Source organism: Nymphaea colorata, chromosome 3 (assembly GCF_008831285.2).
Source record: "Nymphaea colorata isolate Beijing-Zhang1983 chromosome 3, ASM883128v2, whole genome shotgun sequence".
Classification (NCBI taxonomy): Eukaryota; Viridiplantae; Streptophyta; class Magnoliopsida; order Nymphaeales; family Nymphaeaceae; genus Nymphaea; species Nymphaea colorata.
The window spans coordinates 18,825,907-18,886,854 of NC_045140.1; the positions used below are offsets into that span (position 1 = coordinate 18,825,907).

Below are 60,948 nucleotides of genomic sequence, written 5' to 3' on the forward strand. Positions count from 1 at the left end.
TCGATACGTGGTTGCTCGCGAACTCGACCTGCCCGCTCTGCCGGGGCAGCATGCTGGCCGTAGACGGCCTCCTGGGCATCATGTATGATGAGGAGAATCCGGATGATGGCTGCCCCAAACAGCATGGTGACGAAGAAGAAGAAGATGATGATGATGGTGTTAGCACCAAGGTGTTCGATGTTAAGCTAGGTAAGTTTGCGAATCTGAATGCTGAGCATGAGAATGGTGATGATGATGGTCATGGGGAAAGCAGCGGTGGGTATGGTGGTGGTAGCGCTAGTGTTGATGGTAGGAGGTGCTTCTCAATGGGCTCATTTCAGTATGTGGTGGGCGAGCCCAGTTTGAGGGTGAAGCTGGCGGTGCGGGTGCCGCCGGGAAGATGGGACCGGCCGGGCTCGAGCAGTGGGCTGGGTGGGAGCGGTGGGGCTCATGGTGATGGCGGTGAGTTGGAATTGGAGGACATGAGATTGAGCAGGAGGAGCAGAGGGGACAGCTTGTCCATTTCAAAGATCTGGCTGTGGCCTAGGAGGAGCCCCTTGGTGGCCGAGAGCTGTGATGGTCCTGGTCATGGGGTCTAACCGAGTTTTAGTTAGGTTTTTAGGGGTGAGCTTCTGTGGTTGTCGACTGTAATGACATAGCCACTGCTCAATTTATTCTTGATTCTCAGATATGATTGTAATTGTCCTATTCGTGCACATGGGTTTGTCCGCAGACAGGTGTTTAGGCCTAGTGAGCATGACGCCATTGATGCATAATGACATACTCACATGATGGATTCTGGACGATGGTTTATTGCCACAGAGTTGTGTTTCATCTCTTCACATTTGGTAGCTATATTTCATCTGTGGAATACATCAGTTCATGTATGAACTTGCACACGCATACATGTTAGCAAGGTGTTTGGACTTATCAACTTTGGCAAACTTTAAATATTCCATAAAATTTGTGTAAAACGTTAATCTTTTTTACTTATATTTTGTTCTTTTGTTAAGTTTTTATGCTGAAAGTATCAAAAAGACCATCTTTACTGAGTATAGAAGAGAGAAAATCGATTCTTTTAGTGCCATTTAGAAAAGGTCTTAGTTTGCAAGAAGAACTGAAACAGAAACTTCCTCGGTATAGATATGTTGAACTTGGGTAGAAACACGATCGAAAGACGGAATAAGATGGACGGAGCGGAACGAGAAAAGGTCAGAAACTGGGCGAAAGGATACAAGAGGAATCTCCATCCTCTCTGGCCTTTTTAGCTGCACATAGACAAGTTCTGCTCAGACTCAGAGGAGACCACAGAAACAGTAAGCAATAAAGAGCTGCTTTGTAGCCTTCGCTTGCTCTTTCTCATTCGGTTCCCTGCTTAGGGGTCTGAATTGTGTCATTGTGTGGAAGTCAGTCCGGTTATCACTGTTTGATTCCCATAGATGCTATTGTACTCAAACTGTAAGCAATCCGGTGTCCCCAAAACGCAAAAGGGCTCTGGCCTCTTCAAAATATCCAAGAATCGATGCATGTGTCTGAACGAGCCATAGAAACTATATACAAATTTTATAACTTGTTTTCAGTATTATTTTCAGCCGACACAAACCTTACTTCGAACGATACTTAGAATGGGAAGGACAGGGTTGCGTGTTGGATACATAAGCACCGATACTGAACACTCGGGAAAAAGTTACTTTTTGTTTGTTCTTTACTTGGATGTCATCCTGGGGTCTGGAATCTGGAAATATCTGTCTCGTTCAAAGAACATGCCCAAAACTTCGCAGCGCTTGCTGTATTCTTCATGAACCACAGAACTACAGGTTACAAAGTGAATATCATCACCATCTTTCCAGGTTCTGCCTAGTGTTCAGGTCCCCTGCAAAAGTTGGATGGTTTAAAACACCTTTTTAGACGCAGCGTTTGTTTATACTATCTTAGACACATAAAACATCGCAACACTCGAGTGAATTTTATATTCATTTTCATTATAAACATTAGACAGTCTTCAAACTATATGATGTTTGATTTAAAATTAGATTAGATTTCATGACAACACTACGTTAGATGGGTACCCCGACACAATTGATTTTGATTCGCAGGAATATGGGAAGTATCGGTCCAGGACATACATAAATTGTTGGGTGTGTTTGACTGTCCAAAGAAGTTTTTCCAGACAAAAGATCTCTCTTGGTTGTACTATGATCAATCTAACGCGGAAGGAGTCAACTTGAATAGCTTATCCATTTTGTGGATTTCAGTCAGACCTGAAGCTGTTATATATATATATATATATATATATATATGAGGATTTTCAGTTGAACAGCTTCAGCAGGTTTGACTGAAAAAATGTTATTTTTGAGGCAAAACCTCATTTTTACATCCAAAATTTTGTTTACAGCATGTTTGGGCGACGATCGAAGCTGACTTTGTGAAAAACTCAAATTTGATGTAACGACATTTTCAAAAGGGCATAAATAACCTGGACCCTCTTCCCTTCTCCCAGGTTTTTCACAAAAAGACATTCTTGCTATTATTACTCAAATAACAAACAAAATTCTAAAAACTGATTATATCAAAATTTCACAAAACCACATTCTTTGAAGGGTGTCATCTAAAAACACCAACCTTATGACAATCGAAGAAACTTTTAAAATTTATTGAACCTTAACTTTTAAATTATATATGCTAATGTCAAGTGGTGCAGCATAGTCGGACGGCAACATCTCTCCAATTTGATTCTTACAGATATTGGGTTGCAAATTGGGTTGTGTATGCTAAGATGAAGGGACTTCAACTCTGCACCACTCAGGCTCCATTGCAGTCGCAGACCTATGATTGAAGACAAGCCAATACGTACTTTTCAGGCCTTCCGATACGATACGGAAATGATATTACAACACTGGACGCGTCTCAAACACGCTGACACTTACCTTGTTCCAACTTAAACAGTTAAACCACCCTTGCTGAAAGGGAGCGAGAGCAGGAGGCGGGAGACATGACTCTGAAAAGGAAGGAGAGAGGGGTTGGTTTATGGGGGCTGATCAGGAGAAAGAAGTTCGAAGAAGAAGAAGGCACAATGGGTGAGGGAGGAAGCACGGTGCGAGTCGCCAGCATACCGCTTACGGCGATAGCTAAGGATCTCTTGGACTACCTCGAGGGCGCCGTTGGGAAGGGCACCATCTTCGCGCTGGAGATCCTCACTGAAGGTCGGAACTGGAAGTCGAAGGGCCACGGCCGCGTTCAGTTTGAGACCGCAAGCGACGCCCGGCGAGCATTGGAGCTCTCCCGGCAAGGCAGACTCCGATTCCAGAATGCCAACCTCGAGATATCGCTTGCTCGTGAACAGATTGTACCCCGTCCACTCAGGGCCGAGAATCGACTAGTGGGGGGCGCGCTGCATGCGGGCACAATGGTCTCAGACGTCTCCATGGCATCCTTTGCATGCTGGGAGATTGGGAGGGCGGAGGTCATGCCGGAGAGGGAGAGAGTCGCGTTTTGGGTGGAAGACGGTGGGGAGGTGTACAAGCTCGAAATTCGGTTTGGGGACATTGTTAGCACACATGGGTTGTGTTTTGAGGATCAGAACAGTGATGCCATTCTATTCAGGGTGAGCTTTTCTTTCGCATGCTCGATTGTCTGGGTGGAAACACATTCTGAGACTTCACAAATTTACCTTTTTTGTTTGTGTGTTGGTCTTTGCTGTCTTTATTTGTTGACTTTTCTTGGTATTCAGTGGGTTTCCTATTTTATATTTATAAATTAAAATATTCAATTGCATGGAGAGGATTTTGCTCTGCGGAGTTCGAGATTAATGGAGTTGATTTCACATAGCGGAGATTGGGTTAACTTTCTTTTGGGCGGAGCATTTGTTCTTTATTCACCAACAACGTACCTGCAGCCTGAAAAGATCCTTGCAGAATGTGGATTCTTGGTTAGGAAAGGATTTAAGATCAAAGTTGCCCAGCTAAGAAGTGGGAAGTGGTACGAGAAGCAGAAGCGGGAAACTTGACACTTCAAAAAATGCCAGGAAGCAAGAGATGGATGGTTTAGAAAAAGCCAAGGACTGGAACAAAAGTGACTTAAAGATTGATTTTGATGCAAACAGAATTAAGAAACAAAAAGAGAATTGAACGAACAGAGAATCCAAAGCAATCAGTTTAAAGGGAATACCTATTTGCATCTTATCCTAAACTAGCAAAAACACCTATCTTATATAATTTGTGAAAAAGTGAAAGCTCTGATAAGGTTAAAATAGAATACTACTTGCAATCTATTTGCAAGTGACATCTTGCTGTCAACTTTTAGCGCATCAAAAAGTAATAAGATGTGGTATCTACAATATAAAATTTATTGTATAAGGCATCAGATATTAATTAACAAAATGTGGCATATGTCATACAGAGTTTAGTACAAACTTTGTATTCCATAGAATATGAATTTAAGAATAACTATAGTATCAACATAGAAGAGAAGTGCACCATTTAGATTCCATAAAAAATTTTATTATTTATTTTTGTTTAAAGCTGAAGATAGCTTATCTTTGATAGCCTTCCTGGATTAATAATTGTCCTGGATAACTTACGCCTGGGATGATTTGAACAGAAGGGTTCTCTAGCCATTATTGGAAGGAACTGCTGCAATTTTACCAGTGAAATTTGTCATGCTCTAGATATGGAATAACTTTACTCTCATTTTGGGGTGATATGTGAAATGGGGGGCAGTGTATCCAGGTCCAATTTCACCCTGCCTGAAGGAGGACATGAGAAAATGGATGAAGTTTATCCTAGGGACATTCTATCCCTGTGTCAGATGCCTCCTAATATATTAAAACCTCAATACTAGTCACCAATGTGGCAGAAAGTAGAAACATGCGAAAAACATGTGGGAAACCGCAAGAGAATCATGAGGGATACATAAGATGAAATGAGGGAGAAGCGTAATAGGAAATTAAGAGAAGTATGATAATGGAAACAAAGAAGAGTCATGATTTCTCGTGTTTCAAAAAACAAAGATGCTCTGTTTCTGTTTCCAGCTTCCCCTCCTGTATTAATGTTTCAGCCTTTCAGGTAACCTTGCTTTAGAGACCACATCAGGTCACCACTGACTCACCGAGTGTTGAAAAATTACAAAAAATTACTTCTTCAGTTTATAAAATATTTGTATTGATTTGTAATGGAGAAATATTAAAATATAATGAAAGAAGACTGCTTTACCTTTAATAGAAAAGAGACTTTCTTAAAAGGAAAAGAAATTTTACAAATCATATTTTTTAAGTTGATCTCTTCATAATTTCACTTCTTTCTCTCCTCCACCCACCCCTCTTGTTGCCTCTACAATCACACCCATATGAAACACTAAATTGTAGAGAAGTCAACGAAAAGATATAGCTTATGAAAAACTCTTTATGTAAGGGCATACGTATAACAGTCTTTCTGAATACATTTAAATGTTTTTCATTCATGAAACATGTGTACGGGAGTTAGTTTTATGAACCGAGGTAGTTATTCGCAATTTTTCATAAGTGTTTCATTGTAAATATAAAAGAAGTTCAGCAATTACTATAAATTTCTTAATGGAAAAATGAAAACCAAGGAAGAAGCAATGACAAATATCTGATATGTATGTATACATGTTTCTCATATACTTGTTTATCTATGTTTCTGTATGTCTGGTTGCCATGTTACATGGGTGTGAGACCTGCAGGTTCACATGTACAGAGCCAATGGGGACTTAGCTATGTTATGTATATATCTGACTTACGTTCAACTTCCAGTTTTGATAAATTAGGGCGTCAAAACAAACTTTGAAATGGAGAGCACTAATGGTAGAAATTTACCTCATGCATGTGAAAATTCCAGGTTCATTATGCTCCAAGGGTCTACCAGATGCTTCGTAGGAAGGATTGGTTGCCAATGTTTAGTGGCAATAGATACTATATTTGTAAGGAAGATTGTGATTTCTTGTGGATAAGGACAACAGACTTCACATCGTCAAGGGCCATAGGAAATTCCTCTTGTTTTTGTTGGGAGCTCCCTGATGGTGTTGATGGACAAGCATTCAGGCTGCTAGCAAGTAGCTTCCCACAGTATGAAGAGATGGAAGAGCTAACTGTTGAGTACGAGGTTCCTCCGTCTTCAAGTTCAGAGCTGGCTCCTATTATAGATTTCCCTCATGGTTGTAACCTGTCATATGAAGTCCATTTTCAGCTTAATTCGCTTCTCCATGCACAGAAGATTACTTATTTGGCAATTAGCAGGGAGTTATTGGACAGATTGGTGCATATTCGTACTGGTGATTTGAGAACAATTCTGATGAATTTGGCTAAGCTTGATTCCACTTGCTATAACCTTGAAGAGTTTATTGAAGAACAGCTGAACAAAATGAGGAGGAAGCAAATGAAATTGCAGAAGTCACATGGTTATTTCTTGGAAGGGAAAAACATAATGAGTTGTCAGCGAGCTCTTGTGACACCTACAAAAGTTTATTTTATGGGCCCTGAATTTGAGACCTCAAACCATGTGGTCAGACATTTTTCAGCACATGCATCTAACTTCATCCGAGTCTCCTTTGTTGATGAGGATCTTGGTAGGCTCTCACGTGATGTGCTTGCTCCTAGAGTTGGCAGCACAAGGCCATTTAAAACAAAGATCCATGGACGTGTATTATCCATTCTTAGAGATGGGATACTTTTTGGGGCTAAAAGGTTTGAGTTTCTGGCCTTCTCAGCAAGCCAACTGCGAGCAAATTCTGTTTGGATGTTTGCCTCCAACAGTGATGTAACTGTGGATGACATAAGAAATTGGATGGGTGAATTCAAAGGCATCCGTTGTGTAGCTAAACATGCAGCACGAATGGGGCAGTTGTTCAGTTCTTCCGTGTCAACACTTGATGTACCTCATTATGAAGTTGAAGAGGTTCCTGATGTTGAATGTGTCACTGATCATGTGCGCTATTGCTTCTCTGATGGGATTGGTAAGATATCATTGGCCTTTGCTGAAAAGGTTGCTAAGAAATGTGGATTGGACTATACTCCCTCTGCTTTTCAAATCAGATATGGTGGCCACAAGGGTGTTGTAGCTGTTGATCCAACTTCATTCAGGAAACTCTCCCTGCGGCCAAGCATGCGAAAATTCAACTCAAATAACACCATGCTCAGTGTGACCAACTGGAGCAAATCCATGCCATGCTTCCTTAATAGAGAAATTATTTCCCTTTTGTCCTCACTGGGAGTAGAGACTGAGAAATTTGTGAGGATGCAATATGAACAGATGAGGGATCTAGATGACATGCTAATAGATTCAAAAGTTGCTTTGAATGTCTTGGAGAGCCTGGGAGGTGGTGGCACTTCAATAACCTTGACAGAAATGCTATTACAAGGTTACAAACCAAATGAAGAGCCTTACCTGGCAATGATGTTGAAAGAATATCGCTATTTTCAGTTGTCTGATATGAGAAACAAGTGCAGAATCTATGTTCCAAACGGAAGAGTTTTGATGGGTTGTTTAGATGAAACACAGACACTAGAATATGGAGAAGTTTTTATTCGAGTTACGAAGTCCAGTAAAGAGCAGCAAGAGAATGAACTTCCTTTCTTCCAGAACGTTGCTGGTGATAATGTGACATCTATAGTGCTGGGAAAAGTTGTGGTCACTAAAAATCCGTGTCTTCATCCTGGTGATGTCAGAGTCCTGCGAGCTATATACACACCGGTTTTGGAGGACCAAGGGCTCATTGATTGCATAGTGTTTCCTCAAAATGGGAAAAGGTATATGCCTTAGTGCTGCGTTTTGTCACTGGCTTGCATAGAGTACCATGGTTAATCGTTTGAATTTATTTGTATTTCTGTGAATGATTTAATTAGTGAATGACCTTGGCAGCTCCCCACCCATGAAGCAAATTGTGCATACTAATTATCATGGATCAGAAAAATTAAGCTTGATAAGTTAAATAGATCAGTTTATGTTTGTTATTCTGCTGTGCCTCTTTACATTTTGGCTAATAACTGTTCTAAGCCTGTGGTAAAAATTTATGTCATTGAAATTTGGATTAAATTATGGTGTCAAGTGTATATTTGGACAAAATGTTATCACCAATTGAAATTGTTGCTATAAGAATAGATAGGAATCTGCAAATAAACTGTACTCAGAAGTATGAACAAACACATGGAAGGGTGTTTTTTCTTTCCCCCTCTTTTGATAGTTAAAAGTTGTAAAATGTTTCTCTGACTGTGAACCAGAAACTTTTTCTGGTATCAGAGAGTCATCCGGAGGATTTTGTCAGAAAACTCTGGTGATGTTCCCTTGTTGGATTTTTTTTACCATTTAATATATGCAGTCAGGCTTTTAGCTTTCAGTGGCCAGTTAAACATATTGACCTGATAATTTACCCTGGAGAATATACTTGTACGCCTTACACATGGAACACCTGTCTGTGGTTAATCATTGGCACTGATAGCCAGCTCACAATGGTTAGCCCGTATTACAATTTTTTTGTATGCAATACCCAATGGTTTTCAAAGTTAATATATGTTATTGCTAACATATTATAATTACATTCATAAACAATGTTGGAAGAGATGTTGAAGTTGTGCTTGTCAAATGCAATCCTGGAAATATACCATTATGTTTGTAATATACAATAATTACCATTATAATCAGTGAATGATTTTCCAGGAGCATCCCAATCTCTTGTTGTAGAATTTTCTCCACTTTTGAATTTGGGCAACTGAATTGTTTATACTTTATAGTTTATACATTCTTAGTTATTGTTGTTCACTAAGCGACCAACACTCCAGCCTGGTTAATGCACAAAAAGCCCCAAGCCATAGTTCTGAATTTGGGAATTATCCTTTTCTATATAACACACTAGTGTGCCACAATTGAATGCAACAACACTTTTAGATCTTGTAGAATTTTATTGTTAATTAACCTTAAACTCTAGTTCAGACACTTCTAATGCACGAGACTGCAACTTTGTTCTGCAACAGTAAACATGGATTGGCAAGTATCCATTTAGTGACGATTTTCCAACAAAAAATCATTTGACTTGTAGTACTTGGCTTGTTCTTTGTCTACTATCTCTTTTCAAGTATGTTGCTGTTGTCCTAATATTGTATGAAATTTTCTGACATGACAGGCCTCATCCGAATGAATGTTCTGGTGGTGATTTGGATGGTGACTTATACTTTGTTTCTTGGGATGAGAATATCGTTCCACCTAATACTGATCCACCTATGCACTATATTGGGCGAAGGCCACGGATTATGGCACAAGAAGTAACTTTACAGGTAATACATCGGTTTGTTTTCAGATATGGATGTCTTTCTTGAATTGGTCCTATATATTTTGAATGAAGTCATTTAAGAGTGTATTTGTTTCTCATGTCTCATTCAGAATAACACTTTTAATGGCATATGGAAGATCTAATGCGAAGCACATGATAATGCTGTAATCTGATTTGTTAGTTAATGTTTATGTTTTTAGCTGTATAACTGTTCAGTATGTTTGCACATTTGCATGTTACCTTGTAATGTAAAATGAAATTTACTACCTAATTTCTCAATTAAATGCATGGAAATTTGTAATTTATTAGAAATATGTAAATTTATATATGAACTGTTAGTTTACTATAATCCCTTCCTCGCTGTTGATGAACTGGGATATTATTATTGTAATCAGAAGTGGGACATTTCTCCAATGTGGCCAAGAGTTCTACTTATTAAGAGAAATAAAGCCTTTGTTTTAAAGCAGGCATATTCCCTAAACTTATGTCATATGATTACTTGGATTAATTAAAACCTCTTCTCAAGGATCAATCATGCACTAGAGGGAAACTGAAAATAACTGAGTTTAGATTCGTAAAGCCTAGGACTGAGCAACTAGTTGACTTTTTTGCTAGAAAAACTGTGGCAAAGAATTTGCAGGTAACCTGAAATTCTGTTTTCCACACTCCGAAGAATTATGAAAACCACTTGTTTCATTAGATGTTAAAGAACTTTGTCATTGGATGTGACCAAAATCCATACAATACCAGAAATTATTCAAGAACTTCCTCTGTTGAGATTCCATCCTCTTTTCTTGATGGATAAGCTGGCAGCTTCATTTTTATTGGTTCTCAACTAATATGGTGTTGATCAATTCTAATCAAACTATTAAGGCCCAGTTCTCCTTGTTCATTTTTGGGCTTGTGTATGATGATGGGGTCCATAGGGTTGGGTTAACTGACCTCATCATGGGTGTCATATTACTGCATGTCTTTCAGTTACAAGTTGTGAGTTTGAGTCGTCATGATTGTTCTGTTTAATATAAGATGAAGACCAGAGATGCTGGTGTTGAAGTAATTAATGGAAAATCAACTTAGTGATGCATTCAAGAAGCTACATGTGCAGATGGGGGCAAGCAATTTTTCATCTGTTAGTTATGCGTTTGCTCAGATGATCCTCAGGTTGCAGCAAGGATGCAATAAAAGCTTCAGTATCATCCGTGACATCAATTTGCATCTGCCAATGTTCTGGTTACTGCTAAATCTCATTAAAATGTAGCTATGTGATCGTGATTTTCTGGTCACCAATATCCTCCAACTTTCTTTTCCAATTTTACACACGGAAGACCTATATGTGATCGTGATTTTCTGGTCACCAATATTCTCCAACTTTCTTTTCCAATTTTACACACGGAAGCCACAATATAGGTCATGCTCACTTGCCTAGGTGCTTAAAACCATTTCCCTCTTTCTGACGCAGTGATTAGAGTTTCTCACTCCAGTCTCCATGCGTAAATCGCCAGAAAAAGGGGAAAATGCAGGAAAACAAAGGGGAATTCAGTAACAAAAGATAATTAGGGCTTTTTCAATGCCAATAATCCCTAATCACAAAAAAGGAGGTCCTTTTAAGGGGCCTAACCCTGAGATCCGAATTTGATCTTAGGTCCTCAAAACTGAAGGTCCAAACCCAAAAGCACATCATAGCTTAAATAAGCCCAAATGGATCCGAATATAAGATTCAATCTATTTTAGCCTATACTGCGGAGTTTTCCCTCTCCTCCAGGGTAAGGACCTGCTTTGGTTTATGCAGAGTGCATGTCCCTAGAGTTTGATGCTTCAATTAGCTGCCTAGCAGCCATCTTTTGCCTTGCTATGCCAAACCTCCTTGGGCCAATATTCTCCAACTTGTTAATTGTAATCTCTTCTGTGATCAATTATGTGCAGGAAGTTCAGGAGTTCTTTGTGAATTATATGATCAATGATTCGTTAGGTGCCATTGCAAATGCACATTTGGTGCATGCAGATCGTGAACCAGAGAAGGCAAGAAGCGCCATATGCAAAGAGCTAGCAATGCTTCACTCAGAGGCTGTGGACTTTGCAAAGACAGGAGCAGAAGCAGAAATGCGACATGCATTAATGCCAAAAGAGTACCCAGATTTCATGGAAAGATCGGATAAACCCTCCTATGCTTCTCCTGGCGTTCTAGGGATTCTGTACCGTGCTACTCTAGAAAAGAAAGTGCAGGATAGTTTTCAGATGGGGTCAAATGAAGTTTTTTTGTCAAACTATGACACTGATCTTCAAGTATGCGGCTTTGAGAAATTTTTAGAAATTTCACTAGTTCACAAAGAGCAATATGAATCAAGATTACGTGCTTTGATGCATTACTATGGAGCAGACAATGAACATGAAGTACTCAGTGGGAATCTAAGGAACCGAGCACCACTTCTGGAGAAGGATAAGCAGAAATTCACCAAGTTGAAGGATAGAGTCTTGATGTTAGTGAAGAATCTGCAAAGAGAGGCAAGAAGCTGGTTTGAGGGTAGCTGCAGGAGCACGGAATGCCAAAAATTGGCGTCTGCATGGTACCATGTTACCTACCATCCGGATTATCTTTCAAGCACCACATTCTTGAGCTTCCCATGGATCCTGAGTGATGTGCTGCTCAACATAAAGTGTTCGAGAAGACAAAGCATACACATGTAGCTATCAGGTGGCAAAGCAATTCATTTGTGCATGCTTCGATATGTATATACAGGTTATGTACATATATTTGTGAATGTCATCTGTACAGAAATATGTTGGCTCATTTATCCAGACCAGATTGAGCAGGTTGTCTCTGAGTGATTTGGTATCACGGAGAGTTCAAGTTTCTCTCTAAGCGTTTTGTGCTTTTTTGTTTTTTTCCGCCAAAGATTCAACTTATTTTTAAACACAAACACAGCTATGAATTGAGAACACTGTGCTTCACATCCTTCTGGCTCTTACAGCAAACGCTAGCTTTCAGACTCTTGATTGGTATCCAAGGACATCCTAAAACAATTTGTCAACTACATGCATTAAGAATATTCAGTAGCTTTACAAGTTGCTCATCAACTTGTTGGAGACGAAAACTAGGGCTTTAAAAAATCTGACTCTGGTTCATTGTAGCTGTCCTTTGTTAACTAATCGTTTGTTGCATAAGCAGATGTTTAGATTGGATTCAGATAGGATGAAGATGTTACCAACATCCAACCCATCGAATGTCTACTTAGATATAGAGTGGGTAGCCATATATAGAGTGGGTAAACAAATGTAGAACGGACAATCTTGGATGTGAATATGTAATTCCAATCTTGGGTATCTGTCACTACCTAAATCAGATTCCCGGATGCCAAAATAAATCGACATCTGATTGTTTACAAACTTATGGTTCATCTACCATTAAACTAGTCAGACAAAACGGGGATAGAAGGTTGGACAGCATCTAATCTGTTGACACCTTCAAGTCACAAGATGCAATACAGCAACATGCTCATGGTTTCAAATCAGTCCAGTCTTTGGCCATGTAAGATTAACGTGGTCTGTCCGTCTGTGTCTTACAAGAATGTTAAAGTGGACCTAGGTTCGGTTTCAACTAGGCTAGGACTAACTTGCTCAAGTCAAATGCCAGGACAACTGACTCCAGCACCCCCATCCTTCAAGACCCCAATCACCTTGTGGGCTCATCCAGCTTTGGAACCCAAGGTTCAACCCATTTGGCAAAGTCAAAACTTGATCCAGTGAAAGTGGTCAAGCACATAAATCCAGTGCATTGTATTTGAAAGTAAACGATAGAAATTAATCAGTCTGGACCAAGAAAATTTCGAAACTACAGGTGAAAACATCCAGTTTGAAATGTGGAAGTTGAATCATGGACCATGAACCCGACCAATGTTGTTGAACAGGACAACGAAAGTTAACTCCATGCCTTTCCCAATCGAAAGCAGGATGAATTTCTTGGTCAGCATGTAGCCATGCAAGTTGGTTGACCATGTGCGATGATTAAGGCCATAATCAAGCTCCGAACAGCCTGAATGGGAGGCTTTGTCGGTTTCATATTATGAAGAAAACAAAGGCAAGCTTGAGTCCAAATTTGACTAGTGGAACATGAAATAAGGTTGAATCTTGCATGTTCATATCCATTACATCAAGACCCTACCTAGATATGCCAGGCGATACCGAAAAGGGAATAAAAATACCAAACAAACAAGAGGAATCCAAATTTCAATTCTCATAACTTGCTACCAGCTATGACGGCCGGTCCGTATGACCCGGACTTTCTTGTGCTTGTTAACCATATATATATATTTATCCCAGTAAGTTAGCTTGCTCCTATTTTTACATTAAAAAAAGATGAAAATGTCAAATTACAGAGACTATAATTTTTATACAGAACATAGTACAATGTTCAATGAATTGCACAGCTCTTCTAGAAACGTCCATGAATGACTTTACCAAAAAAAATAAAAACATAATTTAGCTGTATATTTTAAGAGTTTTCAGGTCAAAACTTGGCTCCAAAAATTCATAATTACGTATCTATGTTTCATACGAAAGGCAGTTCGTTAATCCGTCAAATAGTTGGTATTCCAGGTTTCTGCTTCTATGGTTTTTAAGTTGTGACATAAGGACATAATTCAAGCAGTGATGTTCAAATAAAAAATAAAGGCAAAAAGAAAGCTTTGCCCTGTTGGATAATGCATGGTTTCTTTATTTGTAATGCATGGTTTATATAAGCTGAATGCAAAAAATTATACATAAAAGTCAGTATAATCACCCGATAACGATCAACGTGCGATTTGCAATAGGTTTACTATAAATAAACGATAACTTCTACATCCTCTAAGCACGGAAATACATCAGCATTAGGCAGCTTGCAGTATGCATGAACTTGTAGTCGACCTGATATGTTCTAAGAGTGTTTGACAGGGTTTAAATCTAATATTGGCATGACTCTTTGGAAATCTGCCAAGTCAGTCGTGTGATGATGATATATGTTGATATACCTGAAGTAGAGCACCTAGAGGTCATTTTCTATTCCAACGTTGGCAGAGGGCTTCTTGGCAACAGAAATTTTAAAAACAGAGTATCTTCCTGCTCGCAAGCCGCGGTGAGATCTCATCTAAGAGTGAACAGCAAACTATTACTGTTGCTGACGCCAAAGAGGTTGGATTCATCTCGTTATACAAGACAAGTAGACAACATCAGGTGCCATTTGGTTGAAGATCTTTATTTCACAACTTAAGGTGGTTATAGGAGGTGTCTCAAGATTTATTGTGACAATAAAATGTTACCGTCCTTCTCCAACAACAGCAAGAGTACCATTTCATGCAAGCACATAAAGCAAAGTAGTTTGTAATTGTCGAGAAAATAACCAAAAAAATCATTTAATTGTTAAGTTCTTTCTTGTTGCAAACACAATGAATTTAATGTGATTATACCCAGTGTTGCTTAATCCTTTATATGTGACGTGAGTTTTGCATATTAATTCAAAGAAATGTTTAAGTTACATTTAAAGGCTAATCGATTCGTAAAGAGTTTACTATACAATGTTCAGATAATGACCCATTCCTGGGCAAAGTGGGAGAATGTCAGACACACATATTATAGTATAACTTATTTTTAAACGTGGCCTTAAATGGTAAAACCTAAATAAATCAGAAATTAAACCCTATTTAGAAAAGATTTCCATCTCGCTAGAGTTTTTGAGAGGGTTTATAAATATCAGTTTAGGTGAGAAGCAGGCTACCCGTCGACTAACTGTTTGCAGTTTGGAACAGTAGTGCTCACAGAAAATGAACTAATCACCGATGCACCAGTCCGACCAGCTATGCAGCAGCCATTCCATTTGATTTGCACCATCGAAACAAGGCTGACTTTTATCCTTATGTCTCCATTTATGATCATATTGCATACAAGATGCGAGCTCACCAATATTCAAATAACAGGGGCCTAGGAATCCTTGGGTTTCCTTCCAAAATCCTAATCTGCCGGTTGATTTTGCTTGGTCAAGCCAAAATCTTACCGAAGTCAAAGGCCAGGTCCTGGTTAAGGTAAGGTCAATCAGGACAGCTAGGTGCCGTCTTGGACGACCCTTTTTGCATTCGGCGTTGACTGAAGGCCTTGGTCCGAACAGATGGATGGGTCAGGGACCAACAGCACCATGTCGGCGTTGTTTCCCCAAAGCCGGCAAAACAGTTGCCAATTTGTTCATGAGACGAGTTTTTGCTAGTATACGTAGAGAAATCCAGCTTTGCTTGGTAAACTTCAGGGAAGTTTTCATCATGAGAGAGAGAGAGAGAACCTTTTTTTTTTTACACGGTTTTGCCTGTTTTTTTTACTTGTAACTTTGTATATCATGATCTTAAAGACGCATAAATTATATTTTTGTCGGTAAAATTTGTTCAAATTTAAAGCACAATTCAAAAATAACGAACACAGGTATCTCTTTTAAGGGAAAAGAACCTTAAGTGCCCATATTTTCTAGAATATAAAACGTTTGGAAGCTATAGGGAGAGAGAGAGAGAGAGAAAAAGAAGAAGAAGAAGAAGACGAACAGATATATTATAAAAAAGAAAAAACATATGCTGTTCTGATCATGTTCACATTAACCAACCAGATCTATTCAAAATAAAAGGTCTTTTTAGGCAAAGAGGGGATGTCATATTTTTGGATATTATGTCAGTCTACAAGATTTGCTGATAAAATCATATAAAATAATGCTGATATTCTTGACTACTGTCTGGAGTCAAAACTGCCTAGATCAGGGAGACGAGGCTCTTGAGGATAAACTAAAATTGACAGAACAGAGGAGAAAGGAAGAGGAAAAGAGGTAAAACGGGAGGAGGGCGGAGAAAAAGGCGTCGACGTCTCTCTGACTCACTGTGGTCTCTCAATTTCTAAAAGACTCGAAAGATTTTGCAGATCTTCCACGCCTGACTTTTCTGTACGTTCTCTTCTTTTTCATTAAATGAGAAGACGCAACGGTTGGCAGAACGACGAAGGGTAACGAATTTATAGACGCAGCGGACGTTTTCATTCCTCCGTCTTCTTGGTCCTTATCCATTCTCATCCATTTATGCCTTCACTCTTATTATTCAATCCATAATCTTTATTTTCTTCCCGACACACCTGCGGAAAAAATATATGATCAGAACAAAGAACAGGATACCCTTGCTGAACAACTTGGATTTTTTGAAGTGCTTCCTTGTGAATCTGATTGTACCAACGTAGAATACAGTTGTATAACCATTGTGGTTTTTGGGCATATAAACAAGATCTTTTTAAAGATCAGGGGATAACTTATGATCTGTTCATTAAAGAGAACACGATTTTCATGCCGACGCCTGAAGTTTCTGCGAAGTTGCAGCAGATAATAACTTTGTTCAAGAACATGACGTTCTTGAGGAGACCACACGCAATAGTCATCTTGGAGGAGTTGGATGATGGATGTGGAGTCTGTGCCAACTTGATTTCGGTACATGATTGAATCAGAAAACCAGTCTAGGTTAGATGATCGTGCAAGGCCGGTTGCGCAGGTAAGTGGATGCCATCTGGCCTGAAGCAACAAAGGACACGTGAACGTGATCAGCAAGGGCGGCAAGAACGGTTGGCTGGACGGGGTGGATGTCACCATTAGTTCCTCAACAACCATATCTGTGTTTCAATCTGGTTCGGTCCCACCGGGTACTTGGGTGGGAAGAAGGACCCCAAGTCATCGAATTGCCTCACACACAGGGAAATAATAATAATCGATCCTATCGGAAAAGATTGACTAGGAGCATTAATGCCCTGTGTGGGACCAACCATTTGCCTACAAAGCCAGCAACTTACAGGAACCTTGGCCACATCTGTAAACTTGAGGTGTATCCAAACTGAACAACAAGGGGAGAGAGAGAGAGAGAGAGCTAAATTTTATATATTTTTGAAAAATAAAAGTCTATACAAATCAATGAAGCCATAAAAAACTATGAAACGATAATCACAACTTGTAAACTTTGGCAATCAAACACTATTGTGCTAACTTCTTTTCTTTTCATCTAAATTTTCCTTCACCATCCCTTGTTGACATCCAAACCCCCAAGTAAACAATCATCGGTTTCCTTTCACCAGGGAAACACCCAAAATGGAGCTATCAAAACTTGGGCTCCTCCACCATGTCAAACCTTGGCAAATGGAACAGCCCCACCAGATGTATGTTTAAATTTTGTAGGTTAGCCCCTTCATGTATTCCAAAATGGAGCTAACAAACGCTATCATCCCCGAATACGCTGTCAGTTCTATTATGTATACCAGTGCTGCTGGACCTGGCATCAAGCAGCGCTCTCAAATGAAACCTGAAGGGATGGCCGTTTTGGTGATTGCGCCGATGCAGCAGCAAGACCATGGAGCAGTTTTATGACCTGTACCGTATCATCGAGATAGTATTTTGCTTTGCTTGGCTTCTGACCAACTGTACACGCAAAAAGGTCTCTTGCTGTGGGAACAGCAGATGCAATGCTCTCAAACATGTCTTCATCCGATCGATCATCCCCAATGCACATCACAAAGTCTGGCGTTTCCCCACTGTTCGACATTGTGGAAAGAATAAGCTCGGTGACAAGGCCTTTGCTTACACCCTGCAACCATGAGAAACTAAGATTTCAGACCAAGGGTATACAAGATAAAGACCACCATTCAGCACCAGATGATCGGTTCGTGGGCTGATCATATAGGCAGAATATTTTTTGGAGTTAGAAGGTAGTAATTACCTGTGGCTTCACTTCAACAATGAACTGGCCTCTTTTAACCATCACAGGTTCGTTTGCAAGAACACTTTCAAGATGGTCTAGCAATTCCTTGGCTTGGCAAGAACCAAAATCAGGATCAGCATCTTGGTGGTGCCAAACCAACGCACTCTCCTTAATTTCCATTGAAGAGCCGTCCGTTGCCTCTGTGTACACCCTCATTACAGGTTCAGCAATTTGTTTCCAATCAAAATCAGCAGCTATAGAAGGCGATTCCCACTCCCAATCTTTGTGCCATCTGCTCAAGACAAAAAGGACAACAAAAATTATTTACCAATTTTTTAAGACGATTGTTTATGAGGTAGAAATCTCCATTAGACAAACTGAAACAAAAAAAAGTGAAGCTGATTAGTGATTACCTGACAAAGTATCCATGCTCTGCAGCAATGCCCAAAGAAGCACAAGGAGAGAACCAATCACCCAAAGAATCGCGCCCTCTTCCACTTACAATGAACACAGTATTGCTAGGATCATTGCACAAGCTATTAAGAAGTGATATTACTTCAGCACTCGGGGTTTTATTGATGGAAGTATGAGGCATCATAGTGCCATCGTAATCCAAAAATATGGCCCTTCTACTGGTTCGTCTGTATGCAGAAACAATGTGATCAACGGAGAGCTTCCTGAAATTGGGACTCAGCGCGACAATTCTAAAGCCTAAACCGAAGCCAATCCCCCAGCACCTCTTAGTGAAGTGATCTCTGCATGCTCTTTCCAAGTCCTGATCAAAGCTACGGGCCCAATAAGCCACATTATGCGAGCTGACGTATCTGTAGTGCTTGTCATGTCGCAAATGTTTCTCAGTATCACCCATAGATATGGCTGTCTTCACGGCATCAGCAACAGCATCAATATTCCACGGGTTCACCCGGATTGCTCCGCTCAGAGATGGTGAGCAACCAATGAATTCAGAAACAACAAGCATGCTCTCCTTTCTGGTCCCAGGAGGAATACCCATGGCTCTGTCCAACTCTGCTGTGCCCTGCCTGCAGACAACATATGTGTATGGAACCAAATTCATCCCGTCCCTCACTGCATTCACCACACAACACTCTGCAACAACAAAGAAAGCGATCTTTTCATAGAGTGGTATGGACTTATCAATCAATACCACAGGCTCATAACCAGGATAGCCGTACTTCTCATTGACCCTCTCTGCAATCAAACTTGTTTCATTCTTTGCTTCATAAACATCTTTCCCTGAGCTCCTGGCAGGGTTGGCAATCTGAACCAGGACTAATTTCCCTCTGAGGTCAGAATGTTGCTCCAGCAATTGTTCCATTGCCAGTAGCTTCAAACTAATGCCTTTGAAGATATCCATGTCATCTACGCCCAGAATCAAAGTCTTTCCTTTAAACTGCTCCTGAATCTCTTTGATTTTGGAAGATGTCTCAGGAAGGTCAAGTAAAGACTCAAGCTGGCCCATGTGGACTCCCACAGGGAGAATTTTAATGCTCACCGTGCGACCATAGTACTCCAGACCAATGTAGCCTCGTTTAGATTCATAATCGAGGCCCAGCATTCTACTGCAACAGGACAGGAAATGCCGAGCATAGTCGAATGTGTGGAATCCAATCAGGTCTGAGTTCAGCAATGACCTCAAAATTTCATCACGAACAGGCAGTGTCCTGTAAATCTCTGATGATGGAAACGGACTGTGAAGGAAAAAGCCCAGCTTCACTCTATGAAAACGTTTCCTCAAAAAGGTAGGGAGAATCATGAGATGATAATCATGAACCCAAACATAGTCTTCGTCAGGATTAATCACCTCTACAACCTTGTCGGCAAACTTCTTATTAGCAGACACATAAGCTTGCCAGTGAGACCGATCAAAGCGTTCGCCATGGTCTGGACATAATGGTAGCATATAATGGAAAAGAGGCCACAGCTGCTGCTTGCAAAAGCCATGGTAAAACTTTGTCTCAAGGTCCGATGGCAGGAATGTTGGGACGCATTTGAAATTATCCAGAAGCCTTTGGCCAATCTCATCCTGCTCGCTTGGATCTATGTCAGCCTTGAGGCAGCCAATATAAATAACCTCAACATCGGAGGGGAAACCATCCTTCAGTTGAAGAAGAATTGAATCCTCATCCCAACTGAAGTTCCATGTTCTACTGGATTCATCAAACTGCGCATGCAGAGGAAGTTGATTAGCTACGATGATTTTCCTTTCCGGACAAGGAGAAGACAGGGCCTCCAATGCCCCATTATTCCGATCATCAACATCATCAAAGTCTGATATAATCCCTGGGACTGTCATCACACGAGGAAGAGGACGTGGCACTGGCTGGGGATAATTTAATAGATCCCCAGTAACCAAACCTAAAAGATTCGTACACGATTGTGAAACCATGACGCTCATGCAGCTAAAAATGCAAACTTTTTAGTATGTGCTGAGAAGTAAGCGGTTTTCCCACTGAGAGCCACCGCGTCCAGTAATTGTTCAAACAATAAGCCACCCTCCGTTTGTGTCAGTTTGTGTCACTGAAAATATGCAGGAAGATCTGCCACTGCACAAGAGAGAAGACAACTAGTTAAGACCCTGAACAAGCTATCATTTCAAGTTCAGATATATAGTATCGCATATGTAGCCCAACAATGGCAGAAATGTAAGCATACGAGAAGGCAGTAGGCCGAACACTCTAAACAGGAGAAACCTTCTTCCTTCCTGCAGGATGATGACACTACCAGGTTTGGCGTAACATGTTCGTTTTCAAAAAGATGACACAGGATATCAACAATGTAATCAATGGGTACATGAATCAAGAAGGTAAACCCCTCCAGTGTAACAGATGTTAGTAACACAAATACCACACCCTGTTTCAACAAACAAAATGCATGTAACTAATGATGATAAAAAGGAAGACTAGTGCGAAATTATGATTACTCGACATCATATCTGAACTCAAAAAATGTGACATCCATTCAAGCACCTAAACCGGAGATCAAGTTGCAGACAGTACTGCTGCTCAATAAGATGCATGGAGGATTTTCTTGAAGAATGACCTTTTTTTTTCCAATTAGTCATCCAAAGGCAAGCATCCTAATAATGCAGAAAAAAGAACAAAAGGGATTCCTTTAGACGACCAAAAAACGTTCTCCACAAAACTTTAATATAAAAAACAATTTCAAACCGATCAATTCTTGCACCGCACATGGTAAAACCGACATCTCATAATGTATCATCAGGTTTCAGCATAACGGGCAACAAATCAACTAAAATTTCAAAAAAATAACCCAAGTTTCCATCCGGCAATGACAAGCCAGAAACCACGCCACCGAAACGCGCCGCTCCACAAGAACAGAAAGCCCAAGAAATCACAATTTTGGCCATATAACACCACCACAGCCATCAGGAAAGACGGCCGAAATGATCAACAAGACTCCCGAAGATTATCAATTTTCAACAATAGAACCGGTTAACATCAGCCCAGGAAAAAAGACAATATTTTATTCTTTTTCCGCACAAAACACCCCAATCAAATTCCCCCATCAAAACTCAAAACGCCAGCGGAGACCACGAAGAAGAAAGGAAGAAAGAAAACGCACCGAACACGAAACAAAACTAGTCCCCCAACAGCCGCCCGGAAATTTCAACCCCGCCGAATTCCCCGTGAAGTTTCTCCCTTAGAATCACGAGAAATCGACTTCCGTCTGCAACAGATTCTCGCCTCCACCGTAATAGAAACCAAGCGCCCCGCGAGAGAGAGGGAGAGAGAGTCGCCGGCCCGAAGCAGGTCGCCGGAGAAATTGTAAAGAAGAGAGAGAGAGAGAGAGCAATGACGAATAAACCGTGGACTGGATTTTATCAACGGATCACCGAGTGATTTCAGACACGTCGTCTCTCATTCTCTCCGTGTACTTAACCATGGTTCTCTCTGACTTAACCATGGTCGACGAATTACCTTAACCTTGGGGTTTACGTGTGTTCAACGACCGCTTCACCCTCCCATTTTTTGAGAGGAACAGCCCCTCCTTATCCCCTCAATTACCATAAACGCCACTCCCGAATCCTAACCTGCTCGTCTCGGTAGTCAGTTTGATCATCCACCCCATGTCAACAATCAACGTATCAGCCTTCGTCTCGGATAACTTGCTACCTCCATAAACTTTTCTAAATTCAACAAAGAAGGAGCTTATTTGATTTCGGTTTTTTTTTTATGCCCCGGCAACAAAACCAAATTCTTGAAGGTTTTCTTGAACCTGAATACTCGAGTTCAACTCAACTCATAGTAAGTGCGTGCAGCATGCAGCCGGAGACCGGCACTAAGCTCATTTAGAGGCCAAACCAAGAAAGAGCCAGGGGTAAGACCCTACAGGATGACAAAAAACATGGTTGCATTACTAATACCGATTCCGATTCGTTGGAAGAACCGGGTCGTCAAGAAAGCAGAGCAGTGGCGTTTCTGCAAATTGGAAGGTCCTGACGGGTAATAGTTGTGAGGCGGGGTGCTGATGTGACAGCTGTAAGGAGGGCCTGCACGCCGCTACCCGCCCGCGCGAAACGCCAGCTTTCATTTCTCCAATATTGATATTATCCTTTTGAAAGTTTGAACCGAATTTACCAGAATGCCCTTAATTCTCGGATTTCGGACCTCGGTCTCACCTTCCCCCCCGCTTTCCTCTCTCTCCCGATGAAGAAGATTTCAAGTCAAGATTCAAAAAAGCAGCGCAGCGAATGGTTTGGATCTGGAGGTGTCCATGGGTCCGATCCAGTATTGTGGCCGACCCGAATTCGTACGTTCGAGTTTGGCTGCAATTCTGGATCTGAGTTTGGATCTTGTAGACCCGATTTAGGACAAAGGCTAAACTAGCAACATGATTCAAGTCGGGGCAGGATATCTTGAGACGGATCCGAATAAACTGGTGTTAGCGAATCTAGTAAGGGAATTCCGTGTTGGCATCTCCCCTTCGAGAGAGATAAGACGATCAGTTAAAGAACTTTTTGTGGGAAAAGGTATCTCGAAGGTTCCCCCTACTAACAAATTTAGATGGCAGATCAAGTTAGGTTAGGGAGCGAAATCTCTCTTGGACCAAGATAAAATTAAAATTGGAAACGCGCCTGTTTTTCACGATCTTCCCGTTTTCGAAACGAGATATTTGTCATTGATATTGTTACCCGTGTCGATCTAATTAGTTCAAATTATTTGATCTAAGACCAATTCTAAGATTCATGAGAGGTCAATTTGAAACTTTAAGGCGCATAACATAAATACTCCACATATGGTATTAGCATATTAGGATTGACCAGGGTGAGTCCAATTATCCATCCAGATTTATTGAATCCGTACCCGTTTGCCCCTCCTTTCATGGTGTGAACGAGTAGCATGGACTAAGTCAATTTCCACACGGCTGTGTTCAATTACATCGGGTGAAAGTTCAAAAAACTATTATTGAGCTTTTTTTAAAAAAAAAAATTGGTTGAGCTTGCTTGTCCAAAAACAAAAAAAATAATAATTGGGGTTCAAATTTCATTTCTCCAAGCCTAAGCAGACTTAGGCGATATAGGCGCAGTTACTAGCCTCGAAGTTTTATGCTGCTAAAAAAATAAAGCCAAGTCTCAGATATCCAATGGGAACGAAACTTTCATACTTTGCAAAGTCTTAAACCATGGAGAAAAATTTTAAATGTACACTGGCGGAATAAGGAGATTAGATCATGTTGGTCTTTGGTCTTCACCAGAACACCCTTTCAAACTAGTATTCATAACTTGTTTTCTAAGGCTCTATTTCATAATTCTTTGGTTCCTCTAGAAGATACCTCAAAATGGCAGAATCTCTCTCTCTCTCTTTCCTTGCTTTCATGGTTCAAGCCTGCTTCCATATCTATTTGGGTTATGAATGAATGATACATCCATTACTAAGTGTTGTGTATCTATTTGTGTTTGAGAAGTAAATCATGTTATAGTTTTTCTTTATAAAATGGTGTCCTGAATGACCAAAGGGAGTTAGTTGCATGCTCCCCAAGGCATCGTCTGGTCAATTTAATGGACCCTTGGAATTTGGCTCGAGAATTTGGTCAATTTCTAACATACTGGGTTTATTTTATTACATTTAACACATTGGGATGTGCTAGATGGGATTAAGACCCGATGGATCGGCAGCGCTGACCCTGCGTTTAATCGCAAAGAATAAAGAGCAAATGGGCCCTCATATACGCTTGGCTTGTTCATTGGTCCTCGCTGGTATATGGATCTGGACTAACCACCTTTTGGTGGGCCCGGTTATCAAGTTTATTCCATTTTGGATCCATTGGGATAGATAGTGGCTGTCACCCACCCATATGTGCACAATGGACTCATATGTTTAAGAAATAGAGCAAAATGAACTTATTAGTTTTAATACGTTTAAAAGATACCACTCGCATATCGAACGAAGTAGAAAGTTCTTGGCTTTTGTGATTGGAAAGTTTAGGAGAGCGGCTTCAAATTAATTGTCTCCCCAACGCTAAGGATTTATTCATTCGGATAATATTTATTTCGTGTTGGTTCTGGCACTGGATAAGCCATGTCATTGTCAATGAAAGCAAAGGCGTTCGGGTTTGAGTTGGAAGAAGATCAAAAGTTCAATTCCCATGGGAAAATAACGAACCCGGGTGCACTTTCAACCGACCGACCGACCGAGGGGGTTTCTTCTTCAACGGGATCCCGACCCGAACCCGCGATCACAGACGGGTCTTCGGGTCGCCAACACGTTTCCGCTGGTCAAAGCGCGGGGCGGGGCGGGGGTTCCACTTCCACCCGCCCGTCCTTGACCACATTCCCAGACCCTTTTCCGTAAATTCGCCGCTTAGGGAGCGGGAAGAGGTGGACCAACACACTGACTCATGCCCTATCTGCCACGTCGGATCGACGCAGCACCGCCTCCCACGTTTCCTCGTTGGAAATCGTTGGCGTCTGGGGCCCACACAGCTTTCCACATGGAGCCAAACGACTCGCCACGCCCCTCCGGAGACGGGGGCCCACTTTATCTGTGCAAGGGGCGCGGAGAAGAAGCGGCGGAACGGAACGGAACGGAACGGGGACGCCTTCAAACTTTGAACCTTAATCCCATCCCGTTGGCGTTATTATTAAAAGCGATCGCGAGGGAAGGCGTGGGTCCCGCGCTCCACGCGGAGGAATGTTCTAAACGTACCCCCAAATCCTACCTATTATTATTATTATGTGTTGCCCTTTCTAAGTGGCGACCAACTTCGTCGACTTGACTTTTTCATAAGTGCTCGCCTACTTACCTGAGTGGGCTCAGCTGCGGGGTTGACTCAAGAGATTTATCGATATTGGTCAAAGTTTTGGCGGGCTGACGCGCACCATCTTACCGGCTCGACCGACATGACTTGAGCTTGAGTTTTAATGACCTTTTTAGATCATTGTTCAAGGTGCTTGCAAAAGTGACATGAAATTGATAGCACTTGGCTAAGTTATGCTTTGATGCAACTCATGCATGCATCTTCTTTCTCATTTCATATAAAAAAAAATCTTTTGTCATTTCATTTCAGATCATAAATTAATGACCTTGGGATTGCTAATCGAGAACAATCACTTTCTCTGAAACAAACTTTTTCATTCTTCTGGGAGCATCCACATCCACATCCACATGGGGAGAAAAGATTAGATGGAAACAAAGTCAGAGAGTTCCGGCTTTAGGGATACATTACTTCTTCAAGGGTGCTTTCCCAAACTGGGCGGTTTGATGAACTAACTTTTCCTTACCTCCCACTTCGCTATCTATGGAGATCAAACCGCCCAAAAGAAAAAGTAACCATATAATATGTGATGAAAATTTTTTCAACACAAAGTTACCAAAGATATCGTCGCCGCATGAGTTGCTCTTTCTAGATATCGTGTGCGCGCCTTATAACTTTAGTACTGGCCCACATTGCTTATCCACAACCTTTTCTTTCTCTCTTTTAAAAGCTCGGTCACTAATGCTTCTACAACATATTTTTATTTTATTTTTAATCGTTCTACAACATCCAACATTCGACAGATTTGGATCCCCTGTATATTGAGGAGTTCGAACATGGTAAATGTTGAATGTTGCCAAATATCAAAAAGTAAAAAATATGCCAGTAAAAAACAGTCGCCAAAAGCAGTTTATAGTGTAGACATTAATAACAGTTTGCACTGTAGCAATAGTTCACGGTGCTTTTAGGAATGACTTTAAGCAAGCATCCGACACAGACCCTCTATATGCATGTAGCTAACAGTTGCAGGGGTTGGATGTCATTTCAAGTTTTATGATCTTACTTCTCCTCAGCATTTGTGATTATATGACCAAGTTGGGTTTTATGCTCGAACTGGAGTCTTCTTTAGGATTCTAGGAACGTATATTAAGCGGACAATTTGAATCATTTTAAATCACAATTTGAATCATTTTAAATCAATAGCCCAACAATAAGTTTTGCTTTCTTCCTAACAATAATAGTATGTTTCTTTGGAAGAAGAAGTATTTATGTGAGTATAGACTGCCATATGGAGGATATCCGGTGGGTCTGATTTTTCCAAAATGTGCCTTGTTAACTTACATTGGCCGTATAAATATAATCGTGACATCCACTAATTTCTCTCTAAACTTCTTTCCACATCTCTTTTCTTATTAAAAGCAATTGAATCGAAGGAAGAGAAGGAAAGGAAAAGAGAGATAAACACAACAATCTATCCTAATAAAACATTATATAATAGCCCTAAATGACATTAACTAAATAGAGTTTTTAAGAACTTTCTAAATGACATTCACTATATTTTCAACATTTATATAGGGGCCAAATTAAAATCTTTTAAAAAAAAATTAATAAGTAAAATTTTCTGTTCAAAATTTAGCCATATCCTGGCTTTGATGCAACCTGCTCTTCGTTTTTCCTTCTTCATTCTTTCTTGTGTGATACAAAAGGAATAGATGGTCATTGTCCTAGAGCGACCAACCTTTAAACCTTTTTCTCCGCTCCTGCCATGGCAAGGCAAGATCAACCCAAATTTATTTCTTATTAAACAAATGACAATATCGTGGAAAGAGACAGAGAGAGAATATGAAATTTTAAGCGGCCTAAGTTTGAAGGCATTCAACGCATTTAAGAAAGCATAAGTTTGACGCCAAATCGAATGAGTGGCATACTATTCAACCCTACATACTCTCATTCCACTTTTTTCTCCTAGTCAAATCCATCCGCTTGAAAGTTTGACAGTTTTTTACTTCTAAATCCATCGCTCTTCTTTCCTATCTTTTCTTTCTTCTTTATATATATATATATATATATTATTTTCATGCACGTCGGATGCCGGGAAACATGTCAAGAGAGAACTCAACTCCGGCCGGCCGCGCTCAATGAGTTCCTTTTATCAGGTGGATTTGAATGTCAAATAATCAACCCAATTCGACCCATTGAATGAAGCGCTCTAAGATTTCATAATTTAGTGTGAAGGAACCACAAATCGTTGCATACAGCGAGTCGTTGGCTTCCTTTTTTTGAATGTTGTAGCGGTGGTTGAAAGGATAATCCCGTGACATAAATTAATTAAATTTACGTACGAAACACCAACTGTGTGAAAGAGTAGGGGCAATGGCCAACCACCTGCTCGGCCATATATATATATATAAGGGCAAATGGGGCTGCCGTGGCAGCGTTGCATCCGGATTATTCAAAGCATCCAACAACGGCTTGCTTCCGGGAATATATATACGTTGGAATTATTTTATGGGGTTTAGCAACAAGTCGGTACGCACGCTTTGACCTTCTTGAAAGTGTGATCTTACCAAAAAAATAAATAAATAATAATAATAAGCTTTACTTTTACATGTGTGATTGATTGTTCATGCACGAGTGCGTGCATGTGTGTGTGGATAAGATGAAATTTACCAAGTCGTTGGGTGGGAAAGCGAAAAAATAAAATATTGTGAAAGAAGAGGAATCGGGAGAGAATTATCTTGACTTGGTGTGCTTTTCCTTTTTTATTTATGAATTTGAAGGCAGAGAGGATTGCTACGAAAGTGGGTTGGTTTAGATCTCTTGGATTTGGTCATCCTTCTTTCCTTATTGAAATTCCTCTGCTACCTACTGCACGTACGGGAGATGATGAAATTAATATATATTCTTCTCAAGCCGATGCCTTGGATTTGGATTTCGGATCTTGGATTTCTTGCAAGGTGCGTTGCCTGACACAATGGGATTATTTGGACCCACCCCTTCAAGAAACGAACCCAATTATGAGAAACAGGATCGGTTTAGTGGGTCCAACTCCAAGTGTAGGGTTCTTGGACAGGGCCTGCTTTCTATCTGGATATGATAAGTTAACTGTTTAGCTGTCTACCAGATCAGACCAACTTGCAGCAGACCTAACATTTTTTGTTGGATTCAGTTCATAAAATGTCATAGATCTTTCCACATTGAGTATGAGGGTGCTTTTGTTTCACTGAGGATCTCAAATCTATGGATTTAAGATCCGAACAGCACCGCTTCCCTTCTATTGTCCTCAAATATATGGTTTTTAACATGTAACTTCGATTTAGATCCACGTTATGAAGCACATCTTTCAATGTAACCTCGAATCTAAGATATGAAGCTATCAAACGCAACCGGTTCGTTGGTAGCAGTAAGGGATCTGTCTACCCGCGAGAGATGTTGATATCCTATAAAAACATATGGATGGAGTTTTTCTATAAAAGGGCAACAACCCAAACTTAGGAATGTCAACGGATTGGATTCAAATTGGTTGTATTTTTTACCACATTTGATTTTTCGGGCATTCATATATTCGGATTTGAACCCATGCTTTAAACTAGGCAACGTCCAGACCCTGGTTGTGCCCGAACTGCTTTTTGTTGCAGAAGCTTGGCAAGGCCGACTTGGATCTTTAGAAGTTCTTTACTGCACTGGTAAATCGAAAAAGGAACAAGAACAATCAATTTCAGACAGGATTCGAACGAACAAGCATCTTCAATGTATTGACCAGCTGAGGAATACTACTACTATTATTTTTGAAAATTTTTCAACGCTTTCATTATCGAGACAAACACAGTTCAGACTTGTCGAGATTTTGTGTACCCAAAGAGCAATCTCGGCCTAGTGAGGTAAAACCGAGGCAGGTCAATTGCTGGTTGAAGGTACATCAAAAGATCTGCAAGGAGTGACGCTGATGAGAATGAGAACAGTGAATGTCAGTTTGATAGAAGCACTATCTCACCAGCCCAACCCCTTAATTTATGCCACCCATCATATTTAATACACTAATCCCTATATATATATATATATAATCTCTCTCTTCAAGTTCATACATGGAGGTTTCAAGTACCTATGAAGGGGGCGGCAGCATGCATATAGCTGTATCCATGTTCAATTAAATTTAGCCAAACTGCGGATCGATCCAGCCTTCACCTGGTTGTCATGTACGAGTTGATAAGATTATGAGCTAGCTAGCAGGGTGCTGGGTCCATGTCCAGATAGAGTGCATGCCAACACACATTCACCATCCAGAAAGGAAAACATTTTTCTTTACATTCACAGATCATATACATTGCTCGCTTCTTCTTTCTTTTTTTATTCTCCAAACTGAAATGAAAACAAAAAAAAGAAAATCCCATTTTTGCATTTCGGGATTTCCTCGCGAAGAATGTAGATTTGAAAAGATTTCTGGATAAGGGGCACTAGTAATAAAAATTTTAAACTTTTAAAAGGCATTAACATGCAAAATAGTAAAATTGTCTTGAGGCAACAGTATGAAAATAAGTAATTTTTTGTGGGTCTGTGTGGGCAGTTGCCCACATATGTCGACACCTGTATCCTTGTAGGGGAAGCATTTGCATGAAATGATGAACAGGTGTGGACAAAACAAGAGCCAAAACGCCAGCTCGACGATCACTAAATATTGGTGAGAATCTAATGCTATACCTATCTCGATTCCGTGGAAGAGTTAGAATTTTTTTGTTGCCTTATAACAAATTCATTGGATGACTCATAATAAATTCACAGTTTTCACGTTTACTTAGTCTAAATATTTTATGAACCTCATATATTTAACATCCTTGAAAATGTAGTTCGTTGATCTCTTGCCTGGATATTCACATACATAATACGCTAGCTGTAAAAGAATCAAATGCATTTGATAGCATTCAGACAGGGAACTATAACCACATCGGCACCTCAGCTTCTTCAATTTCAAACTCAAGTTACTCAATTTATGACACAAATAGCATGGTCATACAAACCTAGGTTACATAACATTTTGTTTGTCCTAATGAGTTATTTTTGTTAAACTTCATTTCTGATAGTACTAACATATTTTCTCAATGTTTATTGTAGACATGCCGACACCGCCAATCTTTGTACCATTTTCACCTCAGCGATCAGATTACCATGGTTCCACCTCAGCGATGAGATTACCGTGGGAGCACTTTCTGTTCATGTTCTAAACGTTTTTGTAACTTTAAACTATAGTGAATAAGTTGTATTGTAAAATAAGTGTGAACATTTTGTTATACCTATGCGTTTGGTTCATGAACATATAATTGTTTCATTTGTTTCGTTTGATAAATGGAAAATGTAAGCAGGTATTGTTGTATATGTTGATAAAAAACTTTCACCAACTTGTAAATTTGCGTCGTCGATAAATAGTAATAGTGACGTTAGGCGAACGTCGGTTAAAGTTTTAGACGTCCAGACCTATGTCCGCTTATATGTCGGTAAAAAATTTTACCGACATCCATGTACATTGTCAGTACAGTTTTTATCGACGGCCACAACGATGTCGGAAATAATTGATTATTACTGATGCAGTCGGACATTGGTAATAGTCAATATTTACCTAGTGTAGACCGCACCGGTGATATTTTACGCCGATGTGCTCATCCATTATGTCGGTGATGATTTTTACCGTCACAATCTTCACCAACCAACGACATAACGAAATGTAGGTAAAAGCATTATTGACGTGTGTGTTTTTGTTTCACTGACATTTTTTAGCCGTCCATAATGTTTACTTTTTTTGTAATGTTTTTGTCTAAAGAACGCCTTTTTTTGTAATGTTTTTGTCTAAAGAACGCCTTGTACATGGGAGGCACAGCGCCATGCACCGGCTCTTAGGAAGACAACACCATGAAATTGTTCGAAGTACAAAGTGGTAGGACTAAGATTTGATCCTCCAGTGTCTTCACCTCAATACCATTTTTTGGATAAACGATTATTAGAAGAATTAAGAACGGTTCGAAATAACAATTTTAATGAACTGCACATGTTTCGTCGGTCATTCGGAAACTGTGATTTTTCGTCGGTCATTCGGAAAATGTGATTTATGATATAATAGCACGAGTATCAGGTACAATGCATTTCTAAACAAAATGAGTATCTTTTTTTGTTGAAGTAGGTTTCGTTACTAGCATTTATTACGACAATTGCGTTTGACAAGTCAGCTACTTCAGATCGTGCACAGTTGCGCTTCAAGAAATAACGGGAAAACAGTTCTTCAATGTAGTCTGTTAGATCTGCTAAAAGTCACGAAGTTCATCTACAAGAGAGCAAACAAGAAAAATACTCTCTTCTCATTGGGGCCAGAAGTGGTACTCAAGATCAAGTTGATTTAAGAGTCTGCTTGTATATGAATCTTACCACGAAGCGCACATGAACAGAGATCATGTAGGTTCATTCATTTAAGATTCACTGTACAAGATAACGGATGCAAATGCTCGGCGAACAGATACATAAGGAGACAGAAAGAGAGAGAGAAGAGAGACAGCTTCATTAATTGAAAGGCCAACTTCATCGTTCCTGACAGTAAAGTTTAAATTGTCTGTCTGGGACATCTAATCCATCCTCTGCTGTAACATGGGCAACAGAGAGAGAGAGAGAGAGAGAGAGAGAGAGAGAGAGAGAGAGAGAGAGAGAGCCCCTTCATTAATTGAAAGGCCAAGTTCATCGTTTCTGATAGTAACTTTTCAATTGTCTGTCTGGGACATCTAATACATCCTCTGCTGCAACATGGGCAACCCTCAATGTTATGGACAACAGCTCGGAACCATGACAAAATGCAAAATATAGTTGTGACTACTATGCATTTATGGTATCGTATAGAAAGAAAGTATTTCAGTGGCTCCAACTCTTCAAGGTAAGAAAGTATGAATTTGTACAACCTCCTTCAAAGCAAAGAGTCATCATGTAAAACTGAACATTTTACAATGAGAACGCTGCGAGTAACTACATATTCACCGGCACTACATATTACCCATGTCAGACATGATAGACCATCCCCACTTCCAATGTTGAGGTATGAGGAATACTGAGGGCAGAAGCTGGATGCCTGCAGTTTCTCCTTAAGAAATCGTACCCAACATTTATTGCCAACCTCTTCAAGAAACTTGATCCTCTCTTCGCTCTCACATATGAATGACCGAGTATAAATGCCATCCCAGACTCTCTTGCCTCCATCAACTCTTGCAGTTCTTCCCTCACGCTTGCATCCATCTCTGGGCTCTCTGGCAACACGAACCTGACTTGTTTTCTCCTCACAACTGGTGAATCATCTGTGCTTAATTCATTCCATGAGCTTGATGTACCTGGGACGTCTTCAGCTTCTTCCACACAAGGATGAATTGAGTCTGCTGTTGGTGTTCCTACAACAGTCATTTTTTCATCCTTCTCTGAGTCATCCATTGACCATGAACTTTTCTGCCCAGAGCGGATGAATTCTGCTATACTATATGCCAGCTCCTTCTCAAATTCCATATCATCTTTGTGAAAATCCAGATACCCATATCGAGCTATGCATCTATACAGCCTGTACTCCTTTGGTCCAATTCGGCCAACAAGGAACCGCTCTTCTGGCCGAACATATGGTACAGGCACAGATTTTACACATACAAACACTAGGACCTGGTGGAACGCTGGAAGATTAGTAACAAAGTGCGAGAACATTGCAGGGATTCCAGTGACAAGTTCAGCATGTATGAGACCAATGCCTGGAACTCGAACAATTCCAAGACTTGGTCCAAGGCTAAGCAACCACTTCATAGAGACCTTATTCTGCAGATCGAACTCATACTTCTTGAGAGTGCCATAGTGCCAAGTGTACATGACTAACATAAAAATGAAAGCCAGAGCTATAGGAACCCAAGCACCTTCCAAGAACTTGATCAGAGATGCAGAGAAGTAAAGTGCTTCAATAGATCCAAAGAAGAAGATGAAGCAGATGGCAAAGATGACACTTTTGTGCCAGCAAAGAACAATTATCAATGACATTAGGCAGGTTGTCACGAGCATCACCGTAATGACTGCTAAGCCTGCAATGAAAAATACATAGCCTTGTAATGGAAAAAAATATGTTCACCTTAAGAAATGCTGTTGTGCCATTGACAAACTTATGAAACAAAATCCTGTTTTTCCATCAATACCAGGATAACCTGAACCTCCTTCACAATTTATGATTTAGTTAATCTGTGATCAGAAGCTTTAGTTTAACTACCCTATTTTCCTTTTTCAGTTTCTCATAGCTGACCATATACATATAAAGCTAGTAACTTCATTCTAAATACTATGAAACGGCTTAAAATTCTTTCACTTTTATGCCTCAGTTGGAGAAAGTCCCAAGCTGCTTGCTATGTTTTGTTGATGTTGAAAAGAAGCACATAGAGGCGTAAGCAGGAGATAAAAAAAACAAGATGGACGTAAGAACTATTTTCATTGTTAATTGTCATCAAAATGCTAGCTGACTACAACCACGTTTTTCTTAACAGAGTTAAAGAAGAATTCTGTACTGAAATGCTATTTTCAACAACTGAAAGCTTTTGCATATTTTCTTTAAACAATTCCAAGCTTCAGCAGAATTTGAAAGTTTGACATAAAAAGTGCACTCATGGAAAAATGTATCATGCGCCTTCTAGTTTGTCTCTGAATGCCATGTTTTGCATGCTCTAATCTTTCTTCAGAACTTCACAACCTAGAAATTCTTGAAGTCTCAACAGAACCAGATTCCACGTACTTAAATATACAGTGGATCTTATTCTCGCGAAATCATGGTGATTTTTCAAAAACAAATAAGTATTTCAACTCGTGAAAAAATTGAAATTAATAAGTTCAAAGAGCTGAATCCCTCAGAAGATAACGGCAAAACTTTGTCATCATTTCAATCTCTCTCTGAAATAATGAAACAACTAACCTGCCTTTCCAAATTTGACAGTTTAAGCATCAATATATGTGGTATCGATCAATACAAACCCATGACGGGTCTTCAATGATGATGTTCTGTTCTCCATTGAGCCACCCAGGTAGAGTAACTTGTCATATATATATATATATATATATATATATATATATATATATATATGCTCTTTTAAGAGAATAGCTTTCTATGCCAAAAAATAAGGAAGATTCCTTCTTCACTTGAATGGTTGAACTGATGGAGGCACTGCTTTATTGAACATCAGCGAGAATGAAGAAGCACCATGAAGAAAACATCTTTTGCATTTGTACAAAGGTTAATCTTCTGCACTAATCTGTATTTAGAGAATATTGACGCTACGAGAACCCTATAGAATGTGTATCAGCATTCAGGACATGAATTAGAAAAGATATTGGTGGTTTCATGCAACCATGTACTTCGTTGTCCAGGAATGAACAAAACGAATCTAAATTCTGGATAGGAAATTAAGGTCACAAATCAAACTTGAAACTAAATTTCATAGAATCAGGTCAAAGCAGTGCTAAACATCCTAGGCTATTGATCCCTTTCAAAATTCTGGGGGCAACTGCTGACCACAGAGAATAGAAAAAGGTCAAAAGCACAGTGAAGACTACTGGGACGACATAGATTACAATATCAGAATATATTTCGCTTTTTACTCCATGAAAATTTAGGCACATCGGCTGATGTGCCATCATCATTTCTTCCTTGCACTATCTGGAAATAGGATTTCTTTAACATATCCAGTCTCTGCCTTCAATAATTACTTTTAGGCAGTTCCTATAATGTTAACATCATAAAAAATTGCAGCCAAAAAGACTTAAAATCAACAGCCAAATCCACCAACTGATCTAAGTTCAGAAAGAAAAGCCTACCTGAGGCATTTCCCATGCGCTTCGTGTCTCTGAATCCAATGGTAACAGCTAGGCACAGAAGCATTAAAATCCAATTGATCTCTGGAATATAGATCTGACCATCTATCTTGTCTGATGTATGAACAATTTTTACTCTTGGAAAACATCCCATTGCGGAGCACTGTTTAATGATAGAAAATGTTCCTGTGATAATAGATTGGCTCCCAACTACTGCTGCAAGTATAGCTATTGCCAGAACAGGCCATCGAAGAATCTCTGAAAGAACCCAGTTACCACAAACAAAATCAGTGATCAAACTTAAGCAACTAATGCTCCAGATGATAAGGACAGTACCTGGCACAGATACATAGAATCCTATATGATATCCAGTTTGAATGACATGATGCTTTGATAGATAAGCTGCTTGTCCCATATATGCTAGGATCAGTGATGGGTAGACAACAAATGTAAAAGCAAGCTGCAAACAATTAAATTTATCAGATAACTTGCAGCTGGCATAGTATAGTTAGAGAACAAATTAAGACAGAATAATGACCTATCGACAACTTACCAGCAGTAGAAAGTGAAATATCATTATAATCAGCACATCTACATGTTCAACAGTTCAAGCACTTATCTTGGATTAGACTCCCTAGCTATATTACATGGATAGTTCAGAAGAAATCAGGAACACATTTACTCTATAAGGAGACATCAGTTGGAGTATTCCTGTGACACTGAACTGTGGCATAGTTCAGTATAATAACTATATACTCTCCAAAGGGAAAAAAGTAACACCAAAGACCCTTGAAATTGTTCCAGAAGCAAAATTGTGTCCAATTATGACAGATCTCCTAAGTTGGGAACGAGGGGGATGTTCTAGAAAATCCTCCCCAGTTGCTCACGATGAAAAAGAAAACAACATCAATCCAACTCTAATCGGCTTTGTGGACATACGAGCATTGACAAGATGGACATATGTAACTGCTAAAATTACAGGGACATGCTTTGCAAATTTAATTTAGAAGCGGAAGATCTCAGAAGCAATTAGTATAAATTTTTGACCTATACCTTGATTGACAACTGTGAGAAATGTCCAAGGTCTGCAAACATAGCTTCAGAGCCTGTAAATTACAGCACATGGACCGCCAAAATCAGCATTGTCAAAGAGATTAGTTATCTTTAGTAATTGATTTGTACCTGTGATGCATAGGAGGATTCCTCCTAAGGACATCCATCCTCCCCTTTGTGTCTTCCGCAAGAATTTATACATGTAGTACGGAGAAAGTGCTTGATATACTTGAGGATTCCAGTGGATGATATTGTAAATACCAATCAGGCTGATGCACAAAAGCCATGTGATGACAATTGGTGCAAAGAGAAATGCTACCCGATGTGTACCGAAATGTTGAAGAGCAAACAGGCACACCAGTATAACACATGCAATAGGAACTACTGCATCTGAAAAAGTGCCAATTTTTTAGAAACCAAACTACCAGACCATACAAACGTATAACAGTGCTAACTAACATTAGCAACATAAAATGTTAAGAATTTCACATGAAACCAAAGTTGAATGGAGCTTTCCCTTATAAAAAGTTTCTTACCAAAACAATATGGGTTATAAGGAAAAATAGTTATTGATTAAAACCGCTAAATTCTGCCAATAGTTAAGACCGACAATTCTGATGAACAGGAATAAGAAGGGTCCTTTAATGTCCTGAAGATAGTATGCACACCCAGATAAATGCCAACACAAGAATTTAACATACACCACAAATAATGCTTAAAGACAATAAGTACATAACTTTGTAAAAGGATCCGTATCACCATAAATATTGTCATATTGTTCATTTATTAAAAATATAAAGTATGTAAAAGACTGGAAAACCTTCGAGAGAACAAATAGAAGAAAATGTCACTTCTTTTCACTTCTCATGTGTATGTGCGTATTTCTTGGCTTCCCCAGGAAGGAAGGTTAAATATCCAAGAAGAAGGACACAACATGGCAATTTCTCACAAACCTAATCCAGGAAAACAGCAGTACTTCTAGCCTAAGGGAGAAATTTCTGAGCCAGACATTACTTAGAGGTCAATGGCTCAACTATTGTCCTTTGTCTCTAACTTTCATCACCCCAACCATAGCCAGGTATTCGATCATTCAGTTTAAAAGATGTGAAACTTGGGATAGGAAGATACCACACGAAATAAAAGGAAACATGAAAAGAAGTTGTTTCTGCTTCTGAACATATGATGGACAAAAATATGGTTACTTACAAACCAAAAAATGAAATTTATTAACTCAGAAGCTATGTCATATGGGAGCTGTGAACAAGGCTGCCTCATACGAGTTAGGTGCACACTGGGAGCACTATGGGTGCAGCTGTTAACAAGTGATGGTTAATGTACTTTATGTTCTAATTCATATGCATACGTAAAGGTGCATATATTTATTTATACTTGTATATAAGCTTCTTTTATAGTTTATACACAGACAGACAGATGCTGCAGCATGCAAGTTTCTTGAAAAATGGAGCCCACATCTACACCAGCACCTCGCACCCACAGTCCTGTGACATAGGGTCAAAGCCATATCATTAATCTTTTCCGGGACAAATATCTGACCAAAAGGATCTGTTTCAAAGGAGAAGCTTACTATATAAAGTAGCAGAATTGTTCTACGAAATAATGAAATGACTTCTTCTTTTCCAAATGAAAACACACATTGAATTTTGAGAAAATGACTAACATCTGTCCTACACATATAGCCAGTTTTTGCCATTTGTCACATTAGCCTGGAAAAGTACCTTTGATTACTGAAAACATAGGAGGAGACACTTTTGAGATTTAAGAAGAAGGAAGCATCTGATTCTGTCTTATAAGCAAAGCACACATCATGTTTTCAATAATCAATTCCTTAAAAATTGGAAAAAGGGAGTACTACAGTGGTAGTAAACATTGAAGTCCAGAACAACACTAGACGACGATGAAATTCTTGTGAGAATTCCAGATATTCAGTGTTCCTGATGTTTTATTTGCAAAAAATACACACAAAACGGAAAACATCAATAAAGCATGTAAACACACAAATCCCTTTAAAAACGTAAACTACTGACACAGCCTGATATCTTCACCTAAATTTAAATGAGATGGTCATATTTTAACACTAAAATAAGTGTTGAAATATGGCACACCGTTCCTTAACATTTTATGAATGGATAATGATATTGACCACCATAATGACAAGGTAAAGCAAGTAGTCCCATTTTAAGTTCCAAATTATTTGGTATATCTGTAATACCGAAGTTTCCTCTGAATTCCACTTTTTCAAATTTTGGCTCAGGCGATGTAGATTCCAAACCAAGCAGATATTTCTGGATCTGACTTAATATACAGAAGTTTTCGTCACTTCAACATCATCTAATTGTATTGCACATTTGCAATTTCTAGAAAATCATGAAAATAAATATCAAACAGTGAGTTTAAGTTAATAGCACAATCTTGAAGAACTTACATTCATGCTCCCTTCTTGACATAGTGAACTCAAGCCCAGACACGGCGGAGAAAACTGGAAGAACCAACAAAAAAAATTGGAGGCTCTTGGTAAAAAACCACAAGGCTAAATAAACAACATTACAAAACAAAGATCAAGACGAGGAGTACCCGAAATTGCTGGTGTAAGCACCCCATCACCGATAACCATGCAAGCTCCCAGGAGGGCCAGTATCAGTAATACGTTCTGCAGAAACCTGTGCTTTTCAAGTACCATCTTTACCTTTGATCCTCCAGAAGCAGAAGGCAATTCTTTCTTATAGGTTGATAGAGCTTCATCAGCGAGCTGACCATTTGGCAAAAAGCCAACTCTAGCATGCCTACACAGAAGAGAGTAAAGAGCGAAAGTTCCACCTGCATAAAAGAATAAGAAGTATTCAGCAGTACACAACATAAGCATATACAGGTTGACAAAGCAAATTGCTGGTTGTTGATGGATACCTTCCCCATTATCATCAGCTCTCAGCACGATGAACACGTATTTAAGAAGAGGCACCAGTGTCAGAGTCCAGAAAACAAAAGATAGCACGCCATAAATCTCTTCGTTAGTTTCAGAATGATGAATATCCTCGGCAAAAGTGCTTTTGTACACATACAAGGGTGAAGTACTAAGGTCTCCATAGACGACGCCCAAGCTCTGATATGCGAGAGTCAGGACAGACCACCATGACTCCTGTTCACAGCAAAACAACAATAATTCGCCAAATGCAATTTGCTCAATCACACAATACCAACCATCCGTCTTTGTCTGCAAATCGAAAAGCAAATTTATTCTTCTTTACAAAATGAGGTAAATTCCACTCGCTATTGTTGATTACCTCATCTCCCTTGAAACAAATTAAGGGACATATGTCATTATAGCATTACTGTCTTCATATAACGTAGAAATAAAGCCGTTTCGTTTTTTGTTTCCGTTACTAGTCCTGACGGAAAAGAAGATTAAAACTTCATTGTTTTAACAACAATCTTTTCTCAGATTTTTAACAATTGATCACGACAACCGAGAGAATTTTTCCGGTCACGCTTCGGGTAAATAGTTAAACATTTTATGTTGACGATAGTGTACCTTTTCTTTTGACGGAGAAAACCATATTGTGGATCTAATTATGGAAGGAAATTTATTTACAGGTTTCGTATAATTAAATGAAATACATTGGCACGCAGGAACACTGATTGTAAATAATTGAAGCTCCCATTGCTTTTCCTTCTTCCTTTTTGCAGTCCAGCCCCAAAGGTAGAGACTAGCAATCTAAACAAACCTTCACTAAAAGATCACCTTCAGCGGACGGCCATAACCTAACTGAAAGCTGTGGACACAAACCAAACTCTCAATTCACACAGAAGAGAGAGAGAGAGAGAGTACCTTGAGAGAGAGAGAGAGAGAGAGAGAGTACCTTGAGAGATTTTCTGTAGATCCCACCTTCAAGATCCATGGCAATGAGAAGGAAAAGTTTCACCTAGCCCATCTGCTTCATGCAAGCTCAAAACCGTACGACCACTCTCTCAAAGCCGAACAGAGCAAATCCTTCAGACAGAAAAAAAGGCACCACCAAGCATTAAACCCCGGAACCCATTTTTCTGCGTTTCCCGCCCCTGCATTCCACCAGAGGGAATGGGAAAAAGAAGAACCAGATTTGATCTTTTTTTTGCTTTGGCAAAACCACCAAAAATATGCAGCCCCCACTGAAGCTACTAACCGAAGAGGAATAATAAGCATCAGTTTCCCTGTGTTGGTTTGATGGTCACAAATTTAACAAGAAGACAGTCTAAATAGCACCACCACTATGTTGAATATAGAAAACGTGAGCGAGAGCAGAGAGAGAGATGGTGGTTTTTTTTATGAAGTCCAACCAGTAGTTCAACAATGTACCGCTAAAGAAGCACTGCGGAAAACACCATAATCAGCAGAGGCTTGGAATAACGATTAAAAAAGATGGCGTCAGTGAACCAGTTAAAATAAAAAAAGAACATGTATCGCCTAGCGATTTACTTTTTGGGTAAAAAAAGGGGAAGGCAGGATTCTTCTCGAGTGGTCCATCTGCAACCTCCACCAAACATTGTTCTGGATTTGATGGGGGGAGGAATATTTTGTCTTCGTTTTTTTTACCAGTGTGAAGTGCGGCTACATAACTTGTCCAACAGGAAGAAACCAACACATGAAACGCCACTGCAATTACACGCATACTCGTGTCGTGTCTGTGTATATACTCTTTTCTTCAAGCGCACTAACCGTATATGTATATCAAAATTGCTTATTTTGGATTCTTATCGTTCCAATTTAATTATCAAAATTTGACATGTCCAATGTTGCCGGATGGTTAAATTTTTAAAACATGTCGCTAAAAACCTTTAATCATGAAACGTCAACAATGGTTAATGATGTAAAAGAGTTTGTGATGTTTTATCGACAGTTCATGATGTTTTTACCAAAAATATTTAGCAATTATGTTGCTGTTGATTTCAAAATATATATACGAAAAACATCACAATCAATCATTGTTAATACTCAAGTAACAGATGTTTTTTAGTGACAAATTTTTATTTTTAGTCATTTGATAACACCCAATACACACACACACAACTTTACGAGTCGATTCATTATGTACCTATCTATCCATCTCCCATAAAATCTAATACAACTCAATTCTCTTTGTTTCTCTATTGCGGCGGAAGGTTAGGCCTCCAACTTTTGTTGCCCAAAAATTTTTATATTGACGGCAAAAATACAAATCCCAAAAGGGACAAGATCAGAAACTACCAAAATCGCAGGTCCCAACCGTCTAGCCCTTCCCCACTTTCCATGAATCTCATTTCACCAACGTCGACGTAGTCACCTCAACTAGTTTTGATCAACATTGGAAAAACCCCAACCCATAAACCCTAAGTTCACTTACGTTAGGGCTGCACAAGGAGTCCAGCCAATAAGGGATCGACTTGAATTCAAGTTTAAATTTATGCTTAACTCAAACTTCACTCCTTTAACTCAACTCGGCTCAACTATAAATATTGTGTCCTAAAGGAGAGGACTTTATGTTGCTAAGTTTTTCTTTTAAGGGGTATTTGGATGCAAAATATGTGCATTTTTTTCTTGAATTTTCCTGAATTATATGATCATTTAGAGTTTGATTAGTTAAAAGAAAAGAGCTAAATGAGTTAACAAATAAAATTTGTTCAGTTGATAGAAATAAGTCAAACAACTAAGACTAATGATAGTAAAATGTCACACGTTTTCTTCATATCTTTAAAATTGTCATTTTCAATAGATTTAAAGAAACATTTAAAAAACTTAATACTTATTATTATTATTATTATTTTTTGGGTTTTGACATTTCTTATGACCATACAATAATCATCAGATGAAATGCATAAATAATCAATTATAAGCACCCAGTATATTATTGAAATAGGTAGTAGGCTTAGGTGGAGTTAGGTCATTTGAGCATATCCCGAGCTACCCAATCATTTTGGCATTCTGTTACGTAAACTCCACTCGATTAAGCTTAGCTTGAGTAAACCAAAACATGTACGTCGAAAATGGACAATTTATAAGGTAAAATATGGGGACAAAATAACCAGTCTAGGGACTCATAATCGTATTCATTACTTGCTTGCTTGATTGTTCAATTCATATTGTTATTTGTTTATTTATTGTTTAAATGATCTTGTTGGCCAGAAGTCAAGTATGTCTCATGTTCGATTCCTATAAGCATTATGCTTCGGATGACATTAAATTTTTTTATAGCCACTGTACAATAAAACCAACTCATTTTTCTATGAGTAATTTAAAGGAAATAGGTTATTCACAAGCTTACTTTCAATCATCATCCAAACACACTTTAAATGTAAAAATAGTATTTACAGTTACTTTTTATTATTATGATTCTCTCTCTCTCTCCACATGGCAAACCAGATCGGTATACTAATAATGGCTGGCCCATGTGCATCTCCCCACTCCAAACCCCCAAAAACCTTTGTGTTAGTAATTCTACTAACTTATAGTAAAGATATTGCCTTCACTGGAATGGGCACAAACCAAACTGATTAAGAGAGAGAGAGAGATGCTCTAATGTTAATGAGACCTACCACCTAACCTTGTTTAGAAAATATAATATATATATATGAAGGAAAAAAGAGATACATGGTGAAAAAGGGAAATAGATATACTACCAACCACAAGAACATTACTAATGTAATTTGATATGTAAACTTGTAGCATTAATGTAAAAATAGTTTATAACATTGGGATAAATTCATGGAATGCTATGAGGCAGGTTTATATAGAATAGAACACTCAAACTATTCCTATTGGGAAACCACTCAAAAAGGTAATTTTTTTCACATGGTCAAAATTAGTTACTAAATCTAAGTAAGTGATAAAAATTAGGATGCATTTAAACATATATAAAAGCTACTGATTTTTACAAAAAGAAATAGGGAAGTGACATCCACACAATATATTGAACTCCATTCAATCACAATTGTCCGATGCGTAAGTTCCATCATCAGTGGACTAAGGATACAAATAAACAAATTTTGTTTCTCAATAAACAAAAAAGGATGAGATTATTATTATTATTTTGAGGAGGTGGGTCGGTAAAATAAAGAAACGTTTTATCTGCAATGTGGGTGGCCGTTACCATTAACGACAGCCACCGTAAATTTCTGACAGGTGGAATTCGAGAGCAGTTTAAAGAAACGTGGGTTGTGAAGCACTGCACATGGAAGCGATCCATTTGCTGTCCCCGTCAAAAAAAACCTGCAACTCCTTTACTAGCGGTCGACGCCTCTTTCAACCCACCGTCCTCCACTTTAACCGTGCCTTTTATGCGTGATTTGACAGTTGCGATATTTTATTAGTGTTTCTTAATTCTGCTTAAAAAGATTGATTAACCACTAAAACCATGTACTAATGAATACATTCCAATTTTTAAGGCAAGACCCCCTTGTCTAATTAATGAAGTTGGCTTCGGTATTAAGTTTGGTACTTAGTTTGAAAAAATTAGAAACGAAAACAACTAATCATTTATAAGTGTTTTTATAAATAATTAAAAAATTAAAAGAATGTTCCATACCAAACTAAACTCTTTCATTGTATCTTGTTATAATCCTGGAATAAAATTATAATTTTTCTCTAAAATTAACTTTGCATGCAACACTTTGTAAGAAACGTGGGCAACAGGCCCGGGCTTGGGTATCGAGCTGGAGTCTGGGCTCTGGTTTTAGGTGTCTAGTCGAGTCTAACTTTTATCGAACCAACCGCAACCCAACTTTTATCCGGCCGAGCCAGCCCAATGTTCAAGTCTAATTTGCAATAATCGATGAAGAGTAAGTAGTAAGAGTTCGATTCCAATGGGTTTTAGAAGTCAAAATGCTCTACGGTATGTTGTATCAGGCGCTGTATTTTGCTGTAAAATTTTATTTATTTAAAATAGAACACGAAAGTTTAAGAATTACAATACCTCATACTAAGTGTAAAGAAGTTATTACTTAAGAAAAACGAAAGAAAACGAATTATTTTTTAACTTTAAAAATTTACTTTATACGTCACGCCATGTGAACCATTAATTTACAAATAATTTTCATAAATCTCCTGAGATCGAGAAGGAAGGTCATGGATCTCCTGACGCAGGTAAGTAACTGAAGATTGTTTTTTGTTTATTTAAAAGCAGTAAGGTGTGTTTGTTGATTATTTATTAGAGAGCACGCATTAAATGAGATACAATTAGACGTCAGCATATGTATTTTCTTAAAGAGATGAAATAAACAATGACCCAAAATTGTACTGTAATTTAAAAAAAAAAAGCCCAGAATCTTTTGTATAGTAAACTCGATCTAAATGCATGTTATCGAGTAAGTGAATAATAAAGAATGCATCTAAAGGTTTATATATACATCGAATAAAAATGACCCTCACCATGTTTTTATTAAGGCTCTAGGCCATATAAGCAAAGAGTCATAGGAAACCTGATAATTAACTACAATTTTGAACAGAGTTTTTGCATTCCAGGGTCATTTATACTAATAAACAATCATAGCTGAGATATTCACATCCTACAGCTATTTCAATTGAAAATAAATTCAATGAAGTCTGAGAGATGCATCCAAGGTAAACTATATTCAAGTGGACCATATATATATATATATATATATATATATATATATATATATATTTATTTATTTATTTATTGAACGCAAACATGCGCCTTATTGAAATGGATGGGCCACTGCCCTTCATGGTAGATGAAAGAGGTGGTCTCCCATTGAGAGAGAGATATATTCATCTACAAAGCACCAAACCCTCCATTCCGTCTCATTTCACTCTTCTACTCCAACTCTCTCTTGTGGCTGTCTCCCTCTCCTTATTGCTCTTGGCATCTCCTTCCTCCTGTAAAAGCGCAGCTGATCGGTAACAACAGGAAATTGGGAGCATCTAAGTCTTTATTTCCTATACGAATCAGGTAGTTTATTATGTCATTTCATTTAACACGGTAGAAGGACTCCACATAGCTTTACTTTTCAAGAAAAACAAAAAACTTCTTCTAACATGGAAAAAGTTTTACTCCATCGGTATGGATAAAAACTAAATACTCCATCGGTATGTTACACATGGCTTGGATACTAGCTCCATAGCCGCTGTCGGTTTCTTGGTGACCAACTTCAGGCAATTGAAAATGTTTATTAATATATATGATTAAAAAAAGAATTTTTTATTAATATATTTTTCATAATCTTTTTTCTTATATATAAAAGAAACATATTTAAAGAGACATGTTCTAAAGATCTTATATGCGTACATGCGCCTACTCCAAAAAGTTGCATTAAAGTTGTCAAATTGAAAGTTAAAATTCCCGGTCAAGAATTCAACCATGTACATGCATATATAGTTAAAGAGACCTAACTTGAAGATTTTATATTTACATACCTTGGCCTACCCCAGAAAATTGCATTTAAAATTGCCAAATTGAAGAAGATCAAAATTTAATAGAATTGTGCTTTGACAGAATAATCTGGTGCAAGAGAAGAGCTGATCTAACTGCAGACTGCGTATTTAAAATACCAAAATACTGGTTTGTCAATGTCAGGTGCCCAAACCAAAGTGGGTCAAGTCAATAATTAAATCTCAAACCTAACCTTGATGAAAAGCATATAAAATACTCAGTCTAGCTTCACGCATCATATGCCTAAAATTATACATCGAAACGTGCCATATGTTACCTTGGGAATTGAGCCGGCTCACGGTTCGGCTTGAGGGCCCAAATTATATTTTTCAAAATTGGTATTGAATTGAACAATATGTATATTTTAAAAACTTAAAAAAAATGAAATATTCTGATATTATTGAAAAAACTTATCTTTTTTGTAATATTTTGTATTACCAATTTTTGCACTCTAATCATATGCGTTTGTACATTTGTTGGGTATGTCATAGCCCTCTCATTCCCTCTATTTTTGGGGTCTTGAGTTGCGTCAGTGTTAGCGATAACAACGGTGCATCTTTCAATTCAACTTGGATGTCGTGCCCTATCATCTTAAGACATAAGAACATAATGCCTATGAGAATCGAACTAAAGATCTGCTTTTATATAGGCCCTTAGCCCGACCAACTATACTATGACCCTTGACATGACCTTATAGAAGGGGAAATGACCTTCTAGGTTTTACGGCAGGGGTGTGCGATGAAATCTCTCAACCCAGGGTAGTAACCTAACCCTGGACTGCGGTCACATGACCATTGTCTACCCATAAATAGGCGGACATTCTTTAGAGTCTCAAGGACATTCATGACCAAAACAACTTTATAGTAGGCATGATCTTCTTGGAATCATCAAAATTATTGGATGGTTTCTTCTCTTCCAAACCTTAACCCCAAATCTGAACCTAGTGCTAAACCTAACCCTGATGGTCCACATCTTAGGTGCGTAGAAGCATTTGATGCTCCTGCCATCTTCCCTGGCCTTTTCTGCACAATTCACATTTGCGGCTACTTTTGGAAAGTGGGAGGAACTAGACATTTAATTTGAGATACTGACACAAAATTTAGGGAGATTTTCTTTTTAGTAAATAATAAATTTAGCTAGGAGAGGTCGGCAAGACTAGAATTGAGGCCGCTAAATGCATTATTAGAATAGTTTGTGAGTGTCTCATAAATCTATCATAAAAATTAGATCAAATTTACGTAACATTATTAACTCTAGTGTACTTTATGAATCTACCCTAATATTTAAAAGAGGTCTGATCAAAATTGAAGAATTCAAAGGAGATTTACACAGCAGATTCTTCTTCGAACCCGTCTCTCTAAACTTAGATGCCAATTAAATTGGTCATGACCCCAATGTTCCCAATCAATTGGTCACCATTGATTATGAGGATGAGATGGGAATCCTGATTTGGAAGCAATGTATAATCATTATGATAAGATCTGCGTTTGGATTTAGTAGGAAAGGAAACCAGCCACATGAGAAGTTCTATATATATATATATATATATATATATTATTCTGTAGGTGCGTCCTCTCGCTCAGTCACCCACAGACGTACGCGTGCATGCACATTATTTATTCCGTGTAGTTAAAGAGAGTTCCAGAAATCTAATGCCAATTCCTTTCATTTAATGATCGAACTGTTTGGCGGATCAGATTCTCCAGACTTTAATCTCCATATCCTGACAAGTATATTTCATATGATGACGGCTCAACAGTCCAATTATGTATATATTTTTCTCAATTTAAAATCTAATGACTCTGAATGCTCTCTCTCCCTCCATAAGTGCGCGCACGCTTGCAGATCAAATGTGAAGGTGAACTGTCTGTGCAGTCGATTTTAAAGAGCTCAAATAGTGAACATTAAGTTGTAAATATAAAAGCTAAATTATTTTTTTTAATCTTAAATATCACTCAAAAGAGACAGTGAGCTTAATTAAAGAAAACTCATTTGTTTTCCTCTTTCTCATTTTTTTAAGAGTACTTCTGACTCTTCAAAACCTTGTCTTCTTATATATATATATATATATATATATATATGCACGAACGCACGCACACCCACCCTTTCAAAAGCAATACCAATTTTTTTACCTAGCAAAAAATGTTGGTGATGAGCTTGCATGCTGAATAAAAAATTTATGTTGGAGTTTTTGAAATGTTATTTAACAATCTATGCGGAGTATCTGTAAGGCCCTACAAACTTAAAATTCATATTTTGTAAGTTGGGCTCCATTTTTTTTGGGGAGACCTTGGCGATTAACAAACCCCGTGTGTCCGAACACGTCAAGCTTTCATCCATTTAACTGATCAGTTCATCAGCTCTACGTTGAATGACGCTTTCTTTCATTAATTCGTTCGGCATCATCGTCTCAGTGCTCCTTATCAAGTTGAACACCCTGGAGAATAATAAAATATGGTTTGGGAAGAAGATTTCGGAAGAGGTCGAAGATTTTAGGCATGAAAATGAGGCCTGCCAAATGTTTGGCTCTCTTTTGTTCGGGGGTTCTTTATTTGTCAGGACAAAGCTGCCTCTCGTTTGGTAAAATATGGTTGAAAGATTGAGTCAGATTAATGATATTTTAAAAGATGTTTTATGAATCTATTCTAAGTTTAGCAGATTTACGAAACATAAACTATTCCATTTACCAAATGGGCAGAAGTTCGTCTTCCAGCAAAATCTACCATAATTATCTTTTAGTAATCTCAACCTGCTTTCTACCAACTTTGATTCCCGTTCAAAAAAGTACGTGAATAAAACAATTAATTATTTAGCCAATTCCTTTATAAACTCTCGGAGTTTTCTAATGGCCTAGAATTCGCTTCCCCGCTTCCTGCTTGAACCGCTTCTCCATATTTCATCTCGCAATCTAGTATGTTTTTCATATCTATTTTTCTTAAACTCTTGAGAAGCTCATACAAGCTGGTGGAGACCAATAATTGGAGCGTGGTAATCACGTCTATATCTATTATGATTGTTGCGGAAAGCAAACAGACTAAACTCTCCCATTCATCTGTTTAGTCCACCATGGGTTTTTTCCGATGTTTCTTATGTGATTTTGTTTCCAGGGAAAAAACAATATCTGGACAAATTTATGTTGAATGACTTATCATTTGGGATGATTAACCAGAAAGGTGGAAGAAGTGGAAACGAAATTGACAACACGAGCCACAAAACACGGGTCGATACGCATTGGAAATTGAGAGAAGACCCGCAGAGAAGAAAACTCTTTCACTGCTCTTTCATGAAAGAACAACCAAAGTTGGCAGCTTTACAAAGTATTCCTTAGGTCCTGCCAACGTCTGAAAAAGGGGAGAAAAGGACTTGAGAGGGAGAAAGTAGAAGAAGCTGCACCTGCACCACATCCACCATTATTTCATCGAGTGGGCCAGATAAGCCCTTCCCCACCAACCATTTATGGTACAGGACAAGCAGATGAACCTGTCAACCCAAAATAAGAAAAAGAAAATTCATTTGCTTTTGCTTCAATTTCAAGCAAACTCCAAGGGCCACCCTTCACCAAATCCCGAACAGCCGAGCTTTGCACTGTTCTAGTCGTTACCAAGTTAAAACTTTTTTAGCATTAAGAAGCCATTTGGTACTAATAACAAATTGTTATTGTCCATTAAAGATGCTTAAAAATTAGAGCAGATTCTTGAAACCCTGTGGCATAGTTCTCAATAAAGCTACCTTAAATTTGAGACAGAACCATTGGACAATAACAATATGTTATGAGTCCCAAACGGCCCCTAAAGTATCAAACTGAAAACCCGAGTCTCAATCAAGTTATGTGTCCACATATGCATAAAAAAATTGGGCTTTTCTTCAAATATTCAGGTACTTAATTTTACAACTGCAGTCTTTCTTGATGTAAGCAGTTCAATGGAAAGAAACGGTTTCAACTGTTGATAACGAATGTCCTTCCATCATTCCATGCTCGAGGAGTAGGAAGTCGATTAATAATTAAGCTTCTCTTCTGAATATTGAGGAAGAGTTTCTGGCCACAAGAAGGAAGAGGGCATTGCATAATCTGAACAGGACGCCGCATTCATCAAATTGGTTAGTGTGATTCATGTGTCACTTGAAATATTCTTCTAGCAAGTTGCCGAGTTTTTTAATACGATTTGACGTGAAAAATCTTAATGAGGTTCATATATCTATATGTATATGGAAGTCATTTCTTGTGTCAGCAACGACAAGCAACAGTATTTTAGGTTCTCAATAACTCACCACCTGATAATGACGAATATTTTTATATCTTCAAGAACTCGGTTATGTTTTCTATGACGCTGTGTAACCAAGGGTCACGTCCTAGTGCCTACCAAATCAGCACTGGTCAACCACATTAGAATAAATTTCTTTACTATTTCTGCGTGCAGGCCCCGCACACAAACATACATCTATATAAGCATTTAAAATATTTCAACACTTTCAATAATGTAGAGATTGTAAGGAAAGCTGAACTGCAACTTTGCCATCCAAACCGAGTTGAGGGAATCTATTCATTCACAATACGTTCACAAACTTCTAGTTGGTAAAAAAATTGGACGGAAATTTTGTGTTAATGTTTATGTAGAAAAAACTGCTTTAACATAAAACCGCCGGAGACATGAACGCTATCCATTTAATTTCACCGTTTCAATGTTACAGCATCCGGAAATCTTTAATGTTCTTTGACAATCTGAGGATTTCTGTAGCCACGGCTTTGTTTGCATGTGCAATCCCAAGGTCATCATCCCTTCAACTGCTACTCAAGTAAGTTACCATTGCTATTCACTAATATTAATATACAAAATCATAATTTTTGAGAGGGTTGATGCATTGGACATGGCAAAAATATGCAAGTTGAAGCATTGCAAAACTTTACACCGAGAGGTCTAACATTAGGAGGATGGAAAGGTTTTGGCCCTTTTGTTGTGCGTTGCAGTATGATGAAATACTCTTCCTGCTCACCCTCAATATACAAAGTCATATAAAAAGTAAAAAAAATTCCATTGACAAGAAGATCTTTACCTTCCATTCGCAAAATGTTGGCACCATTTCTATGATTTAGGCAATTCTTTTGCTAACAAAAGAAAGTCTTGAAACTAGAAATACTATAAAAATGTATGCTTTTGGAGTGTGTGGTCATATTAGACGGTATCATTGTCGTTTCACTTGAGTGAATTTTCTTAGATTAACAATAAAGATAGGGTAATCCCGGAAGCTAAGTTAACTAGAATTTCCAGCAAAGAGCAAAAGTTGTTCGTGGGGGTTTGGGTTGAATAGGAGTAGAGCAAGAAGGCTGGGATCTGCAATCATGGGCTGAGATTGGCGATAATGAGGTGAGAAAGCTAGACTTACTAGAAATGCCTCCATGTGAATTCAGTTCACCTGAAGATGCTTCTGCCTTTTCAATGGCCGGCGACGGTGGCAGTAGTAGGGGGGGAACTCGAAAGCAAGCAAGACTCTCCCACGTTGGCAGGGATCGATTCAGGTGAAAATAGATGGTAACATGCTTGAGTCAGTTTGCAGAAAAGATTCTTCGGGCAGAAGTTTGAAATTTTCTGAGTAGAAATTTGGTCCATGTGTGAGAGCAAGAGTGATTACGAGTCTTTTTCATGAATTTGAGAGCCGACGACACAAGAATACCACAACCAAATTGAGAATTGACGAGTCTTTCTGACACTGCTTCCCATTAGATGACTACTTGCATCTCTCCAGCTCGACATTGCAGTGTCTACTTGTTCAAGGCTTGCTGTCTTTGGGTTGTTCTTTAACTCGATGCTATAGACATCCTTTTGGTTTCACAAGCTGAAGGGCCTACCACTGAACAAGTCTGCACTTGAGAAAGGATCATATGAATATCTAGGATCGAGATTCACTAATTGCTATCATCTGAATGGTTTTTTTTTTTAAAAAAATTTGTGTCGCTAAAACCATCATAAAGAAACATTCTGTCATATGAATATCTAGGATCGAGATTCACTAATTGCTATCATCTGAATGGTTTTAAAAACTATGGCCAAACAATTGATCGTTGCAAATGCACTTTATGCGATGACTTTTAATAAAACAAAATAAAAAGTATACCATCCAGTCATAAAGGTAACTAACTGATTTCAATTCCTCATTGTCTTATTACTGCCATACTTTCAGTCACATTTTCATCTAAGGTTCATGGGCGCTGTACCCATTTGAAAACTAACGCATTATTTGGTTGTAGCCAAACAGCCATATCTGAGTGGTCAATTCTGACTGCGTCAAGTCACTGTATGTTATTGGCCTAATCATTTGTCCATATTAATGTTCGAGAGAGAAAACTTGGGCACGGCATCTAGGGCCGGACCCTTGTGCTCAACATTCTCCATGAATAATGTAAAGTTGGTTATTTGGTAGAGACAACTTCTGAATACTATCACATCAGAATTCACATGGAGCTTAAATATAGAAGTTATGTTTACACTTTACTGACAAGAAAACGAATCCAAGGACGATTTTTGGTGCTACAACATGATAGAGAGTTACATGGAGTCTCTCAAGAGGATTACGGCTTGGCCCTTAAAAAAGAGTCGCCCCTCCCCAAGGGTCCATAACTGCATAACTCCATTGGTGCTTGATGATGAGATAGTGTACCATCATCTTGATCCCATGTTCTATGCCACAGGGCATAATATCAGTAACACTAACAGAAAATCGAACTGGTGAAGGCCACCAGCTCAACCAGCTAGACTGCAGGAAGTGCTGTAACTCCTTCTCAATTCCAAGATGTAAGCTCAGCTTTACTTTTACAAAAGGAAAGTTGCCTGAGAATGGAACCACGGAGCTTGTCTTTAGCCATAGCTCTTGTCTGCCACGCAAACGACTTCGGGCTTTTGCTTTTGTTTTTGCATTGGGCAGGATGGGATGAGGCAGACCCCACCGATTACTTTAGCTGAATGGGAGTCTTTTGTGTATAAGGTGGAATGCGTGTAAAGCTCCTTTTAGCTAGCAGGACTTTGGCTACCAAAACTTTACAATCCTGCCTCCCTTCTTTTAAATGCCTGCCAAACCACTGATGCCTCATCATCTTTATCGTCAACAACTTTTCATTCTATTTGGCAGATTAACACTACTCTATCATCAACTTTTTATATTATTCGGCACATTAACTACTTATCCCAATTAGGATCGTTTTAAAAGCAATTAGGAACATAGCGCTAAGTCGGGCCTGCATCCCCTGCATGCTGCAGAGGAATGAACCGGTTGGATTTCATTTCCACCACCCTTAAGAAAGGCTGCAGCCTCCCCTGTGCCTATCCCTTATAGAGTTCATAGAACATGCTTCATAACTTTTTCTGGTACTCTGAGAAAGTAATTGACAGAACATGAAACACCACCCCTCAAGCTTTCGTACTGCTTTTCAGAACGTAGAAAAATGAGAACGTAGAAAAATGAGAAGACAAATCATGTTCCCAATTGGAGTGTTCTAAGAATGAGAATGGTACAAGCTCTAGGAGGACGTTTGATCAGAAAAATATTTTCTTGGAACATATATATGTTCTTAAATGTACATGTTCCGAGAACATTACGTTTACATTTTGAGAAGCATAATAAGATGGTGCTAAGCGTCTCCCAATCAAAATGTTGGTCTTACGAAACAGCCTCCGAAGTTACCTGTAGGTAAGAAAGTTTATCTCTCTCCCTCTCTAACCTTCTTGTCACTAGATCCCAAGATCAAATGATCAAGTTCCTAAAAGAACTATCATTGATTCACTGAACCACGTATGTCTTGGCCATGAATGTAGAAGTGCCGGTTTGGCCTTACAGATGATCTGTTCCAGTTCGAGTCAAAGAAGCGCAGGACTACAGCTGATCAGATCATCTCTTGAGATCAACACCAGTCGCTCGAGATGACACGCGTTCATGTCAACGCCTTTTAAATGGCACGAACTCCAAGATATTTTTAGGCACTTGTTCTTAGCCATGCCTGCAATTAATGGCAACAAAAGAAGCATATGGGTCATGTCTGCAAGCCACTGGCAGGGCAAAATAATGATGTTGATGATGATCCACAGTGAGGCCCTCCATATATAGGACAATATATTGTGACTATTAAGCTATCCTAGAAGGCCCTCGAAGTAATCACTGCTGTGGGTCACCTTTGTCCTTTTTAAGAGGACTGGTGATCCAAATTACATTATTGGGTTGGGATATTTTCTAATAAGAACGACAACTAGGAGTCCATAGTTTTCTCATAAGAAACCATTTTGATACAGTTGCAAAATATTTAAAAAAAAAAACTTTGTATTTAAGACTTTAAAAGAATGCTTGTTAGACCAATTAGGGACGAATCAATTGATATAGACCAATATGGCCTAAATGAGTCCCCTGCGTGGAGCTTCAAGTTTTACAAAGATTTAAACTATACATATTTGACGTACATGGTTATATTTATTTGACGTACATGGTTATATTAAAATGTCGATTCTCAATTAGCTAGTTTGGTAGTTAGTTTTATTCTTAAAAGACAAAATTATGTGAATTAATGCAAACTCAGTGATCAACATCTAACTGATCCAAGTATGAATCTCCATATCATTCTTAACCATGTGGATCACATTTGTACAGCTGGAATTGAAAAAATTAAGAACTGGAAATAATCTTAATTACTCATAAAATGAGCAGTTTCATTGCACTCGATCCACTCGTGGATGCCTTTCATCGCGGGATGTCCGCAATTACATAGTCTACAAGATTCATATGCTTTGGTTATTAATTATATGCTTGACTTCGATGCTGAAACTATTCATATAAATATTAGGTTCGATGATTCATGAATGGCTCTGAAGGAAGAACATTGACGGGAACCCGATCCATCGATTCTTGTGCGCTCAAGATCGTGAACTTGGTCGACTTCTGGAGAGGGCATCGACAACAGTGAGTTCCACTAACCTTTCACATATAACAAACCGATGCCAGAAAATGTAGCTCGATTGAATGGACTCCACTTACTGCTTTGCAGCTTGGAATCTACATCTTCTCGATCAAGAAACATTGTAAAAAAAAGGATAGCGTTCAAAGCACCTTGAGAAAGATATATCAAGTAAAAGAAAGGGGATTGGCTTCACCGTCGTTGCAGGGCCTGATAGGTGGTTTCCCATTTCAAATCCTATATATTGTAAAAGTATAAGTTAATCGTATGCAAGTTGAAGCATGAAGCATAAAGAGAATCGACTTTGTGGGCAAGTTAAGAGAATCAATTTTGTGGGCTTTGTGGGCTTCAGCGCTTTTTAGGTGGTAGGATGAAATATGTGGTTCCATCAATATCAATATTCATGAGTAGCAGTTGGTCATGAACATGACTAGCCCACTGCTGAAAGCTGTGGGCGAGTCCTGAGAAACGATCGTCTCATTGGTATACTGTGAACTCGAGATTACGATGATCTCCTTCATCGGCCAGATACTCAATAAATATGTTTCTTTTTAGGGGGAGGGGGAGGAAAGAACTCTTCAAAAAAGAAAAACCCTAGAACGAGAACAATCGAGCTATCAAGAAGACAAGACAGCAAAATGGCAACGTTGGAACTTGATCCAAGTCTTCCTCTTGGCACCCTTTACCTTGCCCTTCATCATCTGTCAAACACTAGTTAATTTATTGGTAATGGCGCCCTTGCTGCTGTAAAACCGGTTGAGCTGAACCAGACTGGCTTGAAAATGTATTGCATGTCCTCTCGTTTGCTCCCTCAATGGCTTCTCATTAATTTCCATGAATATTCCATAATAAATATTGACTTTTCTGAATTGGAAGAAAGAGGATGGCGCAGAAGATTTAGTGTAAGATTAGCAACTTATGCTACCGTTTGTTCAAAGCTAAGAGTTCACCTTAATTTTATTTTTATCCAACAGTAGAAGCCTACGATTTACGTGCTTAGTATCAGAGTTGTTCCTTTGCAATCAAGGGGCGGAAGTTTCTTTGTTCTTTTCTTGGTTCTCAGGACGTTGGTGACAGTGTTTGTCTCCATTTCTGCGTCCACCAACGTGCAACACGGTGGTATGTTAACGGTATGATCATTACGAGGGAGTGCAGTTCTTTTCTTCATTTCGTTTTTTTACAATTTTTCTTGAATTTGACCACATGGACATGATCTAAACCATTAGTTCAGTAACAATCCACCATTAAAACTGTTTTGTTGCAGCACATAACAAGGCATTTCTAGATGAATAGTTGAAAGCTATCTTACGTTTAGTTTGACCTAAATTATACATTGTCAAAAGTAGTGTGGTTTAACTAGAATCAGATGAGGGGAGTCCAATCTTAAATCTGTCGATTTCAAACCAAAGGACCATTAGATCAGATTTCATCCACTTCACTCGTATGAGATTGGAAAATAATGATTCCTGTCGTAGCTTCTACAAATAGCGTTGGTTGTCCAAATGAATGTTGTTAGAGGCAGTGGAATAATCTTAATATATACTCAACTTCGATATATTACAAAAATGCAGGCAGATACACATAATTCTTCCTTAATTCAGAAAGTTTTATCACTTTGGGGACGTGTTTGCATTAATTTTCACAAAACTTGGTTAAATGAAGGTGTCATCCAAACCCCAAACGCCCCCTCTAAAGAAATACCAGATCAATTTCTTCCGCTACCTACCAGACCTAGTCAAGAAGAGCAATGCAAGCCACTCATTCACACAGCATCTCGTCAGAGAGGTAACATGATGTACAAAAGCTTATCTCTGCACTTGAGCCTGCAGTTTTCATAATCTCACTTCTATTCAAACTTCAAAGCGATGGAACCAAATTCTTCCAAGCCCTTATGTTTGCAACCAGCGGGACCTAACCACACTGGCGCTCAGAGTCAGATGTCACCACGTCCAATGTATCAGTTTCCGGCAAAATTTGCCCATTTGAACATCTAGAGATGACACCAGACGAGGCAGCCACAGGATGACATTGGGATTTCCAAATCATTCCTCTCCATTTGTCAAGCAAGGTAAACTCTTCTGCCAAAACGCCACAGATAACTCTACGCCAGCAGGTCTTGCTCTCCACTCAGCCCAAACCGTCGTCTCCATCTTTCACCTGAAATTGCATGGCTCTCGGAACCCTTGAAGAGAAACCACAATCCCCATTATCAGAACACAGCTCGATTGCTTGAGAACCACTGGCAAGTGACATCTCTTTCCCTCTCAGAAACAGAGGTACAACCACTGACCTACAGACTACAGACGACAATGAGGATGAGAAGCTTGTCCACCGCAACATCCTTCTCTTCAAGTGAAATGGCCTATTATGATATCCATCCATCTCTTCCATGCTTTCAAACCCCCGAAAATAAATAAATATTTATTAGATCCGCCTCAACCCCTCAACTGTATTCGTTTATGGCCTATTTGGATGCCATTAAAACCATGATAGGAACCTGGTTTCAGCATCCAAAAACTAAAACCAGCTCTCTAACATGGTTTCATTCTCATCCAGATGTGGTATTAAAGACAGCTTAGGACAGCTTTAAAATCCCAAAATTTTGTATTAATTATATTTATTATGATAAGCTTCATTTCATCGATTTTCTCTGCTAAAAAATTGTTGGGGAACCTTCGACATGAAAGATGATCAAAATACACAAGGACACACGCACACATGCATAAGCTTGAGGCCTCTTTAAACAACTTAAATTGCCCAGTTATAAGGATCCTGAACCCTACAACCCCATCACCACTAGAACGATACCATGTTTTGACCATGGTGGAAGCATGACCAACAATTCAACGCCAAAAAACTACACCAGCAAAACTCCCTGACGATCTGTTAAAATGTTTACTCTTCTATTAATCTACCGGAAAAACCAGAGACAATATCACTGTTTGAGTTTAGAATGCCAAAGAAAAGGAGAACTCAATTACCAGGAGACTCTGCTTTCGACATGGACAGATGGAGTTATGAAACCAGATTATCTTTATCATTGCAGCCATAACCCTGGTTCCTCAATATATTTCCCGTGTGGCTTACTGATCATCGTTAACCGAAGCTTCAGACTATAAAGTCGTTAGACATACAAGTTTTCAAATATCTCCCCACGTAGAGAAATGGACAAACATTCCTAAATCTTTAATGCGTGTATGGATACACGTAAATGCGTGACTTTTTTTTTTTTTTTTCAAATCCTTACATTTACACTTTACAGACTTGCTTTCTGCATTTCCCTGAGAAAGTTCAGAATATCATGACCAAGATTTTCGAGGGAACAGGCTTTAGACACTACCTAGCAGATATGCAACTCCAGAAACCTGGGGCCTGTTATCATATTTGAGAGCCACCATGCTTCAAATCCTGCATCCTCATCTGATGTTAGAAAACTATCTGGCTGCATCAACCTGCTTGTATTCCCACAGGATGGTTCATATGGCACTATCGCAGGGTCCACCCTTTGCAATAGATGGATTTGAAGTTATTAGAGTCATATCTTCTGAACATCTTGAGACGACTCATTTATTGCCAAAGTCTAAATCAGGTTGGCTAGTCTCAACTCTCAAGTGCCATGATACTCCTAACCTCAGTTAATCAGGAACTTCCTATCAGTTTCTCAAATTTCAGATTCAGCATAGCACTGAATGTTAATCTGATTCAGGCATAACTTCAAACACCAGCAAGCAAGCATGTCTCCAACTAATTACTGGATGCAATGCATGACCGTGCATCTTATAAGTGTTATTTAAGTGGGTCCGCATTCTGATGATACCCAACAGATTGAGAGCCTTCACGGTGCACCTTTTATGAAGTCAATAACCACTTGACAAACATAGAACAGAAGACGATTAAAGGAAAAACTATGGAGTTCCTGCAACAACGTTGATTCACTACATCATTATGCCTTTCGTTTTGAACAAGGCGTACAAAAGCTGGTCAAATTTACAGCATGTTGTATACCTATAATGGCATATTTACCAATACGATTCAGGTTCAGTGAAGCAAAAGAAAACATCATCCTGTTCATCTTTGCATTGTCAGAGAAAAAAAAAATCCTTCAAGCAGATGTTGTATATGGTATAGAAATTCACTACGGCAATTTAGTTTAGATCATGCTTGTCAACATCACATCAATATGTCTATTGCCATTTTTTATTTATATTTTCCAATAGCACCATGTTTGCATCTCCACAAAAACGCAAAGTCTTAAACACTTGCGAAAATAACCAAGCAAAAAGGAGACAAATTCAACAACCACCATCCAGAGTAGAAGTATCCAATAAAACAGAAAATTTCAACTTCCACACACCAAGAGAAATACCACACTGTCCAAACTTGAGAATCAAACTTCATGCTCTCCATTTGCTAGGCCTTGCCATGAGTTTCCGTATAATCGTCAGAGGCTATCTCTGTCCTGCAATGAATTCACAATCTATGAGATAAGACATGCCCAGCAGATCCAAGGCACCTTTAAATGTTATGTTGCTACGCATGTGCAATACTTAAATGCTTCGAAAGGGTCCAGAAATGAGTTTGCAGACATCGATGCTCGCATACTTGAGGGGACAGGAATTCCCTGATTCTCACAAAGATCTCACTGTTTACTAACTATTTAATGATATTCTTGACCCCATATACAATTACATGCAGTAAATGGAAAGATGGCGATCGAGTTAATTGAGGACTAATAAGACCATGAACTGAGAAACTTACAGTAAGGCACGACCTTCCACCTCTGATTATCTCCCTTGCCCCTTGACCAAAGTACAACGACTGTGCCGTCCTTCACTCCTCCATGTTTCTTGTCGCCGTTGAAGGCATCCAAGTTCAGCTTTATATTGTTCACCATTCTGAATGATCTGAAACCCTGTCCTAGGTCCTTGCTTAATGTCCAAAGAACAGACTGATCCAGCTGGTCCGGGTCATAGCGAGTCAATCGAACCTATCAGCAAAAATGAACATCATCACGTCAATTCATTAACTTCGCGAATCCAAAATCGAAGGGCGACGTTTGAACAAAAGAAGGGGCATCAGAGCAAAAACGGAAACAGAGAGCTGGTGGAGGGATGTTTTCCAGATCATGCAGATGAATAAAATAACAAAGAGGAATTCCTACGACAGATATGTTGAAGAAGGGAAATGAAAAGTATCTTTATCCTTTTTATTAGAGAGAGAGAGAGAAAAAGAGAACCGGCTGAGTTTCTCCAACAGAGTGCTGCAGGGCTTGCCCCGTCGCCTTATTGACAAGAGCAAAGCTGGGGAATCCGTCCTGATCTTTCACCCTTGTGCTGTACTTCTCATCCTTGATCCAGTGCTGCAAATGCAAAATGGATCCCCCACACACACACCCTCTTCATTAGCAGAGAACTCAAAACCCAAAGGGAGCATCAGAACAAACAACCAGGCAAGCCAAATCAGAAGCAAAAGTGTGGCAAGAGCATGCCTGGTAAGGATCATCGGGGTTGGTTGGTGCAAGAACCACAGACCCATCTCTTATAGTCATGGAATACTCGGTCTCAGCTTGGCAGAAAACCCTCACAGTCTGCCCCTGAGGGCTCTCTACAGCCTCCTCTTCTTCCTTCTCATGGCGGTGGATAAAAGGAAACCTGTGATGGCTCTCATGGTGGGTAGTAGCAGAAGGGTATGTTTCAGGAGCGGGACGGCTTTCTTCATGACCAACATGTTCAACTCTTGCGTAGCCCTCAGGGTACGATGATTCATAGGGGGCTGGTGGTGGTGGTGGCTGGGGAAGGTAGCCATAGTCAAAGGGTCCAGTCCCCTGCGGACGGTGGTAGTCTGAATCTATTGGTGGTGGACAAGCAAATTCTGGAGGAGGACCAGAAAATTGAGCAGGAGGAGCAAATTGTGAAGGGGGAGGAGGTCCGTCGTACAGATCCTCACGGCGGGGATCTGGATAACGACGGTACTGTTCTTCTTCTTCCTCCTCTTCCCTTCTGTGATGCTGGTGTCTTCCATGATGACCAAATGGGAACTCCATCGATGACTTCTCTTTTCGAGAGATTGTCTCCTCTCTGTTATGAGATTTAGATAAATGGTATCAGCTTCTTTAATTTGACAGCGTCAATTCTGCGCTATAACGCTTTTAAAAACTTTCTGGGGATGGCAAGATGCTGGTCGGATATTCGTCCTTCCACCGACATACGATGGAGTCCTGCTTCCGGTGTTTGTGTGACCGAGAACTGACAGCCTTCATATCTGGAACGCAAGTGTTTAAGCCGACAGTCTACTTGGATCAGTTTGGCCAACGTCCAGCCGGTCTTTGTAAATGTGGTACTGCAGTAAACTTAGAAGGTGCCATAACTCTTAAAAGAAAAGCAAAATTTGTCCAAACCTGATATACAAATTGAAATCTGTGACTTCTTAAATTTATAATAAATTTTAAAACAATAAAGGTTGTTGGTTT

At 39.1% G+C, this 60,948-nt stretch overlaps 5 protein-coding genes across 5 annotated transcripts in view; 2 read left to right on the forward strand and 3 right to left on the reverse strand.

Moving 5' to 3' along the window:
- LOC116250872 (RING-H2 finger protein ATL46-like) overlaps positions 1-909 on the forward strand; it is a 1,560-nt gene extending 651 nt beyond the window's left edge. Inside the window, exon 1 of the mRNA XM_031624841.2 lies at positions 1-909. This exon is cut by the window's left edge and continues 651 nt beyond it. Coding sequence (XP_031480701.1) covers positions 1-578 — 578 coding nt within the window. The 3' untranslated portion in view covers positions 579-909.
- Positions 910-2,934: 2,025 nt separating this feature from the next.
- Positions 2,935-12,163, forward strand: LOC116249516 (RNA-dependent RNA polymerase 2). Its single transcript, XM_031622630.2, has 4 exons — positions 2,935-3,583; positions 5,835-7,741; positions 9,112-9,262; positions 11,182-12,163. Exons 1-4 carry the CDS (start codon positions 2,972-2,974, stop codon positions 11,941-11,943), a joined length of 3,432 nt encoding a protein of 1,143 aa, XP_031478490.1. The 5' UTR covers positions 2,935-2,971; the 3' UTR covers positions 11,944-12,163.
- Positions 12,164-17,148: 4,985 nt separating this feature from the next.
- On the reverse strand, positions 17,149-21,843 carry LOC116249517 (probable alpha,alpha-trehalose-phosphate synthase [UDP-forming] 9). The gene is made up of 4 exons (XM_031622631.2): positions 21,594-21,843; positions 18,404-20,554; positions 18,009-18,282; positions 17,149-17,876 (listed from the first exon to the last, which is right to left on the reverse strand). The coding sequence occupies exons 2-4, from the start codon at positions 20,404-20,406 to the stop codon at positions 17,571-17,573; spliced, it is 2,583 nt and encodes an 860-aa protein (XP_031478491.1). The 5' UTR covers positions 20,407-20,554; positions 21,594-21,843; the 3' UTR covers positions 17,149-17,570.
- A 10,054-nt stretch (positions 21,844-31,897) lies between these two features.
- Positions 31,898-40,510, reverse strand: LOC116249734 (potassium transporter 6-like). The gene is made up of 9 exons (XM_031622968.2): positions 40,004-40,510; positions 39,051-39,282; positions 38,721-38,963; positions 38,572-38,625; positions 36,258-36,518; positions 36,129-36,181; positions 35,412-35,535; positions 35,079-35,333; positions 31,898-33,304 (listed from the first exon to the last, which is right to left on the reverse strand). The coding sequence occupies exons 1-9, from the start codon at positions 40,040-40,042 to the stop codon at positions 32,256-32,258; spliced, it is 2,310 nt and encodes a 769-aa protein (XP_031478828.1). The 5' UTR covers positions 40,043-40,510; the 3' UTR covers positions 31,898-32,255.
- An 18,139-nt stretch (positions 40,511-58,649) lies between these two features.
- On the reverse strand, positions 58,650-60,714 carry LOC116251628 (ricin B-like lectin R40G3). The gene is made up of 4 exons (XM_031625999.2): positions 59,968-60,714; positions 59,716-59,838; positions 59,238-59,466; positions 58,650-58,938 (listed from the first exon to the last, which is right to left on the reverse strand). Coding segments are annotated over exons 1-4 (909 nt in total). The 5' UTR covers positions 60,523-60,714; the 3' UTR covers positions 58,650-58,936.
- Between the last annotated feature and the right edge of the window lie 234 nt (positions 60,715-60,948).

What these genes read in the sequence shown, in the direction of transcription:
- LOC116251628 (XM_031625999.2), bottom strand. Translation starts at nt 60,522, where the DNA reads ATGGAGTTCCCATTTGGTCATCATGGAAGACACCAGCATCACAGAAGG. An exon ending in ACCCCGATGATCCTTACCAG is followed by an intron (nt 59,839 to 59,967) that starts GCATGCTCTTGC and finishes TTGCATTTGCAG; the next exon opens with CACTGGATCAAGGATGAGAA. An exon ending in CTGTTGGAGAAACTCAGCCG is followed by an intron (nt 59,467 to 59,715) that starts GTTCTCTTTTTC and finishes TTTTGCTGATAG; the next exon opens with GTTCGATTGACTCGCTATGA.
- LOC116249734 (XM_031622968.2), bottom strand. Translation starts at nt 40,042, where the DNA reads ATGGATCTTGAAGGTGGGATCTACAGAAAATCTCTCAAG. An exon ending in TCTACAGAAAATCTCTCAAG is followed by an intron (nt 39,283 to 40,003) that starts GTACTCTCTCTC and finishes TGCTGTGAACAG; the next exon opens with GAGTCATGGTGGTCTGTCCT. An exon ending in GCGCATGGGAAATGCCTCAG is followed by an intron (nt 33,305 to 35,078) that starts GTAGGCTTTTCT and finishes TTTTCATTGCAG; the next exon opens with GCTTAGCAGTCATTACGGTG.
- LOC116249517 (XM_031622631.2), bottom strand. Translation starts at nt 20,406, where the DNA reads ATGAGCGTCATGGTTTCACAATCGTGTACGAATCTTTTAGGTTTGGTT. An exon ending in GAGCATGGATACTTTGTCAG is followed by an intron (nt 18,283 to 18,403) that starts GTAATCACTAAT and finishes TGTCTTGAGCAG; the next exon opens with ATGGCACAAAGATTGGGAGT. An exon ending in TTGTTGAAGTGAAGCCACAG is followed by an intron (nt 17,877 to 18,008) that starts GTAATTACTACC and finishes TCATGGTTGCAG; the next exon opens with GGTGTAAGCAAAGGCCTTGT.
- LOC116249516 (XM_031622630.2), top strand. Translation starts at nt 2,972, where the DNA reads ATGACTCTGAAAAGGAAGGAGAGAGGGGTTGGTTTATGGGGGCTGATC. An exon ending in GTGATGCCATTCTATTCAGG is followed by an intron (nt 3,584 to 5,834) that starts GTGAGCTTTTCT and finishes TGAAAATTCCAG; the next exon opens with GTTCATTATGCTCCAAGGGT. An exon ending in CACAAGAAGTAACTTTACAG is followed by an intron (nt 9,263 to 11,181) that starts GTAATACATCGG and finishes AATTATGTGCAG; the next exon opens with GAAGTTCAGGAGTTCTTTGT.